Source organism: Triticum aestivum, chromosome 5A, assembly GCF_018294505.1.
Source record: "Triticum aestivum cultivar Chinese Spring chromosome 5A, IWGSC CS RefSeq v2.1, whole genome shotgun sequence".
In the NCBI taxonomy this organism is placed as follows: domain Eukaryota; kingdom Viridiplantae; phylum Streptophyta; class Magnoliopsida; order Poales; family Poaceae; genus Triticum; species Triticum aestivum.
In genome coordinates this window covers 25,913,830-25,985,918 of record NC_057806.1, presented here as the reverse complement: position 1 = coordinate 25,985,918, position 72,089 = coordinate 25,913,830, and positions in this window count along the sequence as shown.

Genomic DNA, 72,089 nt, shown 5'->3' with positions numbered 1-72,089 from the left:
GCTTTCTTGCGGCAAAAGTAGGGCATCAACTGCCTTACGGGTGGCCCACGAGGGTCAGGGGCGCGCCCAGGGGTGCATGCGCGCCCCCTGCTTCGTGGCCACCTCGGCACTGTCTCGCGTGGATTTTTCTTCCCAAAAATCATATATATTCCAAAAAAGTCTCCGTTAATGTTGATCCCATTTGGACTCCGTTTGATATGGATATTCTGCGAAACAAAAAACATGCAAGAAACAGGAACTGGCTCTGGGCACTGGGTCAATATGTTAGTCCCAAAAATAGTATAAAAAGTTGCCAAAAGTATATGAAAGTTCAATAATATTGGCATGGAACAATACAAAATTATAGATACGATGGAGACGTATTAGCATCCCCAAGCTTAATTCCTGCTCGTCCTCGAGTAGGTAAATGATTAGAAATAATAATTTTTGATGTGGAATGCTACCTAGCATAATCTTGATCATGTAATCTAATCATGGCATGAATATTAAGACACGAGTGATTCAAAGCAATAGTCTATCATTTGACATAAAAAAACAATAATACTTCAAGCCTACTAATAAAGCAATCATGTCTTTTCAAAATATCATGGCCAAAGAAAGTTATACCTACAAAATCATATAGTCTGGCTATGCTCCATCTTCACCACATAAAATATTCACATCATGCACAACCCCGATGACAAGCCAAGCAATTGTTTCATACTTTTGACGTTCTCAAACCTTTTCAACTTTCACGCAATACATGAGCGTGAGCAATGGACATAGCACTATAGGTGGAATAGAATATGATGGTGGAGAAGACAAAAAGGAGAAGATAGTCTCACATCAACTAGGCATATCAACGGGCTATGGAGATGCCCATCAATAGATATCAATGTGAGTGAGTAGGGATTGCCATGCAACAGATGCACTAGAGCTATAAGTGTATGAAAGCTCAAACTGAAACTAAGTGGGTGTGCATCCAACTTGCTTGGTCATGACGACCTCGGGCATTTGAGGAAGCCCATCATCGGAATATACAAGCCAAGTTCTATAATGAAAATTCCCACTAGTATATGGAAGTGATAACTCAAGAGACTCTCTATATGAAGAACATGGTTCTACTTTGAAGCACAAGTTCGGAAAAAGGATAGTAGCACTGCCCCTTCTCTCTTTTTCTCTCATTTTTCTTATTTTCTTATTTTTTTTGGTGGGCTTCTTTGGCCTCTTTTTTATTTGGGCTGCGTTGGCCTCTTTTTTTTGTAAAGTCTGGAGTCTCATCCCGACTTATGGGGGAATCATAGTCTCCATCATCCTTTCCTCACCGGGGCACTGCTCTAATAATGATGATCATCACACTTTTATTTACTTACAACTCAATATTACAACTCAATGTCTAGAACAAAGTATGATTGTATATGGATGCCTCCAGCGGTGTACCGGGGTGTGCAATGATCTAGCGTAGCAATGACATAAAAAATGGACAAGCCATGAAAACATCATGCTAGCTATCTTACGATCATGCAAAGCAATATGACAATGAATGCTCAAGTCATGTATATGATGATGATGGAAGTTGCATGGAAATATATCTCGGAATGGCTATGGAAATGACATGATAGGTAGGTATGGTGGCTGTTTTGAGGAAGATATATGGTGGGTTTAAGGTACTGGCGAAAGTTGTGATACTAGAGAGGCTAGCAATGGTGGAAGGGTGAGAGTGCGTATAATCCATGGACTCAACATTAGTCATAAAGAACTCACATACTTATTGCAAAAATCTATTAGTCATCGAAACAAAGTACTACGTGCATGCTCCTAGGGGGATAGATTGGTAGGAAAAGACCATCGCTCGTCCCCGACCACCACTCATAAGGAAGACAATCAATAAATAAATCATGCTCCGACTTTGTTACATAACGGTTCACCATACGTGCATGCTACGGGAATCACAAACCTCAACACAAGTATTTCTAAAAACCACAACTACCCACTAGCATGACTCTAATATCACCATATTTATATCGCAAAACTATTGCAAGGAATCGAACATATCATATTCAGTGATCTACAAGTTTTATGTAGGATTTTATGACTAACCATGTGAATGACCAATTCCTGTCATCTCTCTAAATAGATATAAGTGAAGAAAGAGATTTTAATTATTTCTACAAAAGATATGCCCGTGCTCTAACAAATATAAGTGAAGCAAAAGAGCATTCTACAAATGATGGCTTTCTATGTAAAGAGAAACAGGCAATCCAAACTTCAAATGATATAAGTGAAGCACATGAAGCATTCTATAAAGCCGTACTCAAAAGATATAAGTGAAGTGCAAAGAGCATTCTATAAATCAACAAAGGACTATATCATACCAGCATGGTGCATAAAATAAAAATGAAAACTAAATGCAAAAGATGCTCCAAGTTTGCACATATCGCATGAACGAAATGAATCCGAAAACATACCGATACTTGTTGAAGAAAGAGGGATGCCTTCCGGGGCATCCCCAAGCTTAGACGCTTGAGTCTCCTTGAATATTTTCTTGGGGTGCCTCGGGCATCCGCAAGCTTGAGCTCTTGCCTCTCTTCCTTCTTCTCACATCGAGACCTTCTTGATCATCGAACACTTGATCCACACAAAACTTCAACAGAAAACTCGGTAAGATCCGTTAGTATAATAAAGCAAATCACTACTCTAAGTACTGTTGCAAAGCAATTCATAATTACTTTTTGCATTGTGTCTACTGTAGTATAACTTTTTCATGGCTTAATACACTAATATAAATTGATAGTTTCATCAAAACAAGCAAACTATGCCTCAAAAACAGAATATGTCTAAAACAGAATAGTCTGTAATAATATGAACATTCACCATACTTATGATGCTTGAAAAATTCTACAATAATTAGGAAAAATAAACAATTTGTACAGGAAGACACTGCAAAAAGAATCGGAACCATTTGACATTCCAGCTAAAAATTTAAAATCGCACACTACAGACAAAGTTTCTGTCCTGCACCGTACAAACCATCAAGCAAATGTAAACATCCTAAAGGCAAACCTTGGCACATTATTTTTATAATACAATGGAATTGTACAAGGGGATAATTATTTTTATTGAAAAGTTTCTGTAATCAAGATTCACAAAGTTTCCATGAGCATGAACAAAGTTCAAAGCTAGCTCCCACTTAATGCTTGTCTTTCTCACTTTCGCTTTCCTTTTTGAAAAGGTTTTGGGTTCCCCTCTTTATTTTTGTTGTCTTTAAACTATATAAAAGCACTCAGCAGAAATAAATGACTCTCTAAAACTTCCGGGTTGTCTCCCTCGCAGCACTTTCTTTAAAGCCATTAAGCTAGGCATATAGTGCTCAAGTAATGGATCCACCCGGATCCCAAGGTATATCAAAGCCAATTTTAATTAACAATAATTTGTAATTTAGTAGTGAGCACAAAGCAACATATATCATATAATGACGAAGTCTAACTCTCTTCCTATGCATCGGCATGCCATAAAAGAACAATTCATGCACACAAAATAAAGGCAAATGCATAGTATAAACAGTTTCTTGCAATTTTATCGTGTGGGAAACGTAGAGAGGTGGAGATATAGTTTCTATCTCATAATAATTGCAAGTAGGAGCAGCAAGCACATGCATATTATATTCATCAAAATCATCATGTGCAACGGTAAAAGGCAACCCATCAATATAATCCTTAATAAGTGCAAACTTCTCCGATATAGTGTAGTTTGGAGAATTCAAAAAGATAATAGGACTATCATGTGTGGGCGCAATAGCAACAATTTCATGTTTAACATAAGGAACTATAGCAAGTTCATCTTCATAAGCATAATTCATATTGGCATCTTGGCCACAAGCATAGCAAGCATCATCAAAAAGGGATATTTCAAGAGAATCAACGGGATCATAACAATCATCATAGCAATCATCCTTCGGTATGCACAAAGGGGAATTAAACAATGTATGAGTTGAAGAGTTACTCTCATTAGAAGGTGGGCATGGGTAGCTAATCCACTCTTCCTCCTTTTGTTCTTCGCTCTCTTCCTCATCTTTTTCATCCAATGAGCTCACAGTTTCATCAACTTCTTCTTCCATAAATTCCTGTAAAATATTAGTCTCTTCTTGGACAGCGGATACTTTCTCAATAAGCGCATTAATTTCGTAATTGTATTCATAAATCTCATAACAATATTTCAGGATAGCTAAATTTTCAGGTCTATAAATAGCATCATCAAAACCTTCAAACTCTTTAAACATAGATTCAGTTTCATAAGCACCCTTAAAAGCAACAAATTCTTCTATTTGTTCCACATCATAGTAATCATATATACCATTAGCATAAGAAGCTAAGGTTTTATTATCATTAAATTTTCATAAAAAGGGAAGGTGTGGAGCCTTCATCCTAGAGCAACAAGTATAATCATAACTCAAGCATACTTGCTGAGCATACCACTTCAATATATGAATTTGATCCCATAATAGTTTCCCTTTTGGTGTCAATCGGTAATCCCTAAAGTATTCACGTTGATCCAACGTTACTCCCATTACATAATTGAATGGGGTTTTCTCGGGATTATTAAAGTAGTACATAATATCTTTCACATAACATAACCAGCATCGAGGGTTTCAGGAGGTTCCCCATCTCCATGAGTAGCAAGTACACCTAATTTGTTTGGTATTTCATGTTCCATATCCATAACTAAAGATAAAGAACAACTAAGAACAGAAAATAAAAATTAGTTAGTGATAAAGCAAACAAGCACACACGAGAATATTCACCCCATGCTATGACTCCCCGGCAACGGCGCCAGAAAAAGGTCTTGATAACCCACAAGTATAGGGGATCGCAACAGTTTTCGATAAGTAAGAGTGTCGAACCCAAAGAGGAGCTAAAGGTAGAACAAATATTCCCTCAAATTCTATCAACCACCGATACAACTCTACGCACGCTTGACGTTCGCTTTACCTAGAACAAGTATGAAACTAGAAGTACTTTGTAGGTGTTGTTGGATAGGTTTGCAAGATAATAAAGAGTATGTAAATAAAAAGTAGGGGATGTTTAGATAAAGAAACAATAAAGTAAATATAGCGAGTGTGGAAAAGTGGTGGTAGGAGTTGCGAAATTGCCCCTTAAGCAATTGGCTACTTTACTAGACCGATAGCAAGTATTATGTGGGAGAGGCCACTGCTAGCATGTCATCCCTGACTTGGAATTCTATGCACTTTTGATTGGAACTATGAGCAAGCATTCGCAACTACTAACATTCATTAAGGTAAAACCCAACCATAGCATTAAGATATGTTGGTCCCCATTCAATCCCGTATGCATCAATTTCTATGCTAGGTTGAAGCTTCTGTCACTCTTGCCCTCCAATACATAGTCCTATCAACATACAACTAACCCTAGGGTGTGGTCCACACACGCAATCATATGGTGGGCACCAAAGGACAGCAACATAACCACAAGCAAATTAAATCAATCATAGCAATTCATCAACCACCGATAGGACAAGGAAAATCTACTCAGACATCATAGGATGGCAACACATCATTGGATAATAATATGAAGCATAAAGCACCATGTTCAAGTAGAGGGTACAGCGGGTTGCGGGAGAGTGGACCGCTGTAGATAGAGGGGGGAAGGTGATGGAGATGTTGGTGAAGATGGCGGAGGTGTTGGTGTAGATCGCGGTGATGATGATGGCCCCCGGTGGCACTCTGGTGCCACCGGAAGCGAGGGGGTGAGAGCCCCCCTCCTTCTTCTTCTTCCTTGACCTTATCCCTAGAGGGGAGAAGGGTTTCACCTCTGGTCCATGACCTCCATGGCACGGGAGGGGCGAGAGCCCCTCCGAGATTGGATCTGTCTCTCTGTCTCTCTCTGTTTCTGCGTTCCCACATTCTTCCCTTTCACCGTTTCTTATATTCCCGAAGATCCGTAACTCCAATTGGGCTGAAATTTTAACACGATCTCTATCCGGATATTAGCTTTCTTGCGGCGAAAGAAGGGCATCAACCGCCTTACGGGTGCCCACGAGGGTCAGGGGCGCGCCCCCCTGCCTCGTGGCCACCTCGGGCACCGTCTCGCGTGGATTTTTCTTCCCAAAAATCATATATATTCCAAAAAAATCTCTGTCAATTTTTATCCCGTTTGGACTCCGTTTGATATGGATATTCTGCGAAACAAAAAACATGCAATAAACAGGAACTGGCACTGGGCACTGGATTAATATGTTAGTCCCAAAAATAGTATAAAAAGTTGCCAAAAGTATATGAAAGTTCAACAATATTGGCATGGAACAATCAAAAATTATAGATACGACGGAGACATATCAAGCACCTTTTGGACGACACTTGAAGGAAGTCACTAAGTACCTGAACATTGGAATACAAAGCTTAACCGGGACTTACAACGCCACTTTACCAGAAGAGAAGCGATGGATGATTCAAGTTCAATTTCCAGGAAGGACATTCACGCCGGTCACCAAACCCATAGAGTTTTCCTTTGATGCACCAACCTGGAGCCTAGGAAAGAGTATGGCAGGTCACATCACCATGGGACGCATTGGAGAAGTTTACCATAAGGAGCTTAAGGATACAATCTATCAGATTTGTGGGCGCCGAGATGAGCAATGGGAGATGATCAGCACCAGGAAGGATAGATCAATCGCAGTTTTCATCCAGGAGTTAAACCAGCACATTCGTCGCCAGGAGAACCAGATATGTGCGGGCATGATAGATTTGAAGAAGGCAATGACAAGGATCACGGAAGTGGAGGAATTACTCAAGGCTACTTGAGAAGATTATGAGGAGGAAATCGTCATACTAGTGGAGAAGAATGATGATCTGGAAAGGAAGCTGGGAGTATTCATGGGAGACCCCGCGCCAGGAGGAGAAGATGAAGAACCCAAGGAGATTCGTTCTGAGGACTACATCATCATCGACGACACCGGCTCGGACCCCGACGATAGCGATGATGACTATGAAGATGAAGTTGGAGCAGACATTATGGAGTCTTCGACCGATTAATATTTCTAGAAGACCACCACATTAGTAGTAGTATTCCACCATGTATATAGTATAGTCCAAGCACGTTTTGTAACGATAGTTAGATCTATTGTATGCACTGCTTGATTGATTGAGTGATATGATTGTGTTTGTCTCAGGTGCATATGGGTAGTGTTTTCTCACTAGACCTCATTCTATTCTATTCTCTTCCCTCTAAACCCTTAGACGCCTCTGAGGCGTGACCCCAGATTTACTTTCCCACCGGAGCTCACTCGGTTGATCAAGCAGCAGAATACCCTAATGCAGTTGTTAGTTCAGAATCAAGGCAACAACAACAACAACCCACCACCACCACCAGTTGACAACTTAGCCCGCTTCCTGAGGTTGCAGCCACCGGTGTTTTCCAGTAGCACCGAGCCGATAGTGGCAGATGATTGGCTCCGCAGGATTGGAAGGGAGTTAACCACTGCAGGATGTACAGATGTTGAGAAGGTGCGTTTTGCCGCATGTCAGATGGATGGACCAGCAGCCTCGTGGTGGGAGAATTACATAGTCACCTATCCTATAGCCACTGTTACATGGGATCAGTTTCAGCAAGCATTCCGCACCGCTCATGTCTCAACAGGAGCTATGAGCATGAAGAAGCATGAGTTTTACAACTTGCGCCAAGGGAACCGTACTATGGGGCAGTACGTGGATGAGTTTAGTAAGCTGTCTCGTTATGCCCCTGACGATGTGGCCACAGATGCCGCGAAGCAGGAGAAGTTTATGGAAGGGCTGAACGATGAGATGAGCATGCAGTTGATGGTGGCAACATTTAACAACTACCAGGAGTTGGTAGACAAGGCTCTTATGACTAAAGGGAAGCAACAACAAATTGAGAGCTGCAAAAGGAAGTATGGACAAGGAAGGTACAACTCAGGAGCTCAGCGGAAGCCTCGTATAACCCCGAACTCGGGAGAACTTGTTCATAACCATGGAGGCCACACCCACAATAGAGGAAGTACCCATAATGGCCCAAGGAATGGGAATGGGAATGGGAATGGAGCAAGCAGCAATCAGACCCGCTCCAATCCAGCCACACCCGCCAAGAGAGACTTAAGCCACGTTACTTTTTTCAAGTGTGGGAAGACTGCACACTATGCCACGGAGTGCCCTGAAGCGAAGAATGGAAACGGTAATGGGAGCGCTGGGAAGAAGCCCAATCCATTCAACAAGGGACAAGTGAACCACGTTAACATGGAGGAGGTTAAAGGGCAGCTAGACACAGTTATCGGTAAGTTTTTGGTTAAGTCTTTTACCGCCCTTGTTCTTTTTGATACTGGTGCATCACATTCATACATATCAAGGGGATTCGTGGATAAGTTTAAACTACCAACCCAAACCCTTAGAACCCCTCTGTTAGTAAGTTCACCTGGAGCAGAGTATATGGTCAGCCGATGTTGCGACCAGATACCCGTAACCATTGGTAGCCATGTTTTTCCGTCGGACCTAATAATCCTGGAGTCACAAGGATTGGATGTGATATTAGAAATGGACTGGATGTCAAAGTATGGAGGAAGCATTGACTGTGTTAGTAAATCAATTTGTCTCACCACCCCGGAGGGAAAAAGGATCAAGTATGTATCTAGACATGCGCCTAGGAGTAGCCAAATAGATAACCTCACGGGAATTGTTCAAGAGGAAGTGCCTGTAGTGAAGGATTACCCAGATGTTTTTCCATAGGAGTTACCAGGCATGCCGCCGGATCGAGACATCGAGTTTTTGATAGAGCTATTGCCAGGTACCGGTTCAATATCAAAGAGACCCTACCGGATGCCGGCGAATGATCTGGAGGAGATTAAGAAGCAGATCAAGGAGTTATTGGAGAAAGGTTACATCCGACGGAGTTCATCACCATGGGGAGCCCCGGTGCTTTTGGTTGAGAAGAAGGATAAATCTCTCAGGATGGTTGTTGATTATCGTGCACTGAATGAGGTGACGATCAAGAACAAATAGCCATTGTCGATGATCAATGATTTGTTTGACCAGTTGCAAGGAGCTGAGGTGTTCTTGAAGATCGATCTGCGATCAGGATATCACCAACTGAAGATCCGGGAAAAGGATATACCTAAAACCGCATTTACCACAAGGTACGGGTTATATGAGTATACGGTCATGTCATTTGGACTGACTAACGCCCCTGCCTATTTCATGAGCATGATGAACAAGGTGTTCATGGAATATTTGGATAAGTTTGTTGTGGTATTCATTGATGATATAATGGTATACTCGAAGAATGAATAGGAGCACAAGGAGCATTTGCGTTTAGTTCTCGAGAAACTCAGGAAACATCAGTTGTATGCCAAGTTCAGCAAATGTGAGTTTTGGTTGAAATAAGTTGGATTCCTTGGACATGTTATATCAGGAGAAGGTATAGCAGTAGACCCCACCAAGGTTCAGTCAGTCACTGAATTGTTGGCACCCACTTTAGTTAGCGAGATCCGCAGTTTTCTTGCACTCGCAGGATACTACCGGAGATTCATTGAGAATTTTCCCAGATTGCGAAGCCAACGACGGAACTATTGAAGAAGGATACCAAATTTAAATGGATGGAAGAATGCGAAGCGAGTTTTCAGGAGTTAAAAAAACGTCTGACTACAGCCCTAGTACTGATTCTGTCGGATATACGCAAGGATTTCCAAGTGTATTGCGAGCCTCTCGCTTAGGACTTGGAGGAGTACTAATGCAGGATGGAAGAGTTGTTTCGTATGCCACGCGACAACTGAAACCGCATGAGTTAAATTATGCCACACATGACTTGGAGTTGTCTGCCGTAGTGCATGCGTTGAAGACTTGGAGACACTATCTTATTGGAAACCATTGCGATGTATACACTGACCATAAGAGTTTGAAGTACATTTTCACACAGAAGGAGCTGAACCTTAGGCAGAGGAGATGGTTGGAGCTTATAAAGGATTATGACATGAAGCTTCACTATCATCCAGGCAAGGCCAACGTTGTAGCAGACGCTTTGATCCGGAAGAGTTATGCCAACACACTCATAAGCGCAGGATTGCCAAAGGAGTTGGCGGAGGATCTCAGGGAACTTCGATTGGAGATTGTCCCTAGAGGTTTTGTTGCAACAATGGAGGTTCAGTCTACATTGTTAGAATAGATTCGAGAAGCTCAGAAGGATGACAAAGAGATCGAGGAGATAAAAGAGAGAATGAGCAAAGGAAAGGCCAAAGGTTTTCGTGAGGATGAACACGACAACTTGTAGTTTGAGGACCGAGTTTATGTGCCCAATAGCACTGAGATCAGGGAGTTAATACTTCATGAGGCTCATGACGCACCATACTCGATACACCCCGGAAACACCAAGATGTATGTGGATTTAAAGGAACATTGCTGGTGGACTGGTATGAAGAAGGATATTGCCGAGTATGTAGCCGTGTGTCATGTATGCCAGAGAGTGAAGGCAGAACATTAAAAGCCACTCGGATTGTTACAACCCATGTCGATACCTGAGTGGAAGTGGGATAAGCTTGGCATGGATTTCATCACGGGATTGCCCAGGACTAAATCAGGATATGATTCTATATGGGTAGTAGTTGACCGCTTGACCAAAGTAGCTCACTTTATCCCAGTGAAAACCACCTATACAAGTGCCAAGTTGGCCAAGATATACATGACCAGGATCGTATGTTTGCATGGAGTTCCAAGGACCATCGTATCAGATAGAGGAACCCAGTTTACCTCAAAGTTTTGGAATCAATTGCATGAAACTTTGGGAACCAAACTGGAGTTCAGCACAGCTTTTCACCCGCAAACAGATGGACAGACCGAGAGAGTCAACCAAATTCTAGAGGATATGCTGAGAGCTTTTTCACTAGATTATGGATCTAGTTGGGATGACAACTTCCCTACGCAGAGTTCTCATACAACAACAGTTACCAGGCCAGTTTGAAGATGGCACCATTCTAAGCTTTATACGGAAGGAGGTGCAGGACACCGTTGTTGTGGGATGAAGTTGGAGACTGTCAGTTGTTTGGACCAGATTTGATTAAGAAATCAGAAGAGAAGGTTAAATTGATTAGAGATAGACTGAAGGTAGCTTAGTCCCAACAGAAGAGTTATGCAAATTCGAAATGCAAGGAGGTAGTCTATGAAATCGGAGACAGAGTGTATCTTCGGGTATCACCACTCCAAGGAGTTAAGTGCTTTGGAGTTAAAGGAAATTTAGCACCACGTTTTGTGGGACCATACAGAGTTTTGGAACGTATGGGAGAGGTTGCTTATAAGTTGGAATTACCCGAAGGATTGTCAGGAGTTCACGATGTGTTCCAAGTTTCTTAGTTAAAGAAGTGTGACGCAGAGATGGCTGACATTCCCCTGAGAGATACAGTACCACTGGAGGCAATTCAGTTGGATAATGATTTGACCTATGAGGAGAAGCCAGTAAGGATTCTTGAATTTGCCAGCCGAGTTACCCGCAACAAGGTTATTAAGTTTTGCAAAGTTTAGTGGAGCCACCATACTAAGGATGAAGCCACCTGGGAACGAGAGGATGATCTTCGCAAGGACCACCCACACCTATTTTCTAGCCAACCCGAATCTCGAGGGCGAGATTCATCTTAAGGGGGGGTAGGTTTGTAACATCCCAAATTTTCAATTTGGAATGTTATACACTAGGTCATCCTTACATATCATATTTTATTGCATTTTGGTTTGATCCTCGAAATCCTAAGCAACTCAAGGACCCTCGGAGAGAGAGTTGGGGATTTCACTGTTTTCATATTTGAGATTTTATCAAATATTGAAACGAGGATTTTTGGTTTTAATTATTTTTCTCCCCCAAAATATTTCATGTTAAGATATATGAGAGGAGATAATACGACTTCTCCAAAATAAATGAAATATTGGATGAAAATATTAAAATCAAATATTTTATTTTATTCAGATTTTATTGCTATTTTATTTTGCTTTTGAAAAATTGTATGTTTTCAAAATTGCATTTTAGGGCCAAGAAAATGTTCATCTTGTTCTAAATATCTTATTCAGACGGTGAAAATTTGTTTTGGCATTTTTAGATTTTTATTTTTTTTCTATGATTTATTTTCGGCGGAATATGTTAAAAAAAACTTCTTCCGTGCCCGACTGCGCCGAGGCCCAGCCGAGCCAGGCCACCGGCATGCAAGCCACGTCGCCGCCTCCCGCGCCGAGTCCGGCCAAGACACGGCCGCCGCAAGCCATCGTCGTCCGGGACTTCGCCCCTCCCGCAAGCCACCGCCCCCCCCCCCCTTTATAAGCCGAAGCCCGAGGCCCCTCGGGACCAAAAGCCGCCCCCGAGCCGTCGTCCTCGTCGCCGCCTTCCCAAGCCGCCGCCGCACCGCTGCCCCGCCACCACAACCGAGCCCCGCCGGAGCCTCGCCGGAGGTATACACCGCCGCCGCCGTCGTTCGCTTTTATTTTAAAACTGGTTCGGTTTTTTAAGAAAACCCTAGTGTTTTTAGAATAGATCAGCTTGTCGGTTTTCTCGGTTTAATTACTTAGCGGATGTTCGTCCGTACGTTCATTTTAACGAACGGTGTTCACTCGTTAGCCGCAGACAGCGAACGTTCATTCATTAGCCTGTTCATCAGTTTTTCTTTTTCTCGGATTTTTCCACGATTATTTCCGATCGCGATTTTCGTTTTAGTTTATCTTCTCGCTCGTTTATCGGAATCAGGCGATTCAAGCGCCTAGAGTTTCGTATCGAAACCCTCTTTCCGTTTAACCAACTTGAACAAGATTTTGATACAGAAAAATTTGACCTTAGTCCAGATTAGTAATCGGATCTTGTTTCTTTCGCAGTTTGAGTTTCGTTGCTCCATTTGATTTGATTCCTTTTGCAAACCGGAGTTCTTAAGTTGAACTTTCTAGTTAGATCTCTTATTTGAGTTTTACCCATGCTTCTTTGCTTGATTTCTTATGTATGCTATTGTTTGTTTGCGATAGAACGCCCGGAGTGCGAAGTGTGCTACTACGAGTCTCTAGGTTTTGCGGATCATCAGCAAGGCAAGTAACACTTTGATCATATCCCTTTATCACCTAGTTTTTATGCATTAGTTTCAACCCTCACACATTGCATGGTTAGGACTTGATAATATGTGGGATTGGGAAGTAGTTGATGAGGTAGAACCTATTGCCATGTTATTATCAAACCCCTGGGAGTTACTTTTGCGTATTGCTTATATTGCTATGCTATGCTCGTAGACGTGGATTGGGATTGAGTGAATCCAGGATAGATGTGAGATTGTTAATTAATGGTTCAACTTAAGGTGGCAACTTTAATACACATCTGGGTGGATTGCTTGTCGGGCACCTAGAGAATCCAGTGTTATCCTAGGATATCCCGGAGTACCCGTGTGATAATCCTACGGTCCGCCAACCAGGCTCAAAGGGAACTGAGATATTTCATGCTAGAAACTTCCGTGTGCAGCCACAAGCTATTATGGGCTCTAGCATAGTTGAGTCAGTTGTGTGAAGCTCTTGAAGAGGTAGACTAGCAGGTATTGGGTTGTAGGTGGTATAGGCTATCCGAAGTAGAGAGTTAATGTTTCTGAAAAACTGTGTCTCGGTCATCTGTTTCTCAAACATCATGTAGTGCGAGAAATCCAACGGAGGAGATCGAGTCTTGTGGGGAAAAGTGCGCAAACCTCTACAGGGTGTACAAACTAATCATGGTTAGCCGTGTCCCCGGTTATGGACATCTTGAGTATCTAGTACTTGGATTATCATAAGTATCTCATCACTCTAAATTAATATTGTTGGGTTGATAATTACTTTTAATTGGGATTGAGTTGGAGGAACCTTCTCAATGTTGTTTCACCTACCATGATAGTTAAATAAAATATATTCCTTTGTTGTAGGAAAAAAATTGGCTTTTCGCTAAACTTTAACCATAGAGCTTTCCACTAGCCAAATATGCATATAGTGATAGAATTATTCTGTTCTTGCTCTACTGTGTTACATTGCTAGCATATTCCATGTGCTGACCCGTTTCGGGCTGCAACGTATTATGTTGCAGACTTTTCAAACGAGGAGTAATGTTCGTTAGGTCGTTGTCGTGCAGCTCAGCTATGTCGTTGGAGTTGATGGACTCACTTTATCTTCCAAGCCTTCCGCTGTTATCGTATTATATGACCTTCAACCATATTTATTGTAATAAGTTCTCTTTTGGGACATTCGATGTAATAAGTGTGTGATTGCTACTCTGTTATAAATCCTTCAAGTACTGTGTGTGTCAGCATTACCGATCCAGGGATGACACTGAAGCACAGAGACTTGACCGTTTGAAGTCGGGTCGCTACAATAGAACTCGCAACACTAGGGATTATAATCTGATGAAATCAGTAGATACTCACTCATAATGCTTTATGTCATGACTTAGTAAAATGTGTGAGAGAGCACTTTATAAAGCAATCATAATGTCAAAATGACAAAATGTAGGCTTTATCAGTAGTCATCGATAATCTGCGTAGGCAGTAGATACATGTGACTACCTTGTGATCCCAAACATCAATTTGAAGAAATCATTTCAAATTTTGCATCTATATTTGCAAGAAATTGAAAATCTCAATTGCAAATAGACATTTTAATCTCGACATGTGTTTAACATGGAAATAAATACATCATACAATGTTCCGGAATACCTAGGACTCAACGGAGAAACAGTACTGCACATATACTGAATTTATCGTTGCAAGAGATTAAAAATATCTCAATTGCAAATGGATGTAATTAATCTCAACACGTGATAAACGTGGAAATATATTACATCAACTTAAGATCTGGAATACATCTCGGTACTCAACAGATATACACTACAATTGTAATGAATAGTAATGATGTTGCAAACTTGATGTTTAAGTGAAAAACTTGGATTGTATAGACCTCATATTAAATGAGATGATCTTGTATCAAGTTGCAAGATAATTCAGCAGGGTGAATTAATATTTTGCGATAGAAAATTGATCTCAATAGCAATGAGATTGTTTTGTGAGAAAATATATATTTCTCAATCGCAAATCAATATTGTTGTGCGAGAAAACTTAATCTCGATCGCAAAACAATGTCATTATGGTAATAAGACATGTTATAGAGATTGCTAAAAAGCAAACATATTGAACATGCCACATAATGACCACATATTTTCTGGAATATTAAAGCTCAACAGAAAAGGGCTGAAAAGCGGTGGCCCAATCTTATTCAAATGGGCCACATTGGGGAAGCCAGCCTAGGGCCGGCCTGGTCAGCCAATTGGATAAGGAGCAAGCAGCTAGCATCCATCCCCAATCCCCACGACCGACATGGGCGGCGACTGCCATGGCCAGTCGGCCGTTTCTCCGGCAACTTGTGGAGAGACCACGACCCGGGCGGAGCGCCGGCGAGCATCGCGTTGGAGGCCGGAGAAGGCTGCACTAGAGGACTCCAGGGAGGGCCTGCCGGCCCGATTGGGCACAGGCGAAGATGCCCACGACCGGTTGGCCGCACTACCGGCGGCAAGAGGATCTCCCGCCCCGCTCGTCCTCGGAGTAGGCGCAACACCGTTGGAGGCACCATTCAAGAGTTCGAGTGCCTCTGGGCTCCATGTGCCAGAGTGGACGGAGCGTGGAGCATGGCGCAATGCGGGCGGCAGCCGGGCCTTGGCGCTCCACATGGGAAAGTGTGATGTGGTGGCCGCATCCTGCAGTGTGGTGGCCGAATCTAACGGGGCGGGCGGACGCAGCGCGGTGGCCGCGTCCTGCGGTGCAGTGGCCATTCTGTCCCGTGGAGGAGCAGCCAAGGCGCATGGTTGGGGCACCGCTAGGGATGTTGATGAAAAACAGCAACAGTTGCCGCTGGATCCGGTGCAAGAGGAAGTGAATGCATGCCATGGTATCTTTTTTCTTCTTTGTTTGCATCTCTCAATCGATGGGCGCTCCTCTATTTTCACTTGCTCTTCCTTGATCTTCTTTTCTGTTACTTTCCCTGATTGAAAGACTCGCCAGGCATGGCTTGTCACAGAAGAGCCTCACCGGTGTGCCGTGAACAGGCCGTGGCCATGTACGGCATGAGGCTGCCGCTTGGAAGCGCTTCTGCCGGGCCGAGGGCCACTGTGGTAGCGGGCGCCACCACGGCGAACCAAGGGTTGTAGCCATCAAACTCGCGGGCGATGCAGTAGCCAGGAACCATCGCGCCGATGGAATTGCTTCGCTGGGAGTGTGTTGATAACGTGTTAGATCTTAAAGGAGAGAGACGAGAGATAGAGATGTAGGAGTGAATGCGTGTTTTCTTTATTGATGATATGATCACATATATATACAGTTTGAGGGGATGCCATTAGAGAGGTGTCTGTGTAAAATTTGCTTTGCTGAAATCTTGCTTTTTGTGGTTGTTGTTGTTGTTGCCGGTTGGCAACGTGGAGTGTGTGTTGTAAATCTCTCTAGAGGTTCTAGAGCATACTTTGTACTCATCATTCTCATAGTGAAGTTGCGTGGACCGGTCAGTCCACAGCCATGGTTTTTTACTCCTCAAGTTGAGGAGGTTTTTCCACGTTAAATCATGTGTCACATGTGCATGTTGTTTGTGTTATTCCGCTGCTTACTTGTTGGTTGAAGTTGTCCTCAAAGTTCATCACAAGTGGAGGGGGCTGTGTAGTGTGCATATTTGTCATGTCGGTGAATTTGTGCAGCGCATTGTTGCTGTCCAGCCCCAACAAAGTGGTATCAGAGCCTTGGTTTTGTTGTGCAAATTGCTGAGTTTCTTGTGGTGAAAGATGGAAGTGAATACCAGTAGGATGATATCTTTGAATGGTACAAATTATCAAGCATGGAAGGGCAAGATGGAGGACTTGTTGTATGTGAAAGAATACTGGAAGCCAGTGTTCTCCACTGAGATGCCGGAGGGCATTGAGGAAGGTCAGTGAAAGGTACTTCATCGCCAAGCTTGTGGTTTTATTCGGCAATGGGTCTATGACAATGTTTTGAACCATATCATTGATGAGACACATGCACGCACCTTATGGCAGAAATTGGAAGAGCTATTTGCCCGAAAAGAAGGTACAAACAAGATGTTCTTGATCAAACAATTGATGTGCTTGAGGTACAAAGAGGGCACTCTAATTGCAGATCATGTGAATAGATTTCAAGGCATTATGAATCAGCTTTCTTCAATAGGAATTACATTTGAAGATGAAGTGAGAGCTTTGCTGCTACTAGGCTCATTACCGGACAGCCGGGAGACCTTTAAGGTCACGGTTTGCAATTCAGCACCTAATGGAGTTGTCACTTGGAATCTTGTGAAAACCAGGGTACTAAATGAAGAGTCCAAAAAGGCGGATGAAGTTAGTTCATCCTCACATTCAGAGGTGCTGGTCACTCAGTCCAGGGGGGAGAAGTAAGAGCAGATGTCCAGGTAAAGAGGCAGAAAGAGGTAGGAGCAAATCAAAAAGTAAGTATGATGATTATGAGTGCCATCACTGGGATCAGAAGGGCCACATTAAGTGGCAATGTGATAAGTGGAAGAAAGACAAAAAGAAAAGGAAGAAGCAAGATCAGAAGCAAGTTGACAGTGATAGTGACACAGAGGGCAACCGAGTTACTGCAGTAGAAGAGGACATCATGCTTGTTATGCATGAAGAAAATGAGGCAGATTTGGTTCCACTATTGAGGAGAAGATCACTGTTGTTTCTGATGAAACCGTCAACCTTGTGGATGGTGACGAGATGATTTGGATACCATACAGCGGTGCTACCATTCATGCTACATCTCGTAGAGAGCTCTTCACTAACTATATATTAGGTGATTTTGGTGTTGTGAAAATGGGGAACAATGATAGAGCAGCCATCATTGGAAAAGGAGATGTGCATTTGGAGATCGCAAATGGTAAAAGGTTAGTCCTCCAATCTATGAGGCATGTTGAGGCACTTTGTCTCAATATTATTTTAGTTGGTTTGCTTGATGGAGATGATTACTTGAGCAGTTTTGGAAAAGGGCAGTACAAGCTCACCAAAGGCAACATGATTGTTGCAAGAGGTAAAATGGTCTCAGTGTTGTATCATGTTCATGCTAAGATCTTTAGTGCTTCTGTCAATGCACTTGAGAAGATTGATCATTGTGCTCTATGGCACAAGAGACTTGGGCACATGAGTGAGAAGGGGATGACAGTGCTACTGAAGGAAAAATTGTTGAAGGGTGTGAAAGGAGTTCACATCAAGAAATGTTCAGATTGTCTAGCAGGGAAGCAACACCGAGTTTCTTTCAAGACTCTACCTCCTCACAAGAAGCCCGAGAAGCTGGACTTGATATATTCCGATGTTTGCAAAATGTCGGTAAGATCTCTTGGTGGTGCTAAGTACTTTGTGACTTTTATTGATGACTTTTCCAGGAAAGTTTGGGCCTTCACTTTGAGGACCAAAGATCAAGTACTAGGTGTATTCAAGCAATTCCAAGCCTCGGTTGAGAGAGAAACTTAGAAGAAGATCAAGTGCATTCGCACTGATAATGGAGGAGAGTATATTGGGCCATTTGATGCATATTGCAAGCAGCAAGGTATTAGGCATCAATTTACTCCCTCGAAGACACCACAGCTGAATGGTCTTGCTGAGAGGATGAACAGGACAATTGTGGAGAAAGGTAGATGCTTGTTGTCAAGTGCAAAGCTACGTAAACACTTTTGGGTGAGGCTTTTATGACTGCAATTTATCTTATTAATCTCTCACCAAGTTATCCTTTACAGGGAGATGTTCCTAACAGGGTCTGGTGTGACAAGGACGTCTCATATGACCACCTGAAGGTTTTTGGGTGCAAGGCCTTTGTTCATATCCCTCAAGATGAAAGGTCAAAGCTTGATTCGAAGACACCACAATGTATCCTTCTTGGTTATGGTGGTGATGAGTTTGGCTACAAGCTGTTTGACCCTATAGTAAGAAAAGTTGTGAGAAGTCATGATGTTGTGTTTGTTGAAGACCAAACAATTGAGGATATTGTGAAGAAAAAGGGTAGGTTCCTCCTCAGCAGCAACAAGACAAGATTGATTCTGACCCAATTCCTGTAGCTCCAGCTCCTGTACAAGTTGAAGCAGATGCAGAAGATGTACAAGATGATGTACATGGTGGTGTAGGTGAAGAAGATGCTCCCCAACAGCAGCGGCAAGAGTATGATGCTAAAGTTGATAATCCGGATCAGCGGGAAGCACCAGCACCAGAAGTCCACCAGCTGCTCCACTCAAAAGATCCAACAGGGGTCGAATTCCTTCCAGCAGGTATCCCTCAGATCAAAACATGGTGTTATTATTTGACGGTTCAGAACCTGAATGCTTTGCAGATGCAATGGAAGATGAGCACAAGGAGTGGGAAAATGCTATGCAAGAAGACATGGATTCCTTGCATAAGAATTATACTTATGAGTTGGTGAAGTTGTCCAAGGGCAAGAAAATTTTGAAGAACAAGTGGTTCTATAGAATCAAGCAAGAAGAGCACACATCACATCCAAGGTACAAGGCCAGGCTAGGTGTAAAAGGATTCGGCCAGAGAAAAGGCATTGACTATGATGAGATGTTTTCTCCGGTTGTGAAGATGACATACATAAGAGTAATCCTTGGCATGGCAGCAAGTCTCAACTTGGAGGTTGAGCAAATGGATGTGAAGACTGCATTCCTTCATGGTGAGTTGGAGGAAGAAATATACATGGAGCAACCTGAGGGGTTTCTTGTGAAAGGCAAAGAAGACTATGTGTGCAAGCTAATGAAAAGTCTCTATGGCCTGAAACAAGCACCAAGACAATGGTACATGAAGTTTGAAACTGTCATGGGGGAGCAAGGCTACAAGAAGTGTAGCTCAGACCATTGTGTATTTATTCAGAGGTTCTCAGGTTATGATTTCATCATATTATTGCTCTATGTTGATGATATCCTGATTTTTGGCAAGAATGTCTCTAGGATTGCTAAGTTGAAGAAGGAGTTGAGCAAATGTTTTGCTATGAAAGACTTAGGTCCAGCAAAGAACATTCTCGGAATGAGAATTGAGCGAGACATAAATTGCAACAAGTTGTACTTGTCTCAAGAGAAGTATATTGAGAAGGTACTTCAGAAGTTCAGGATGGAAAATGCTAAAGTTGTGAGTTGTCCACAAGCAGCCCATTTCAAGTTGAGCAGAAAGCAATGTCCTACCACTGATGAGCAGAAAAAGGAAATGCATCATGTTCCTTATGCTTCAGCGGTTGGGAGTTTGATGTATGCTATGGTGTGTACAAGGCCTGACATTGCTCATGCGGTTAGTACTGTGAGCAGATTTATGTCCAATCCAGAAATACCTCATTGGGAAGCCGTGAAGTTGATTTTGAGATATCTTCGGGGCAGCACAAATCTGAAACTTTGCTTCGGTGATGGTGAGGCCAAGCTGATTGCTTTTTCAGATTCTAACATGGCTGGAGATGTTGACAGAAGGAAGTCTACTTCAGGTTACTTGGTTACCTATGCAGGGGGAGCGGTGTCATGGCAAAGCAGGCTGCAAAAGTGTGTGGCACTGAATACAACTGAAGTTGAATTCATTGTTGTAACAGAGGCGAGCAAAGAACTATTGTGGCTGAAACGCTTGGCTTGTGAGCTTGGTTTTAAGCAAGACAAGTATGTGTTGTTTTGTGACAACCAAAGTGCTATCCATTTGAGTAAGAATGCAAGTTTTCATTCAAGGTCTAAGCATATAGAAGTCCGTTATCATTGGATTAGAGATGTGTTGTATTACAAGCAAATGCAACTTGAGAAGGTTCACACAGATGACAATGGGGTTGATATGCTGACTAAAGTGGTGACAATGAAGAAGCTTGAAGTATGCCGCCAGCTCGCTGGCATGGCTGCCAGAAGGTAGTGAGACCCTCCATGATGTCGGGAGGGGGGTTTGTTGGGCTAAGTCCCTCCACATGGAGTTGTGTTGTCAGCCCAACATCAGCCCATAAGTCCAACACATGTAAGCCGTTGATCCTCGCTGCATCCAACTATTGAGAATGCTTCCAAGTGAAGTGAAGCAAGGAGAAAACCCTAGCCACTCCACCCCTATTGGTGGCAGCTTCCATTCGTGAGAGTGAGAGTGAGAGCAAACAAGAGAAAACACAACCTGAGAGAGATGAAGAAGAAGAAGCAAAGGTTCTGTCCAGATTTGCTGCATCTGACTAGACAGTGTTCAAGCTGGTGGTTGGAGGCTCAAATGTGCTTGGATCGACCCCAAACTTGGTGAGCCCATTCCTTACTTTGAGTACTTTGATCTGGTTAGCTGGTTTGAGGATTGGGTCAGTGGAGCATCAGATTTGAGAGTGGTTTTGTCAGCTCTGACTGCTGCAGTTTCAGAACAGAGTAGTTTTGGGAGACAAACAATTTTGGTAGACAAATGATGTCCGATTGAGCTGAAATTTGGAGGGGATTTCAAGAACTCATGTGTCTATTTTTATGCCAAATTTGGTGTTGTTTGGTTCAGTGGTTTAAGAGCAGTTTGCAAAACACTGAAGGGTATAGAAGCTGTGTAAACTCTGCTTTGCTGAAATCTTGCTTTTTGTGGTTGTTGTTGTTGTTGCCGGTTGGCAACGTGGAGAGTGTGTTGTAAATCTCTCTAGAGGTTCTAGAGCAGACTTTGTAGTCATCATTTTCATAGTGAAGTTGCATGGACCGGTCGATCCACAGCCGTGATTTTTTACTCCTCAAGTTGAGGAGGTTTTTCCACGTTAAATCCCGTGTCACATGTGCATGTTGTTTGTGTCATTCCGCTGCTTACTTGCTGGTTAAAGCTGTCCTCAAAGTCCATCACAAGTGGAGAGGGTTGTGTAGTGTGCATATTTGCCGCGTCGGTGAATTTGTGCAGCGCATTGTTGCTGTCCAGCCCCAATAGTCTGTACAGAGATACGCCTGTCCGGTGAACCAACGTGACAGTTGCAAAAGCAATTGCCTATGGTTAAAGAAAGCAAGAATTAACCCCTTAATTAATCCTAACAATCACAGTAGCATGTAATCGCATCTTCATCACATGTGCGGCCGGTCTCCCAGATCAGACGGTGTGGCGCCCATCACGTTGTAAGGCATGAGCAGATACGCCCGTGCATAAAGAATACAACTTGATTTATATATGAAATGCCAAGTAATAAAAAAGAAATAAAGTATTAAATATATTTTATTTCTTTAGAATTAGCTTATAGTGCTTAAGCATAAAATTTTAGCCAGTAAAATAGGACATAAGATTAAAGTTAAAGTATAATCCAATTCCAATCAGAGTAGACTATACTTTTCTTAAGAACAATAATATATTCGACAAGAAAATTTAATATCAATAGTTACTTCACCTCATATACCAAGAGATAATTTTTAAGTATGCTCCATAAATATCATAATTTTCCTATATGGTCCGAGACTTACTCAGTAAATGAGCTGATGAATTTCTTCTTTGTGCCTAAATTTGTTGAACCGCTTTGCTTGTAACTGCATTGGTAGATGTTTTGTTTAGGTGCACATGACATGGTTGAACTACTTCTTTATATTAGAACTGTTGACGTCAAGAACTAAGATATGATGTTGTAATACTAACATTTGACATATCGAAATTGTTTAACTCAAGAGAAAAATATTATGTATAACACACACAAAAGAAACTATGTCTAAATCACAATAAGAAGTCATCCTTTTTTTGTTGGTCATATGCTATATTTTTCTAAGAACAAAATAAATTGTTACTCTTATTTTTCTGCTTGACTCAGAAGCCCTCATCAAAGTACAAGGAGTCAGACTCAGAGTCCCTGCTATGTGCGACACAAACTCCACACTTTTCTCTGTTATATTATACAAAGATGATGTCGTGATGTCAGGTGATGTGAGCCATTGCATTAGTGAAGTGAGGTTTTTGTCTCCCGTTGTAACTCATGGGCATTTGTGCTAGTTTTACCTAATCTAACCTCCCTCAAAACAAATTCTTCGTGTACTTGTACGAAGATTGGGGGTGGCCATGGCCCCTGCAGAAGTTAACATAGCTCCGCCGCTGCTGCCTACGTCTAGATTGCGAGCCTCAAAATTGAAGTTTGTGCGCTCAAATAAAAATTTGCAAGAAGAAAAACTAGAGCTACGAGCTATTATTTCATATGTGATAGCTGCATTCGGACCACCCATCCCCTGGTTGATGTTCTTGACTACTCCCTGACAGTCGGAGGCAATCACCACATTGTGAGCAGCAAGGTCATCTGCCAATGCTAGCCCTTCTCTGCAAGCAAAAGTTTCTAAGATCATCGAATAAGTGATGCCCCCGTAAACCACCACAGAGGAACCAAGGTAAATTCAATTTTGGTCGCGGTAGAGTGCTACCACAGCTCCACCTCGCATGTTCCTTGCTAAGGCTCCATCCACGTTCACCTTGACAGCGCCAACTTCTGGAGCGAGCCATCGTTGAGGATGGACCGTGGTTGTTGTCGGACTCACCGCCATAGGTTCCCTAGTAGGGAGAGGTTGCAACTCTGCTACACAATTATCCACGAATGATATGGTCTATTGCGAAGCTTGAAAGATTGCGTCATACACAGCTTTCCTACGTGTGTACCAAATAGCTAGCCCACAACGTAACAACCATCCTTGTCAACTTTGAGTGATCCAGATGTTGTTGTAGCCTACAAGTATTTTGATGAGATATAATTTGGTCCCATTCACGTGATATGTCTTGGGCATCACCAATTGTCGTTATAGCCTGATTTTCAATTTATTTACGGCCTTAGGCCAGTCAAGTGCTCTATGGACTGGGTTGTTTGTTAAACTTTCACTACTAGGAAAAATCTTATATGTGGAGGCTTATCAGTAGCACGACTTATTAGTAGACGCTACTGCTAACTAGCAGCAGCAAGGGTTCAGAGCACACGCTACAGGTAAGACTTAGCAGTAGCACGGGCCCACAGCCCAGGCGCTGCTGCTAAGTGGGCCACAAGGCAACCCCGGGTCTAGGCTTAGTAGCCGTGTAGTTTCCCAAAGTGCGCTACAATTAATATGTTAGATGTAGCCTCGGGTCGACGGCCCGATGTCGTGGATCTAAGACTGACAATAGAATGGGGGGTAGGTTCGAGGAGGCAAGATCCTAGCTATGGCGAAGTTGTACACACGGGTTTTACGAGTTCAGGCCCTTCGCAGAGGAAGTAACAACCCTACGTCTCGGTGCCTGGAGGCGGTTGACTGGATTATGTGTGTGTGTGTGTGTGTGTTACAGGGGGTGCGAACCCTTGTCCCAGAGGAGGGGGTGGCTTATATAGAGTGCGCTAGGACCACAGGTCCCCTCTGTTACACAGGGTTCAATGTACATAAAGATGAGGCGTTACTAGTAACGCCAGCCTTAAATGCCTTAATGGCCTTAAAGATTACGGAGTGAACGCTCATCCATTGCCGTTCTAGATGACTCCTGGTCTTCAATAGGTCAAGTGGATTCTTGTATGGTCGAGCAGTCGATTGGTCAAGCGACTGCGGGAAGGAGGGGTCTCCGAGTAGCTGATTGGTCGAGTGGATTGCACTCGACACCTTTGTTGGGCCCTCCCTGTGGTCTCTTGAGCTTCTTTGCTTCTATGATAGTGACACTGGATAGGACGTATAGGTCAGGCCTATGAGCCTACCCCAGGTCTATATCATCATCTTTAGCCCCCGAATGGATTGAGGTCCGAGGGAAAAGAAGGTTGAAGTTGACCTTGCTTCGGCTCTTGTGTTTCACAACTATTCATTTTTGAACGGAGGACAGTGTTGGAACTTCGGCTTCGTTTCAGTCGCCTTGATCGATTCAGAAATTGCCGATTGGATTTATAACGTCATCCGTCGAGTGTTATTTTTGACGCGAAATCTTTGGCGCGATTGGTTACGGCGTATCCCGGATTTTATGAGATTCAAAATTTCGAGGAAGCACGCGGGGCGGAGTGCGCCGTGGTAAGTGGGGTGGATAAACAGGAACGTTTCGATTTCCGCGCCACCTTTTTCGCCACGTATCTCGCGCACGACTGTTGAGGGATTTGACAGGATCGCCCGGGCCCGTGCATCGCCACTCGGAAGTGGGCCTTTAAAAGTGACGAGGCCGAGGCACTTGCACTGTGCGCATCCATTCTCCTTCTTCTCCCTCAATCTGTCCACCGCATCCGGGTCCTCCACTCTTGACGCCTCCGCTCCGCCACCATGGGGAAGGAAAAGACGGCGGCGCTAGAACGCGCGAAGGCGACGGGGGCGATGAAAGGCAAGAAGACGAATCGGGGGTCGTCGTTACGGTCGGGGCTGCCATCGGGTTGGATCCAGGGCGATTGGATGAGGTGGCCGAGTCCGGGCTGATCGTCCATAAAGCTGTGCGGTTGCCGGAGGAGGAGACGGAGCCGCATCCGCGACCGGGTGAGTGTGTCCTGCTCACCACCCATGTCGACCGTGGTTTCTTGCTTCCTCCGCACCCTTTTTTCCGGGGTTTCTTGAACTTCATCGGGGCCCAACTCCATCATCTTTCTCCCAACACCACCACATATCTTGCCGCGTTCGTGTCCATGTGCGAGAATTTCTTGGGGTGTCGACCGCACTGGGGTCTTTTCAAGCACATTTTCATCATCCGCTCCCAAACGGTGAAGAAAGAAAATTCGACGGACGAGAAAACCCACGTTATCCAGATGTGTGGGGGTCTGGGTATCCAGAAGAGGAAGAGGAGCTCTTTCCCTTCGATGACTCTTCCTGAGTCGGTTAGAGGCTGGCAGTCGACCTGGTTCTACTGCCAGGACACCGCGACCCTAGGCCAGTCGACTGGGCTTCCCCCTTTCTCCTTCGATCGTGTTCAGACTCCCTCCCCGTTGAAAGTGACCGCCGTGGAGAAGGCGGAGACAACCATGCTGGTCGAGAGGGTGGTCCAGCTGATCAACTAAGGCGTCACCGGCATGGATTTGTTGGAGGTATTCCTCAGTCAGCGCATTCAACCGCTCCAGGCTCGTGACCACTCTATGTGGATGTATTCCGGAGCTGGCGACACCTCTCGGGTTCATCCAGAGGAGGTACCGGCCAAAACAGTGGCCCAATGGACGAGGAGTATTACAGGAAACAAGGACAACCCCAGGGGCGCCAGGAGAGTCGATCCTTTCAGCAACAGTAATCAGCCAACCGATTACTCTTGGGTGATTTTTCTGATTATTTTTGAATTCGACAGATTTCCACTCGACTTCTTGTCTTGTAGATTTATACAGAGATGTACTCGATGCCCAATGGTGAACAAGCTATGGAGCATGATCATGAGGGCGAGGACAGCACGGAGGAGAGTGGTGATTGGGAGTCGTCGGACGACGATGATGAAGACGAGAGCGACGAATCAAACGACGAGGAGGTAGTCGACTCACCGCCTCGTTCAGATGTTGATCCAAGCAGCACCATGATCCAGCGGGCAGGAGCGGCAAGGCTGTGGCCTCAAGCGCTCAAGCATAGAAGCGCGCTCGGTCTTCAACTCCGGAGCTGGCGGAGAAAGTCACCAAGCAGCCCAAGATCAACCCCTCAAAGGCTCGGAAAACCTTGCCTAAGATTAAGATGGATGTTCCTGTTGCCTCTAGGTAAATGTTATTTCCGTGTTTTCTTGCTCCGATTGATTCTTCTGCTCTGACCGAGTGGATGGTGAACTTTTCCAGCCCAGCCTCTGCCGCGACTGATATGGATATCGACAAGGTCCCAAATGATGAGGAAACCGATGACGCGGCTACCTCCAAAGCTAGTAAGTCTGCTCGACTCGAATTTATTCGGTCGATTGGATTGTTCGTTAGTGGCATCTCTAATTTTTTCTGTTTGTTGCAGCTCCACGAGACGTTGTCGTGCTTCCAGACGATGAAGAAGAAGTGCCTCTGAGGGAAAGAAGGAGGAGGGACAAGGGACCGAGCAGGAAAGCGCCTGAGGTTCAGGTTGCTCAGTCGACACTGATGCCTAGGACAGCGGTCGAGCGATCCACAGATCCGTCTCGCACCAACGTCACTTTCGCTATCCCGCTGTCGACTGATTGCCCATCAGGGTCGGCTGCTCAGACCCCTGCTGCTCCAATACAACCCCATGCATTAGACCCAGCGGCTGCTTCGACTGCCCTGCCATCATCGCTTTTCACTTCGTACCAAACTCCAGACGACCCACCGAGTGCCGCCAAGGAAGCTCTTCTTCAGTTGAATCTTGTGATGGGGCAGATGAAAGTGGTGCACGAGGCCAGTCAGGTGACCTAGAACATCGGCGCTGCTCTGCAAACCAATGTCCAGGTTAGTTGATTTCCGACTGATCTTATTTCTCATCCGATCACACACTGGGGTTTGTCTGCCTTAAAGTTGTATAGGTCTTCCACTTGAGTCGACTTGGATTGAGTCGATTGAGTTTTTGAACCAGTGGGGGCACGCTGAGTGCACCCACTGGGTGTAGTCCCCGAGACCATAGTTGACTGCGGGTAGTCGACTGTGGTATGAGAATCTAAATTTTCTCACTCGTCCTGGGCAGACCATGCCTAGTGAAACCTGGACTAGTGGGAGCAGGCTAAGTGCACCCACTGGATGTAGTCCCCGAGACCGTGGTCGACTGCGGGCAGTCGACTATGGTCTGAGCACAACTTTCTTTGCCTTTTTTTACAACTCTAGCTGGACAAACCATGCCGAGTGTTGAATCAAACCAGTGGGGGCACGCTAAGTGCACCCACTAGGTGTACTCCCCGAGACTACCGTTGAATGTTTGACTCGGAGGTAGTCTTAGAGTAACTTTCACTATGATGTTCTTTTGTTTCTGTCGACTGATATGTCTTATATGTTGACTACAGAAATCTTGTGATCTTGGGGCTCAAGTTTCTACACTGAACAAGCAGCAAATCAGCCTCAATCTTGATCTGGAACTAGCCAAGAAGAACCTCAAGACTGCTCGTGACGAAGTAGCTGCCAGGGGAGGTAACCAATCGTCAAAAAGATGTTCCCTATGCTTCAGCCATAGGCTCTATCATGTATGCAATGCTGTGTACTAGACCTGATGTGTGCCTTGCTATTAGTTTAGCAGGGAGGTACCAAAGTAATCCAGGAGTGGATCACTAGACAACGGTCAAGAACATCCTGAAATACCTGAAAAGGACTAAGGATATATTTCTTGTTTATGGAGGTGACAAAGAGCTCAGCATAAATGGTTACGTTGATGCAAGCTTTGACGCTGATCCGGACGATTTTAAATCGCAAACCGGATACGTGTTTATATTGAACGGTGGAGCTATCAGTTGGAGCAATTCTAAACAAAGCATCGTGGTGGGATCTACGTGTGAAGCAGAGTACATTGCTGCTTCAGAAGCATCGAATGAAGGGGTCTGGATGAAGGAGTTCATATCCGATCTAGGTGTCATACCTAGTGCATCGGGTCCAATGAAAATCTTTTGTGACAATACTGGTGCAATTGCCTTGGCAAAGGAATCCAGATTTCACAAGAGAACTAAGCACATCAAGAGACGCTTCAATTCCATTCGTGATCAAGTCTAGGTGGGAGACATAGAGATTTGCAAGATACATACGGATCTGAATGTTGCAGACCCGTTGACTAAGCCTCTCTCACGAGCAAAACATGATCAGCACCAAGGCTCCATGGGTGTTAGAATCATTACTATGTAATCTAGATTATTGACTCTAGTGCAAGTGGGAGACTGAAGGAAATATGCCCTAGAGGCAATAATAAAGTTATTATGTATTTCCTCATATCATGATAAATGTTTATTATTCATGCTAGAATTGTATTAACCAGAAACTTAGTACATGTGTGAATACATAGACAAACAGAGTGTCACTAGTATGCCTCTACTTGACTAGCTCATTAATCAAAGATGGTTAAGTTTCCTAACCATAGACATGAGTTTTCATTTGATTAAAGGGATCACATCATTAGGAGAAAATGTGATTGACCTGACCCATTCCATTAGCTTAGCACTTGATCGTTTAGTTTACTGCTATTGCTTTCTTCATGACTCATACATGTTCCTATGACTATGAGGTTATGCAACTCCCGATTACTAGAGGAACACTTTGTGTGCTATCAAACGTCACAACGTAACTGGGTGATTATAAAGGTGCTCTACAGGTGTCTCCGATGGTACTTGTTGAGTTGGCATAGATCAAGATTAGGATTTGTCACTCCGATTGTCGGATAGGTATCTCTGGGCCCACTCGGTAATGCACATCGCTATAAGCCTTGCAAGCATTGTAACTAATGAGTTAGTTGCGAGATGATGTATTACAGAATGAGTAAAGAGACTTGCCGGTAACGAGATTGAACTAGGTATTGAGATACCGATGATCGAATCTTGGGCAAGTAACATATCGATGACAAAGGGAACAACGTATGTTGTTATGCGGTTTGACTAACAAAGATCTTCGTAGAATATGTGGGAGCCAATATGAGCATCCAGGTTCCGCTATTGGTTATTGACCAGAGACGTGTCTCGGTCATGTCTACATAGTTCTCGAACCTGTAGGGTCCGCACGCTTAAAGTTCGGCAACGATCGGTATTATGAGTTTTTGGGTTTTGATGTACCGAAGGTAGTTCGGAGTCCCGGATATGATCACGGACATAACGAGGAGTATCGAAATGGTCGAGATGTAAAGATCGATATATTGGACGACTATATTCGGACACCGGAAGTGTTCCGAGTGGTTTCGGAGAAAACCGGAGTGCTGGAGGGTTACCGGAAACCCCCCGGGAGAAATAGTGGGCCTTATGGGCCTTAGTGGAGATGGAGAGGGCTGGCCTAGGGCAGGCCGCGCGCCCCTCCCCCTCTGGTCCGAATTGTACTAGGAGGGGGGGGGCGACGCCCCCCTTTCCTTCTCCCTCTCCCCCTTCCTTCCCCCCTCCTAGTAGGAGTAGGAGAGAGGGGAGTCCTACTCCTACTAGGAGGAGGAGGACTCCTCCTGGCGCGCCTACAGGGCCCGGCCGGCCTCACCCCTTCCTCCTTTATATACGGGGGCTGGGGGAACCTCTAGACACACAAGTTGATATGTTGATCTCTCCCAGCCGTGTGCGGTGCCCCCTCCATCATAATCCACCTCGATCATATCGTAGCGGTGCTTAGGTGAAGCCTTGCGTCAGTAACATCATCATCACCATCATCACGCCATCGTGCTGATGAAACTCTCCCATGAAGCTCTACTGGATCGGAGTTTGTGGGACGTCATCGAGCTGAACGTGTGCTGAACTCGGAGGTGCCATGCGTTCGGTACTTGGATCGATCGGATCATGAAGACGTACGACTACATCAGCCGCGTTGTGCTAACGCTTCCGCTTTCAGTCTACGTGGGTACGTGGACACACTCTCCCCTCTCGTTGCTATGCATCACCATGATCCTGTGAGCGTAGGATTTTTTTTTTAAATTACTACGTTCCCTAACAGTTTGGTTGCCCGGTTTTCCTGTTGGGCCTGCATCGCACGCTCCTCAAAGCAGCCCAAAGCCTGGCTCGCTGGAAACGCTTGGATTGGTAGTTTCTCGCGAGCCAGGCCGAGTGCAGCGCGAGTTCGCATGGGCGGGAGCGAGGCGAGGGCGAGGGGGATGGAGGGAGATGGAAATCTGGTGCGCCGTCCCGGCGCCAAATCTAGCCTCACCCCCTTTCACTCGCTCACCCATAGCCACTGCCCCCTTTCTTCCCTACTGCCTCACCACCAGCGCCGGCTGCGATTTCAGATCTGAGCTATAGGCGGCGGCGGAGGCGTTTGCGGCGGCGACAACGTTTACGGCGGATCTGGTGCTGGCCTTGCTGTTGGCCACCGTCTGCTCGACCTAGTCTGTGCCATGGCTCCCCCTACGTCGTCCTCATCTCCGATGCCGGTAATCAGCACCCCTACCCCCCCTTTGTTAGCTCAGTGGTTAGGCCGTTAAGCTGGGTGTAGAATCGATTTCCCACTGAACGAACCGTCGATGTCGAATAGGTTATGGACGCACGGATGAGGCTGATAATCCAGGAAGCAGCACTGATTAGTGTGATTCAGGCATGGGTCATGTTCATGCACCAAAGAGCTATTCGTCGTGCTGGGAGACCTTTGATTCATTATGGTCCATTGTTTTCCCAGGAACAGGAGAGGATCCAAAATCTGAACTACATCTACAACTGCAATGACGTTGAGGCTCTATGGATGCTTAGAATGAAAAGAGCACCATTTGCCAGGCTTGTCGAGACCTTCATGAGCATGGGGCTGTTACAAGATAGCATCAACACCAGTGTCGAAGAGCAAGTGGCCATGTTCCTCCATGTTGTTGGCCATAACCAGAGGTTCAGGGTCATTCACAACATCTTCAGGAGATCAATGGAGACCATCTCTAGATACTTCAAGCAGGTGCTTTTTGCTATTGGGGAGCTTAGAGGAGAGATGATCAGGAGACCATCTGGCCAGACTCCACCCAAGATTCGCGGAAGCCCAAGATGGTATCCATACTTCAAGGTGAGCATTGACAATATACACTTTTCATGGCTTGATATGCTTGTATTGTTCAAGTTGAGCACTAACACAGGTTTGTGATGCCATTTTCAGGATTGCATTGGGGCAATAGATGGTACTCATGTCACTGCCAGAGTTCCTAGGTCACAGTCAGCAGCATACAGGGGGAGGAAGCACTACACAAGCCAGAATGTGCTTGCTGCTGTTGACTTTGATCTGAAGTTCGCAAATGTGCTGGCTGGCTGGGAGGGGTCAGCGCATGATGCTAACATTCTCACTGACAGCATGAGTCGACCTGATGGGATCAACATCCCCGACGACAAGTTCTAGCTTGGAGATGCTGGCTATGCATGTCGGCCGGGTATTCTTCCACCCTTCAGGAAAACAAGGTACCATCTCAACGAGTTCTCTGGTAGGAACTATCCTAGGACTGCACAGGAGCTGTTTAATCTCAGACACTCCAGCCTTACAGTAACTGTTGAGAGGGCATTTGGAGCTCTGAAGAATAGGTTTAAGATCCTGGATCAGAAGCCATTCCACCTATACTCCACTCAGATTAAACTAGTTCTTGCTTGTTGCATTCTGCACAACTGGATCCTCCAGTGGGGCTTTGATGAACATGTGCCCGAGGAGGAAGATGTCGAGCCTGACGATGTTGTTAGCTCCGGCCATGGTGTTGAGGCATTTGACAATGATGCTTGGAAGAACAAAATGTTGGAATGGGCAGAGGCGATGTGGCTTAACAGAGGTCAGTACAGGATTTGAAGAAGATGGAAGAAGAACAAGAAGCAGCAGCAGCAGAAGCATAAGAGGAAGAGGAAGAGGTAGATCTGGTAGCAGCAACACCGATAAACTATCCCCTATTTAGCCAACGGCTCTTAATAATTTGAAATGTCATTTGTTTAAGTAGATGGCACTACATGTTCAGATTTTGTGTGGTAAGCCCACCACTAGTTAGAAGTGGTGACAACACCTTATGCAGGTTGCAACCAAACACCATGTCATTTGTGCGCCTAATGCAATGCGGGCAACCAAATGCTGGGTCGAAAATGGTTGTCTCATGCAACTAGGGGCATGCAGGCAATCAAACTATGTGCATCTGGGGTTATTTGGCCTGCATCCTCTCAAACCGGCTCAATAGAGCTAGACTCATCGGGCCAGGCTCGATCGATAATGTAACCAAACACGCCCGTAGTGTGCAAGTTGTACACAATCACGTAAGGTGGGCTAGTCATGCTGGTTGTCGTAACTCCATGTACTGTTGGAGGTTGTGGGTTCGATCCCACTCCAACCGTATTTCTTTTTCTTTTTTCAAACTACAAGCAGTGTGTGTAGAAGCGGAGAAGCCGCTTCCTTATTAGTAGGCGATTAAGACGGTGAAGTGTGCCTTATTAGTTGATTGTTGTGTTTGATCCTCGGGATGATCGACTATACACTTGTTTATACTATGGATAATGAAGCAACAAAATGATATATTTCCCCACACTTTGATGTGACAGGAATTAGAGAGGGTACCCTTGGAACCTCTCCTTAGTTCAAGCAAATGAATATGATTTAGAAGTTATCTAAACTCTAAAAATATAGTTCATTTAGTTAGACCAAATAGGGCTAATTAGAGAATACTCTAAAGGATACCATTTGCACCTGGCCTTAAAATGAACGCAAACTAACCCTTAAATTCTGTCAAATGAGGATTTTGGCGGATATCCAACTTCAGAGAGTGGAGGCTAGATTGTTAACATAAAAGATCACTTCGTATAGCGGTTAATTATTTTCTGGCAATACCCTACCTCAGTAAAAAAAAGTGTATTCAAAAGCATGCCAGCTAGCCAAAATCCTATTTAGGGGTCCAATTCATGAGGGGAAAATGATATTGTAACATACTTTCCCGTAATAATTTGAACACCCCACCTTCAAAATAATACTATAAACACCCATGTGTATGTTTAGAAACAATGGATACATATTGTCATGTACGGAATTTTGTTTTGTAGCTCAGACTCCATGTAGCCTCTTAAATGAAAATTTTCAAAAATCATTTTTCAAGTTTTAACAAATTCTAGAAAAAAAATCCACATTTCTTATGTGTAAATTTTTATTATGAATGATTTAATATGTGAGCTACAAAAATTTGTGGAGTTTTAGTGCTCTCTATTCACTATTAAAATCTAAGAATTAGTTTTTTTGTGTGTAGCTCACATCTTAAGTCATTCCAACATGAAAATTTATACGCGTGTAAAATACATTCATATTGACATGTGGATTTTTTTCTGATACTTTTTTGAAAACTGTAGCTTTTGATTTTTACCTTTTTCGGAAGTGTTAGAAGGGAGAGAGGGGTTTGGTGGAATAGTTGTTCGTTATATTATTTGAGCCTCGTGGGCATATTTATAGGAGTACAACGATCAACTTGGAGTACAAGACAAGGCAGGACCAAATCATATTCTATCCTATACTTCCTAATAATCATATACTCAACATCCCCCACAGTCGCAACAGTAGCGACGCAGACGGTGAGACAAAAGAAGAATCCGAAGGCAAGCCGACGGACACCCCCCACAGTCGTAACGGTTGATGCATCGCGGAGTCGTGGCTGGAGTGGAAACCGATGAGGTTGCTCAAGCAAGGCGGTAGCCCTTTGTGCCGATGTTGATGTAGCCGAGAGCGTAGGGTGGTGTAGCCATTGTTGAGGTAGCCGTGCGAGAGACGCCGTGGTCGATGTCGAGTCGGGGTGGCCGGTGTCGAGGTAGTCGCCGTGGACCTGGAAGAAGAGCGGCGATGGCGGCCCGAGGAGGTGGTGGCGGCTAGGTCAGAGGCACGGCAAAAGTGCTCGAAGTAGGCGAGGAAGAATCCGACAGCGTGACGAAGACCAGCGCAGACAGTGGCGTTCCCGCGCCTAGGGAGGCGGCGCGACACATACCACGTAGAAGTCAACACGCGGGGACGGCGAAGTGGGCCGCGTGTCGTGACGCTACGACCCGAAGGGGCGACGCAGTGGCAGCGTGTGGGTCGAGGCGACGGCGGGGAAGACCTCAAGGCGATCGCAGGGACCGCGTGTCACGCTCGCTAAGGCCCGACAAAGCGACACAACGGCAGCGCGAGGGTCGGTGCAGCCTCGGGGACGGCCTGGAGCGGACGGCCTCGGGGCGGTGGTTGACCACGGGCCGTGGCATTACGGCCCGAAAGGGCGATGTAACGGCATCGCGCGGGTCGGTGCAGCCGCGGGAAGAACCACGGGACGGCGGCATGGACCGTGTGCCACGCTCGCTACGGCCCGACGGGGCGACGCAGCGGCAGCGCGAGGGTCGATGCAGCCACGAGGACGGCCTGGAGTGGACAACATCGAGACGATGGTAGATCGCGGGCCGCGGCACTATGGCCCGAAGGGGCGACGCGGCGGCAGCGTGCGGATCGATGCAGCCGGGAAAAACCATGGGGCGACAACGCTACGGTCCGAAGGGACAACACAGTGGCAGCCTACTGCTCGATCAAAGAGGAAGCACGTATATTATATACCAGATGATTTTCACTGAATCTCATAGGGGACGCACCACGTGCAAACACCCTGCATGCACGGGACACAAGCCTCCACGATTGGATCAGTGGATCTGCGTGGGAAACTGAGGAGCGGAAGAGACTTGCCTCCTCTTTACGTGTACTTTCATTCGTGCTCCCGCGTATGTGACTTGATTTGAGTGGAACAAAATAAGGCCTGGTTTCACCTTCTTAACAAAATAAGAAAGTGATGATTAAATTAGAAAAGAAAAAAAAGTCATAAAGTGAAGTAGGAGCATGTATGGGAACATGAAAAAAGAACAGACAAGCCGAATCCCTGAGCAGCAGACCATGCGCCCGCATGCGAGCGAATGTCCGCGCGGGACGCGGGAGCGGCCAGAGGCCACTCGTTGCCGGAGGACGGGCTAGCCCAAGAGGCTCCGAGGCCGCCGCAGTAACCGATCTCGGTGGATGCAGGCCGGGTCGGAACAATGCGCGTATGTACGCGGATGTTTCGAGTAGCCGCGTGCCAGCGTGTAGTCATCGTCAAGGTTGAAGCAGATGCGTGCAAAGGGTGGACAGACGAACTCAAACTGATCTTAAATTGAAAAATTAAAAAAACACCGATACAGAGAAAAAAATCTGAAATCAACTGATGAGGAAAAAGACTCTCTAAAGGAGCTGATCAACATGATCGAGGGACGGACCCTAGGTACGGGCGGCGCGGCCCCCGACGGCGGTCATGAAGGCCGGCTGCCTCGGAGGCGGCGTGCGGGTGCAGAAACGACGGCGGCTAGGGTTTATGATCGATTAGGCCGATACCATGTTAGAAGGGAGTGACAGTTTGGTGGAATAGTTGTTCATTATATTGCTTGAGCCTCGTAGGCATATTTATAAAAGCATAATGACCAACTTGAAATACAAGACAAGGTAGAATCAAATCCTAATATATCCTATACTTCCTAATAATCATATACTCAACAGGAAGGACTTCATAGAGCTGAGTTCCAAAACATCTAACTCTTGTCAGATTGTATTAATATACAAAATTTGAGTCATAATGCAAATTTTTTGCATCCCGTAAGGAACAAAAGGTAGGATGCTTAAATGTACTTGATTTGTCTTCTGTGGACTAGGGAGTAGAGTCCATAGAAACAGCCATGCATGCAAACTATTAAGAGTACGATTGTGAATGTTAGAACTTGCAAGAAAATGGGGATTCGAGTTAAAAAGATGCAAATAGGAGGTGGCTCGAGGTTTAGAAGTTGTCATCATCCTGCTCCTCGTTGACGGAGGTTCAAACCATGTACTTCCTCCGTTTCGAATTATTTGTCTTGGATTTGTTTAGATACGGATGTATCTAGGCTCATTTTAATGCTAGATACCTCCGTATTTAGACAAATCTAAGACAAGTAATTCGGAACGAAGGAAGTAGGTTATAAGACAACAAAATGTCTCGACAACACCGTCCACAAGGAGCCCACCAATTGCATGCCCACCTATCTAACTAGTGGCGGCATTAACCCCAAGACATGTCGGGCAGCCGCTTGGGGTGTGGCCGAGATGTGCTTCATTGGCTGTAGCGTACAGTGGTACTGTTGCATATTATTGCCCATGGTAGGTACAAGCAAGGTTTTGGTTACCGAATGAGGCAATTTTACCGAGGGGGACTGGTAAATGTGGTTACCACGGTTACCGAGATATATCGAGAAATACCGAGAATATTTAAAGCGAATTTTGTAGTTGAATTTTGAATTCAAATAAGTGAATGAACGAATATTCGAACCAGAGACCTCTCAAAACATGAACTAGGTTGCTACCAACACGCCAGGACCAACTCTCATGGCATTAATTAGATCCTACGTACTTTACAGTAAATTGAGTGTTTAAATTCAAAAAATTCAAAAAAATGGTATTTTTTGCTCGCTATGGCAATTTACCGAGGGGCACGGAAATACACGGTAACCATGGGAAATCTTGAAATTTCGACCGGTAACCAAAACAGTGGGTACAAGTCCGGCCTGGGCCGTGGTGAGATCTTGGCTCTGGCATTCTATCCAACCATGGCTTATGGACCACAAAGGTCCAAAGTCACTCGGCGAGGTCTTCCATAAACAAGGCGATGTCTGGATCCAGAACCCCGCAACACAGACCCATCAGGTTATGCAGATGTTCCACGGTTATCGAACCAAAGGAAATGACAAAGCACTATCTCAGACTAGACTCATCTTCCACTGCCCTTGAGTGTTGTCGACGACACATTGAGTTATTGTCGATGGTACGTGCAGGTGGGGAGGGCATGCAAATAGAAACAACCAAGAAACATGGACGCGGTCCCTAGGTGTTCATTATTTGTATGCAGATCGCCGTGGCATCACCTGGATGGGGTGGCCTCGCCAGTGACAACGAGCTCCCCTCTCTTCCCATTGCCTTGCGGTAGCTAATGAGAAAATTTTGTGTGCAACAAAATGGGAAAGGGGGGAGGGGGTCTCGTGGAAACAAAATGAGGGCACATTGACTCCTTTACTAATTGCTTTTGGGAGGAGAGGATTCTGGTCGGCAGCCGGCCAACGCGGGAAGGAACTGGATTAACAGATGGCCAATTTTGTATTGGCCACATGTTGTTCTTTTGAGTTGCCATGTGTTGTTCTTTGTTCGATGTTGTGTTGTGTCATGCATGCCGCGCCGTGGAATTTGCGATTTTTATCCCATCGTGTAGGTGAAGGGACATAAATTACAGGCCGGGCCAGACCAATTCAGGCTCATCACCTCGTCGACGAGCACTTTTTCTGCACCGCACCCGGACCGGACGGCTAGAAAAAATGGCTCTAGTTTGTCCACCATTTTGTATTAGCACATAATCCCTCCGTTCTAAAATACTTGGTGTAATTTTAGTTCAAAATGTGTTACGTGTTTTTACTACAGCCTGAATTCATTTATGCGCACAATTCATTGAACTCCGGTATGTTCACACCCTGATTAACCCACTAAATATATGCATCCTCTGTCACAATAGATTTTCAACCAATTGTCGTTCTGATTATTAAGTGATAACGACATAACCCACTCAACCATATGTTTGATTGGATGCTAAAAACATATGTTTGACTCATTAAACATTGGCTAGTACGAGTAGGGCGTTTTGGTGCTCAGGCTCATCTGCACCCGGTTAGAGAATAATCATACAAAAATCAAAAGAAATTCAAAAAAATTCCAATTTGTTGTTGTGCAATAGACAATCTGATGCCTGAGGCCTGTTCCAAATTTCATGGCATTTATATATCTGAGTAGCTCTCATGAAAAAAAAACAAATCGGATCAAAACAGTATATGAGCAGTAAACATTTTTACAGACCCCCAATTTGTCTTTTTTGCTGAGTGCTCCTCAGATGTCCCATTCATTAGAAAGTTGGAACGGACCTCACGCATCAAATTGTCTCCCTAAAAAATTGGAATTTTTTGAATTTTTCTGGTATTTGTTTTGAATTTTTTTCGTCAGCACGGGTGCAGACGAGCTCGGGTGCAGAGATGGATTTTCAGGCTAGTACTTGTTTTTAAGATTGATTTAGTACACATCATTTTGGAGCATCTAGGGGTCAATTTGTTAAGGTTCGTTTAGTACACATCATTTCAGAGGAGCTAGAGATGTTCTTACTAAAGGAAATATGCCCTAGAGGCAATAATAAAATTATTATTTATTTCCTTATTTTATGATAAATGTTTATTATTCATGCTAGAATTGTATTAACCAAAAACATAATACATGTGTGAATACATAGACAAACATAGTGTCACTAGTATGCCTCTACCACTATTAGAAAAAGTGCTATAAATAATATGGAGACTAATGGCACACCAGACATGTGGTGCGCCACTACTATATAGCAGTGGTGCATCATGTGTTGGTGCGTCATTAGTGTCTGTCACACTAATGGCGCACCGCACCAATGGTGCGCCACTACTAACATATTTTTTTCCAAAAATACTAATGACGCACCCGGTCAGAGTGCGCCATTACTAGTTAATGGCACACCACTCACCCCGTGCGCCATTACTAACAATTTTTTTTTCCAAAACTAGTAATGGCGCACCTTGGTACAGTGCGTCATTACTATTCTTCCCCCTTCTATCCCTTTTCCCCTCGCGGCCCCCCACGCCAGATCCCCCTCCATCTCGATCCCCCTTGCCGCCGACGACCCCCCGCACCCTCCCCCACTCCACCGCCGCCGCCGACCCCCCGCACCCTCCCCCGCTCCAACCTAGCACTACTAGGAAAAGGCCTACTAATGGCGCACCGGTTTTGCCTACTAATGGCGCATCACCGGTGCACCATTAGTAGCACGCCACTAGTAATTTTTACTAATGGCGCACCACTGGTGCGCCATTAGTATCTGGTATACTAGTGGCGCACCATTCAGTGCGCCATTAATATATAACACCATGGGGCACACTAATGGCGCTCTGTGGATGGATGCGCCATTAGTATACTTGGCATACTAATGGCGCACTCTGTAGTGATGCGCCATTAGTATGAATATTAGGTTTTATTTTTTTTACTTTTTTGATTTTTGCACATGTTACAAAATATATTATTTGACAGAATATAGACAGTAGCACACAGCAACAGCAGATTCCTCGAATGCAATAGAAGATTAGTCTCCGAATACAATTCATCATATTAGTCTCTGAATTCAAAAGACCGAACAAAGATAAAACATTACAAGTCTCGAGACCGCGAGTATCGAGTTTGTCGGAAGTAATACTAATCCTAACAAGTCCTACTAATTATCATCATACAACTTCTACTCGTTATTCATAACAAGTCATACGATCATCATCTTGATAGTCTTCGAACCAACCCTACTTAATTATTCTTAGCACATGATCATCGGTATTAGGCAGGACTTAAATACCCTATTTAAGCTAAAATAGCATAAAATAATATAGACCCTGACTCTCCATTATGGAGAATGGAGAACATCCTATCTCCAATTCTTGCGCTTCACTTCCTTTTGCTTCCAAGAAGCTCCTTACGACTGTCCATACATTTTTTTCATCCTTTGATTTTCATGTCTCCACTTCTTTTAGAAATCTCGTATGGACAGTTGAGATTCGTAGGACGACCTGGCTGTATGTTCAAAACATTAACACTACCTTTCAGATACATCATATGAGGAACACAATTCTCTGGGATTATCTGTTGAAAAACATAGTAATAACTTCATAGTTAGCAATGATGTACTAGTTTTAGAAGTATGCAAAAGATGCACGGATGTCGTAATAGTAAAAATCTTACCAGGGTATCTCCATGGTAGTTACCGTAGTTGAACACATGCACTAGTGGCACATATTTACCATAATGTTGAGGAGTTTGATTGTAGATATTGTAATTATCAATGTCAGTACAAAATCCGACCAAATGATTTTCTCCTTGTAAGTTGTTAATTCGGAGCCATCGGTGTAGTGGGTTTTGTCTACCATCTCCCGCACATTCTTTGAACATTAAAAATAAGCTGTCAATGGAAATAAGTTGTCAACTATTTTGAAATAAACAATATAAATTAGCTAATAACTATGGTTGAGAAACTCACATAGCGGTAGAACTGGAGGCGTATCAACAAGGACCCAAATGTCCATATTGTCTTGGTTGATGTCAGGATTACCAAGATCCATGGTGATAAGCATACCCTCATCAAAACCATACATCTTGCAAAATGCTTCCCAATTTTTGCAACCAAAATGGGTTACGCTCTCAGAGTTATATAGATTTACTTCAAAGTCCATATCGTGATGAGTCCTTAGGTGAATTTTCTTTGTTTCAGAAATTTCATGGTCTTCAAAATCCATCCTCTCCAAGACATAGCGTCTTGCATGGCATGGGATAATCTATACTCGAATTGTAGAAGATTAAAATTACACGTTGAAATAGTTGAAGTCATGCTTAATTATGAAAATAACACTTGTCGTCGTTGTGTACCGTTTCAACTTCGAAGGTCTCCTCGAGCTTAATGCTGAAGCGCCGATCATCGTCCAGGTGAGGCATGTCGCACAGACCTCGATCGGCGTGGCATCAGTCGCACTCCGCCGGGAGACTTTCGTCGTCCGATGATGATGACGACATATCCTACGTTCATAATTCAAAACTACATCATTTTGGGTTTGTCGACACCGAGGCATCCTAAAAGCAAAGCTTTTATCATTTAGGGTCTGTCGACACCGAGGCACCCTAAAAGCCTAAGCTTTCATCATTTAGGTTCTTATCGACACCAAGGCACCCTAAAAGCCAAGGTTTTATCATTTAGGGTTTGTCGACGTCGAGGCACCCTAAAAGCCTAAGCTTTCATCATTTAGGTTTTGTCGACGCCGAGGCACCCTAAAAGCCTAAGCGTACATCATTTAGGTTCTCATCGACACCGAGGCACCCTATAGAAGCCAAGTTAAGTTTTCATCATTTAGGGTTTATCGATGCCGAGGCACCCTAGGTTGGGCCTAATCACTTGGCACTAATCACTTGGCTCTATTGCCACCTATGTTGGGTTTATCATCTAGGGTTTATCGATGCTAACGAGAATTCTAAGTTGGGCATAATCTCTTGGCTCTATTGCCACCTATGGTTTAATGCAGCAAGAATGGCGGGCCAGTTGATCCTACTTAATTAAGTACTAAGATACCCCGACACATGCATTAGTAGCAAGTACCCCATATGTCCGATTTTTAGCAAAGTCATGCTAAAATTCACGGAAAATTTCAGCATGACCTTTGCTAAAAATAAGACATATGGAGTACCCAAATTTTCCGAAACGGAAGTTAATCGACATTCCGGCAAACTCAAGGGCCTCTCGGGGTACCTGCAAAATCATCACGACACGATGATCGGAGACAAAACCCAGCAAACTAGCACCACAATGTGCCTCTACTTTCATATGGATGAAAATGCCACAGACCATATGGTCCTCTGCTTTCATATGGACAAAAATCAGCTCAACTTATGTGAGCTTCCATTCCAGATCTAATAGGTCACCCAACAAAAAATCATGAATAGTTTTAGCTGAAAAAAAATCATGGATTGCTGTTAACTAAAAATTAGTGAAAGAAAATGTTGCTGATCATGGATTACTATTAATTAAAAGTAGAGCATCTGACTTGTCTTATCATGTTCACTCAGTCCACAAAAATGAATAGGTTCAGTAAACTTGAAGTACTCAACACTAAACATGGTTCAGAGCTCACTACACTACACTACATCGTGCAATGGTTCAGACCTCACTACACTACACTACACTACACTACACATGCTTAAACTCTGAACATAAACAAACACCAGCAATGCAATATGTAAACTACCTCTGTTTCTAGGCAACAAGAGTTATCATCAATGCTTTTGAGTTTATTAAGTACCTTCAGTTCTGAGTTTTAAATGTCAAAAGAGCTTCACAGAATCTTGAATCCTCCAAATCACTCTTAACAGTTCTGCATTGCACAAAGGCAGCAATGAGCCAATGATATCAGTAGCAATAATAGGTGCTTACATTCTCATAACGTTAGTATTAGTTAACCAAAATTCAACCTACAGAGTTCTAGTACAGTGAGTAACTCCCAATTCTTTTAATAGAAGCACAATTAACAACACAACTAGGGAGTCTAGGACAATGCCACCAGATAGAATTTGAAGGAAAAACGTTCTTCCAGAACCTTCAAGCCACAATCATACATAGAGTGGCTGATCATATAAGCTATATTTAAATAAACATCAACTAAACTTGATGACAAGAAAAACTACAATCACATTGATACAAACTAGAGCATATAGCAATAGTAAATTGCTGCTCCATATAGCAATAGTAATGCACCTAATCAACATTGTAGAGCATCCTGTTACAAACTTGTTCTGATCCTGCAAATTAATGAGGAGGAAGAATGTGACGCCCCAAGACCGGAGCTTCAGATGCCTTCCGTGGTTTCCGGGTTTCGTTGTGTGTTTTGTTTCGTCTGTTGCATTCATTTTTGCATCATGTGCATTGTCATTTTCATGCATGTTGTTTTGTTGCACGCTCCATGTGTGGTTCTTGCACCGTCACTCCTCCTTCCCTCCCCTTTCTTCCATTTCTACAAGTGCCATTTTTGCCTTCTCTTTTGATGTTCATCTCTTCCCCAATATTCTAACACCATCTACCTAGCCTCTCTGTCAAATTTCATCTCGTTTGAAATTGTTTTGGTTAGGGTTAAAAAATGGTTCAAGTTTGAATTAAATTCAAACTTGAATTATTTTTTACTTCCTTTAAAAATCTCCAAACCAATTTTGTTAAATAGGGCATGAATTCAGCGTCATGAGGATATTTTTATATTTCTCATGCACCTCTCCTTTTCCCCTGTGCTTTTCTCTTTATTTTCTCCTTGTAGAAAATTAGAGAAAAGTTAACTGTAACTTTAGGCCAGCCGCAGCCCACTTGGGCCTCCCTCCAAACCGGCCCACCTAGGCCATCCTCTCCCACCAGCCCAGCTGCCAGGCATCTCACCACCCCCTCTCTTCTGGGCCGGCCTCTAAGGCCCAGCCGCGCCGCGCGGTAACCCTAGCCCGCACCTGGCTCTCCTCCTAGCGCCGCCACCAGAGAGCCTCGTTCGCAACCTCCCTCTCTCCCACGATCCCACTCCTCCTCGTTTCCTCGCGCCGCCAGGGAACCGATAGCCCGATCCATCGCTCCCACGAACCCATCTCCTTCCCTCCAGCGCCGCGCTGCCCGATCCCATCCTTCTCTCTCACTCCCTCCTGCCGCGATCTCCGCCTCCCTCCGCAGCGCCCCCATCTCGCTCGCGGGACCTCTCCTCTCCTGCACCATCCCCGACACCGGCAAGCCCGCTGCCAACCGAGCTCGAAGCTCCGCCGCTGCACCTCGTCGCCGGAGTCCCGTTTCTCTGCCTCCCCTACTTCGCCGAGTGCCATCCCCCGCTGCAGTCGTCGTCTCGATCCAGCGGGATCGAGCATGATGACAAGGACTAGCACCTCCCCTGCATTTACTCCGCCCTCCAGGAGCCCACGACCCGTGCGCCTCCTCCATGTTCTTCCTCCTTGCTGTTGGAAATATGCCCTAGAGGCAATAATAAAAGTGTTATTATTATATTTCTTTGTTCATGATAATAGTCTTTTATTCATGCTATAACTGTATTATCCGGAAATCGTAATACACGTGTGAATACATAGACCACAACATGTCCCTAGTGAGCCTCTAGTTGACTAGCTCGTTGTGATCAACAGATAGTCATGGTTTCCTGGCTATGGACATTGGATGTCGTTGATAATGGGATCACATCATTAGGAGAATGATGTGATGGACAAGACCCAATCCTAAGCCTAGCACAAAGATCGTGTAGTTCGTATGCTAAAGCTTTTCTAATGTCAAGTATCTTTTCCTTAGACCATGAGATTGTGCAACTCCCGGATACCGTAGGAGTGCTTTGGGTGTACCAAACGTCACAACGTAACTGGGTGGCTATAAAGGTGCACTACAGGTATCTCCGAAAGTGTCTGTTGGGTTGGCATGAATCGAGACTGGGATTTGTCACTCCGTGTAAGCGGAGAGGTATCTCTGGGCCTACTCGGTAGGACATCATCATAATGTGCACAATGTGACCAAGGGGTTGATCACGGGATGATGTGTTACAGAACGAGTAAAGAGACTTGCCGGTAACGAGATTGAACAAGGTATCGGTATACCGACGGTCGAATCTCGGGCAAGTACAATACCGCTAGACAAAGGGAATTGTATACGGGATTGATTGAGTCCTTGACATCGTGGTTCATCCGATGAGATCATCGTGGAACATGTGGGAGACAACATGGGTATCCAGATCCTGCTGTTGGTTATTGACCGGAGAACGTCTCGGTCATGTCTACATGTCTCCCGAACCCGTAGGGTCTACACACTTAAGGTTCGATGATGCTAGGGTTATAAAGGAAGTTTGTATGTGGTTACCGAATGTTGTTCGGAGTCCCGGATGAGATCCCGGACGTCATGAGGAGTTCCGAAATGGTCCGGAGGTAAAGATTTATATATGGGAAGTCCTATTTTGGCCACCGGAAAATGTTCGGGATTTTTCGGTATTGTACCGAGAAGGTTCTAGAAGGTTCCGGAGTGGGGCCCACCTGCATGGGGGGACCCACATGAACGTGGGTAGTGGGGGCAAGGCCCCACACCCCTGGTCAAGGCGCACCAAGATCCCCCCTTAGAAGGAATAAGATCATATCCCGAAGGGATAAGATCAAGATCCCTAAAAAGGGGGGATAACAATCGGTGGGGAAGGAAATGATGGGATTTCTTTCCTCCCACCTTGGCCAACGCCCCAATGGACTTGGAGGGCAAGAAACCAGCCCCTCCACCCCTATATATAGTGGGGAGGTGCATGGGAGCTTACCACGAAGTTCTGGCGCAGCCCTCCCCCTCTCCTAAGTACTTCTCCTCTCCCGCGGTGCTTGGCGAAGCCCTGCAGGACTACCACGCTCCTCCATCACCACCACGCCGTTGTGCTGCTGCTGGATGGAGTCTTCCTCAACCTCTCCCTCTCTCCTTGCTGGATCAAGGCGTGGGAGACGTCACCGGGCTGTACGTGTGTTGAACGCGGAGGTGTCGTCCGTTCGGCACTAGGATCTCCGGTGATTTGGATCACGACGAGTACGACTCCTTCAACCCCGTTCTCTTGAACGCTTCCGCTTAGCAATCTACAAGGGTATGTAGATGCACTCTCCTTCCCCTCGTTGCTGGTTTCTCCATAGATAGATCTTGGTGACACGTAGGAAAATTTTGAATTTCTGCTACGATCCCCAACAGTGGCATCATGAGCTAGGTCTATTGCGTAGATTCTTTGCACGAGTAGAACACAAAGTAGTTGTGGGCGTTGATTTTGTTCAATATGCTTACCGTTACTAGTCCAATCTTGTTTCAATGGTATTGTGGGATGAAGCGGCCCGGGCCGACCTTACACGTACTCTTACGTGAGACAGGTTCCACCGATTGACATGCACTTGGTGCATAAGGTGGCTAGCGGGTGCCAGTCTCTCCCACTTTAGTCGGAACGGATTCGATGAAAAGGGTCCTTATGAAGGGTAAATAGAAATTGGCATATCACGTTGTGGTTTTGCGTAGGTAAGAAACGTTCTTGCTAGAAACCCATAGCAGCCACGTAAAACATGCAAACAACAATTAGAGGACGTCTAACTTGTTTTTGCAGGGTATGCTTTGTGATGTGATATGGCCAAGAAGAATGTGATGAATGATATTGTGATGTATGAGATCATGTTCTTGTAATAGGATTCACGACTTGCATGTCGATGAGTATGACAACCGGCAGGAGCCATAGGAGTTGTCTTTATTTTGTATGACCTGCGTGTCATTGAAGAACGCCATGTAACTTACTTTACTTTATTGCTAAACGCGTTAGCCATAGAAGTAGAAGTAGTCGTTGGCATGACTACTTCATGAAGACACGATGATGGAGATCATGATGATGGAGATCATGGTGTCAAGCCGGTGACAAGATGATCATGGAGCCCCGAAGATGCAGATCAATGGAGCTATATGATATTGGCCATATCATGTCACAACTATATAATTGCATGTGATGTTTATTATGTTTATGCATCTTGTTTACTTAGGACGATGGTAGTAAATAAGATGATCCCTTACAAAAATTTCAAGAAGTGTTCTCCCCTAACTGTGCACCGTTGCTACAGTTCGTCGCTTCTAAGCACCACATGATGATCGAGTGTGATGGATTCTTACGTTCACATACAACGGGTGTAAGACAGTTTTACACAGCGAAAACACTTAGGGTTAACTTGACGAGCCTAGCATGTGCAGACATGGCCTCGGAACACGGAGACCGAAAGGTCGAGCATGAGTCGTATGGTAGATACGATCAACATGAAGATGTTCACCGATGATGATTAGTCCGTCTCACGTGATGATCGGACATGGCCTAGTTGACTCGGATCATGTGATCACTTAGATGACCAGAGGGATGTCTATCTAAGTGGGAGTTCATAAGATGAACTTAATTATCCTGAACATAGTCAAAAGACCCTTTGCAAATTATGTCGTAAGCTCGCGCTTTAGTTCCACTGTTTAGATATGTTCCTAGAGAAAATATAGTTGAAAGTTGACAGTAGCAATTATGCGGACAGTAGAAAGCTTATGTCCTTAATGCACCGCTCAGTGTGCTGAACCCCAAACGTCGTCCGTGGATATTGCGAACATCGGACATACACGTTTTGATAGCTACGTGATAGTTCAGTTAAACGGTTTAGAGTTGAGGCACCAAAGACATTTTCGAAACGTCGCGGAACATATGAGATGTTTCGAGGGCTGAAATTGGGATTTCAGGCTCGTGCCCACGTCAAGAGGTATAAGACCTCCGACGATTTTCTTCGCCTGCAAACTAAGGGAGAAAAGTTCAATCATTGAGCTTGTGCTCAGATTGTCTGAGTACAACAATCACTTGAATCGAGTGGGAGTTGATCTTCCAGATGAGATAGTGATGTTTCTTCAAAGTCATTGCCACCAAGCTGCTAGAGCTTCGTGATGAACTATAACATATCAAGGATAGAGATGATGATCCTTGAGGTATTCGCGTTGTTTGACACCGCGAAAGTAGAAATCAAGAAGGAGCATCAATTGTTGATGGTTGGTGAAACCACTAGTTTCAAGAAGGGCAAGGGCGATAAGGGATACTTCATGAAACGACAAATCAGCTACTGCACCAATGAAGAAACCCAAGGTTGAACCCAAACCCGAGACTAAGTGCTTATGTGATAAGGGGAACAACCACTAGAGCAGAATTACCCTAGATACTTGGTAGATAAGAAGGCTGGCAAAGTCGATAGAAGTATATTGGATATACATTATGTTAATGTGTACTTTACTAGTACTCCTAGTAGCACCAGGGTATTAAGATACCGGTTCAGTTGCTAAGTGTTAGTAACTCGAAATAAAAGCTACGGAATAAAAGGAGACTAGCTAAAGGTGAGCTGACGATATGTGTTGGAAGTGTTTCCAAGTTTGATGTGATCAAACATCGCACGCTCCCTCTACCATCAAGATTAGTATTAAACCTAAATAATTGTCATTTGGTGTTTGCGTTGAGCATAGACATGATTGGATTATGTCTATCGCAATACGGTTATTCATTTAAGGAGAATAATGGTTACTCTATTTATTTGAATAATACCTTCAATGGTCTTGCACCTAAAGGAATGGTTTATTGAATCTCGATCGTAGTGATACACATTTTCATGCCAAAAGATATAAGATAGTAATGATAGTACCACTTACTTGTGGCACTGCCATGTAAGTCATAATGGTATAAAACGCATGAAGAAGCTCCATGTTGATGGATCTTTGGACTCACTCGTTTTTGAAAAGTTTGAGACATGCGAACCATGTCTATTGGTGTATACGCATGAAGAAACTCCATGCAGATGGATCGTTTGGACTCACTTGATTTTGAATCACTTGAGATATGCAAATCATACCACATGGGCAAGATGACTGAAAAGCCTCGTTTTCAGTAAGATGGAACAAGATAGCAACTTGTTGGAAGTAACACATTTTGATGTGTGCAGTCCAATGAGTGCTGAGGAATGCAGTGAATATCGTTATGTTCTTACTTCACAGATGATTCGAGTAGATGTTGAGAATATTTACTTGATGAAACACAAGTCTGAATTATTGAATGGTTCAAGTAATTTCAGAGTGAAGTAGAAGATCATTGTGACAAGAGGATAAAATATCTATGATATGATCATAGAGATGAATATCTGAGTTACGAGTTTTGGCAAACAATTAAGACATTGTGGAAATTGTTTCTACAATTAATACCGCCTGGAACACCATAGTGTGATGGTGTGTCCGAACATCATAGTTGCACCCTATTGGATATGGTGCACACCATGATGTCTCTTATCGAATTACCACTATCGTTCATGGGTTAGGCATTAGAGACAACCACACTCACTTTAAAAAGGGCACCACGTAATTCGGTTGAGATGACACCGTGGTTTAGAGAAACCTAAGTTGTCGTTTCTTAAAGGTTTGGGGCTGCGACGCTTATATGAAAAAGTTTCAGGTTGATAAGCTCGAACCCAAAGCGGATAAAATGCATCTTCATAGGACACCCAAAACAGTTGGGTATACCTCCTAATTCAGATCCGAAAGCAATAGGGATTGTTTCTTGAATCGGGTCCTTTCTCGAGGAAAGGTTTCTCTCGAAAGAATTGAGTGGGAGGATGGTGGAGACTTGATGAGGTTATTGAACCGTCACTTCAAAAAGTGTGTAGCAGGACACAGGAAGTTGTTCCTGTGGCACCTACACCAATTGAAGTAGAAGCTTATGATAGTGATCATGAAACTTCGGATCAAGTCACTACCGTACCTCGTAGGGTGACAAGGATGCGTACTACTTCAGAGTGGTACAGTAATCCTGTCTTGAAGATCATGTTGCTAGACAACAATGAACCTACGAGCTATGGAGAAGCGATGGTGGGCCCAAATTCCGACAAATGGTTAGAAACCATGAAATCCGAGATAGGATCCATGTATCAGAACAAAGCATGGACTTTGGTGGACTTGCCCGATGATCGGCAAGACATTGAGATAAATGGATCTTTTAGAAGAAGACGGATGTGGATGGTAATGTCACCATCTATGAAGCTCGACTTGTGACGAAGAGTTTTTTCACAAGTTCAAGGAGTTGACTGCAATGAGACTTTCTCATCCGTAGCGATGCTTAAGTCCGTCGGATTCATGTTAGCATTAGCTGCATTTATGAAATCTGGCAGATGGATGTCAAAACAAGTTTCCTTACCAGTTTTGTAAGGAAAGGTTGTATGCGATACAATCAGAAAGGTTTTGTCGATCCTAAGGATGCTAAAAGGTATGCTGGCTCCAGCGATCCTTCTAAGGACTAGAGTAAGCATCTCGGAGTTGGAATGTACGCTTTGATAAGATGATCAAAGATTTTGGGTCTATACAAAGTTTATGAGAAACTTGTATTTCCAAAGAAGTGAGTGGGAGCACTATAGAATTTCTGATGAGTATATGTTGTTGACATATTGATGATCAGAAATGATGTAGAATTTCTAGAAAGCATATAGGGTTATTTGAAAGGTGTTTTTCAATAGAAAACCTGGATTAAGCTACTTGAACATTGAGCATCAAGATCTATGAGGATAGATCAAAAACGCTTTATGGTACTTTCAAATGAGCACATACCTTAACATGATCTTGAAGGTGTTCAAGATGGATCAGTCAAAGAAGGAGTTCTTGCCTGAGTAGTAAGGTACAAAGTTAAGACTTAAAGCTCGACCACGGCAGAAAAGAGAGAAAGGACGAAGGTCGTCCCCTATGTTTCAGACATAGGCTCTATAGTATGCTATGCTGTGTACCGCACCGGAAGTGTGCCTTGCCATGAGTCAGTCAAGGGGTACAAGAATGATCCAGGAATGGATCATTGGACAGCGGTCAAAATTGTCCTTGGAGTAAATAAGGACATGTTTCTCGATTATGGAGGTGATAAAGAGTTCGGCGTAAAGGGTTACGTCGATGCAAGCTTTAACACCTATCCGAGTGACTCTGAGCAGCAAACTGGATACGTATAGTGGAACAACCATTTGGAATAGCTCCAAGTGGAGCGTGGAAGCAACATTTACAATATGACATAGAGAATTGCAAAGTACATACGGATCTGAATGTTACAGATCCGTTGACTAAAACCTCTCTCACAAGCAGAACATGATCAAACCCCAGAACTCATTGAGTCTTAATCACATGATGATGTGAACTAGTTTAATGACACTAGTAAACTCTTTGGATGTTGGTCACATGGTGATGTGACCTGTCAGTGTTAATCACATGGTGATGTGAACTAGATTATTGACTCTAGTGCAAGTGGGAGACTGTTGGAAATATGCCCTAGAGGCAATAAAAGTGTTATTATTATATTTCTTTGTTCATGATAATAGTCTTTTATTCATGCTATAACTGTATTATCCGGAAATCGTAATACACGTGTGAATACATAGACCACAATATGTCCCTAGTGAGCCTCTAGTTGACTAGCTCGTTGTGATCAACAGATAGTCATGGTTTCCTGGCTATGGACATTGGATGTCGTTGATAACGAGATCACACCATTAGGAGAATGATGTGATGGACAAGACCCAATCCTAAGCCTAGCACAAAGATCGTGTAGTTCGTATGCTAAAGCTTTTCTAATGTCAAGTATCTTTTCCTTAGACCATGAGATTGTGCAACTCCCGGATACCGTAGGAGTGCTTTGGGTGTACCAAACGTCACAACGTAACTGGGTGGCTATAAAGGTGCACTACAGGTATCTCCGAAAGTGTCTGTTGGGTTGGCACGAATCGAGACTGGGATTTGTCACTCCGTGTAAGCGGAGAGGTATCTCTGGGCCCACTCGGTAGGACATCATCATAATGTGCACAATGTGACCAAGGGGTTGATCACGGGATGATGTGTTACGGAACGAGTAAAGAGACTTGCCGGTAACGAGATTGAACAAGGTATCGGTATACCGACGATCGAATCTCGGGCAAGTACAATACCGCTAGACAAAGGGAATTGTATAAGGGATTGATTGAGTCCTTGACATCGTGGTTCATCCGATGAGATCATCGTGGAACATGTGGGAGCCAACATGGGTATCCAGATCCCGCTGTTGGTTATTGACCGGAGAACGTCTCGGTCATGTCTACATGTCTCCCGAACCCGTAGGGTCTACACACTTAAGGTTCGATGACGCTAGGGTTATAAAGGAAGTTTGTATGTGGTTACCGAATGTTGTTCGGAGTCCCGGATGAGATCCCGGACGTCGTGAGGAGTTCCGGAATGGTTCGGAGGTAAAGATTTATATATGGGAAGTCCTATTTTGGCCACCGGAAAATGTTCAGGATTTTTCGGTATTGTACCGGGAAGGTTCTAGAAGGTTCCGGAGTGGGGCCCACCTGCATGGGGGGACCCACATGAACATGGGTAGTGGGGGCAAGGCCCCACACCCCTGGTCAAGGCGCACCAAGATCCCCCCTTAGAAGGAATAAGATCATATCCCGAAGGGATAAGATCAAGATCCCTAAAAAGGGGGGATAACAATCGGTGGGGAAGGAAATGATGGGATTTCTTTCCTCCCACCTTGGCCAACGCCCCAATGGACTCGGAGGGCAAGAAACCAGCCCCTCCACCACTATATATAGTGGGGAGGCGCATGGGAGCTTACCACGAATTTCTGGCGCAGCCCTCCCCCTCTCCTAAGTACTTCTCCTCTCCCGCGGTGCTTGGCGAAGCCCTGCAGGACTACCACGCTCCTCCATCACCACCACACCATTGTGCTGCTGCTGGATGGAGTCTTCCTCAACCTCTCCCTCTCTCCTTGCTGGATCAAGGCGTGGGAGACGTCACCGGGCTGTACGTGTGTTGAACGCGGAGGTGCCGTCCGTTCGGCACTACGATCTCCGGTGATTTGGATCACGACGAGTACGACTCCTTCAACCCCGTTCTCTTGAACGCTTCCGCTTAGCGATCTACAAGGGTATGTAGATGCACTCTCCTTCCCCTCGTTGCTGGTTTCTCCATAGATAGATCTTGGTGACACGTAGGAAAATTTTGAATTTCTGCTACAATCCCCAACACTTGCCGCCATGGGCACGAGGGTCGAGCTCGCCCGCCCCACCGCGTCACCACGGGCGCACCAAGAGCGCCTCCCATGGCCGCCGTTGCCCGCTGCTGCCCTCCACCTTCTCCTGTGCATTGCCGCCATCCAAGACCAGCAGGACGCCGCCGTAGCGCCGACCAGCGCCAGCCTCCTTCCTCCTGCCCATGCCTTTCCTTTCGCCCATGCCTTTGTCGTGCGAGAACGTTAGGAGGACGACCGGCGCCAAGTCCTGCTCGAGCACCTGCCTACGTTGCTGCGTCGGTGCACCGTGTCGCCGCTCGTTGCCTGCCAAGAACGCCTCCACCAGAGACCGCCAAGACAGTCCAGGATTCGCCAAGTACCACGCCGTCGGTGTCCCTCCAAGTGTGATGTTGGAACGTGCATGACTACGCGGATTCGCCAAGTACCACGACGCTCGAAGACCTCGGATTCACCAAGTTCCCACGATGACGAGTGTGACCCTTCGGATGCGCCAGGTTCGTCTACACGAAAATGGCAAGTACCACTCATGTCGGCAAGAACCATAAGTCGGACCCCGAACGATCGACGTCTCGTGGACCGTGTACAACTACCGTCGCTCCAAAGACGTTGGAGTCATCAAGTACCTCTCCGAACGAACGTGAACGACTACTTCCACTACCGCCATCGCGAGAACGCCTACTTCCCTCTACGAACTTGATCCGTCCCGTTTGCACGCTCCGAAGGTATAACCCCGAGATGACGCCCGTGGACCGAATGCTTGTGTTGTATGAGATGCATGGTTGGTTGTTGTTTTCGCTCGTGAACCTTAGTTGTTCCTCCTTGTTGCTATGCCGTCGACACCTGGGAACCCGGTAACCGGGAGCACCCCACCATTCTTCGCATGACACGCTCCCGTCACACTTGTTCTTCTCCATCGGCATCTCAATCGAGTTTCCGGAACCGGAACATTGTCGTGGTACCGTTTTCGTTATCGTCACCGTGGCATCCTTTCTTTCCGCCACGATGACAAATGCTTCTTAATATGCTCTTATCAACTTATTCATAATTATTGCATAAAACTTGCATGTCATCCGCATCATGATAACAACTTCAAGAATGTTTAAAATTGTTGTTGCATCAAATTGCTAATGCATATGGGGATTTACCGGATTTGTTGTTTGTTATATCCGGCTCCATTTAAATTGTTTAAATGGTATAGTTTTGTTATGCTTCACCTCTTGCCATGTTAACCAACATTTAATATTGTGGAGTTCATAAACGAGAGGTAACTAAATAAGTCATGTGGTGTTTTCTTCAATATGCAACTCCGATGCATATTGAGCTCCATTTAATTTGTAAGTTTGTTTGTGCATTTTGCCATGCCATGCCTCATTAAACCGGACATGCATCATACTTGTTTGTGCATCATGCCTTGTTTATGTGGTGGTTGTTTACTATGTTGTTTGCTTCTTTCCGGTGTTGCTTCTTCGGGTTGTTTCCGGTAACGTCGTGTTGTGAGGATTCGTTCGACTACGTCCGTTTGTCTTCTTCATGGACTCGTTCTTCTTCCTTGCGGGATTTCAGGCAAGATGACCATACCCTCGAAATCACTTCTATCTTTGCTTGCTAGTTGCTCGCTCTTTTGCTATGCCTATGCTGTGATGCCTACCACTTGCTTATCATGCCTCCCATATTGTTGAACCAAGCCTCTAACCCACCTTGTCCTAGAAAACCATTGATTGGCTATGTTACCGCTTTGCTCAGCCCCTCTTATAGCGTTGTTAGTTGCAGGTGAAGATTGAAGTTTGTTCCTTGTTGGAACATGGAGATGTTGTTCCTTGTTGGAACATGTTTACTTGTTGGGATATCACAATATATCTTATTTAATTAATGCATCTATATACTTGGTAAAGGGTGGAAGGCTCGGCCTTATGCCTGGTGTTTTGTTCCACTCTTGCCGCCCTAGTTTCCGTCATATCGGTGTTATGTTCCCGGATTTTGCGTTCCTTACGCGGTTGGGCTATTATGGGAACCCCTTGACAGTTCGCCTTGAGTAAAACTCCTCCAGCAATGCCCAACATTGGTTTTACCATTTGCCACCTAGGCTTTTCTTTTCCCTTGGGAGTCGCGCTCCTAAGGGTCATCATTATTTTACCCCCCCCCCTGGCCAGTGCTCCTCTGAGTGTTGGTCCAACCTGTCAGCTGCCGGTGACCACCAGGGGCAACTCTGGGCTGGCCTACCCGTACCTAGGACAATCTAAGTGTGCCCTGAGAAAGAGATATGTGCAGCTCCTACCGGGATTTGTCAGCACATTCAGGCGATGTTGCTGGTTTAGTTTTACCCTGTCGAAATGTCTTGTAGAACCGGGATACCGAGTCTGATCGGAATGTCTTGGGAGGAGGTCTATTCCTTCGTTGACCGTGAGAGCTTGTGATGGGCTAAGTTGGGACACCCCTGCAGGGATTTGAACTTTCGAAAGCCGTGCCCGCGGTTATGGGCAGATGGGAATTTGTTAACATCCGGTTGTAGAAAACCTGAAGTTGACCTTATTTAAAATGTATCAACCGCGTGTGTAACCGTGATGGTCTCTTTCCGGCGGAGTCCGGGAAGTGAACACGGTGTTGGAGTTATGCTTGACGTAGGTTGTTTTAGGATCACTTCTTGATCATACTTTTATCGACCGTGCCATGCCGTCTCTTCTCGCTCTCATTTGCGTATGTTAGCCACCATATATGCTAGTCGCTTGCTGTAGCTCCACCTCATACCTTTACTTTACCCATAAGCTTAAATAGTCTTAATCGCGAGGGTGCGAGATTGCTGAGTCCCCGTGGCTCACAGATACTTCCAAAACCAGCTTGCAGGTGCCGATGAGACCATGCAGGTGATGCAACCAAGCTCAGGAGGAGCTCGATGAAGATCTTGTCCTTTGTGTTGTTTCGTTCTAGTTGATCAGTAGTGGAGCCCAGTTGGGGTCAATCGGGGACCGTGTCGCATTTGGGGTTTCTTCTTTTATTTTGGCTCCGTAGTCGGGCCCTGCTTGTATTTGGATGATGTAATGCTTTATTCATGTAATTGTGTGAAGTGGCGATTGTAAGCCAACTATGTATCTTTTCCCTTATGTATTACATGGGTTGTGTGAAGATTACCTCACTTGCGACATTGCTTTCAATGCGGTTATGCCTCTAAGTCGTGCTTCGACACGTGGGAGATATAGCCGCATCGAGGGCGTTACAAGTTGGTAATCAGGGCCTTCCCCGACCTTAGGAGCCCCATTGCTTGATCGTTTTTAGCGGCCGAGTTGTGTCTAGAAAAATGTTTTGAGTCATTTAGGAATTATATATCGGAGAGTTTAGGAATTCTTTTTACTTCCCAGTCTCCTCATCGCTCTGGTAAGGCATCCTGACGTAGAGTTTTGACTCTTCTCTTCTCAAATTTCACTAAAAAAATTTTTAGGATCACGCGGGTATCTTGGAATCGTTCCGATGACGAGAACATTGTTCTTGGTGCCTCCTGTCTTTAGGGGTTGTGGTAGTGTCCCGGGGAGTTGAGCTCCGAGGTGTTGTCATCACAATTTTAACGCTGCAATTCTTGAATACCTGAGTTTAGTACGCCGACATCGAAAATCTCTTTTATGCAGTTCGTTGGTGAGATAACCTCGACGCCACCCAGTACTGGGGCGGGAGTTCGGGAGTATGGCCATAACTCGTATAACGGATGCTTTTCGAAGGTTGAGGTAGATGATTTCCGAAGGTTTCTTGGTTATGTGTTGAAGGATGGATACAGCTGGATGTAGGATTTGCTAGTTTTGGGTGAGATATTATGCTTCCCCTGTATCCCCAACACCGGATTGCATAACCGGAAAATTTCGGGAGTTTCATAGGTGGGAATTCAAGTAGTTCTTAGGATATCTTTCCGACAGATGTATGATTTGAAATTGGGGTTCGACGTCTAGTGGTCCGCCTATTCACGGTCGGTTTTACACTGGTCTTGTTGTGTCTTAAAGAGTCCTTGGCTATCATGACTCGGGACGCTTCGTATGTCATGTGCACTGCCTTGTACATGATGGTGTTGTACGATCGAGCCCGTGTAGGCCCCACCACGAAAACTTCGGACGAAATCTCTATCATATGTTTGTTCTGGCTTATTCCGCAAGCCAATCCTTTGTTTTGTTTTGAGTTGTGGTATTCGAGTTGCTTCAGAGACAAATGTTGATTCCATACCTTCCCTAAGCAGTGTTCTCATATCTCTACGTGAATACAAATCCTTCTTGATAATCGAGATTGTCATGTCCATCCTTTTCACCGGTGTGTCTCTCCTCAAGTGGATCCGATCATTTCAACATCTGCAAGATCAAGTATCAGCTCTCTCAACGGTGTTTGTTTCATCCTTCCGAAGTTGCCTTTGTTTTCCCGCCCTCCCTCCCTTGTTTCTTCAAGGACTCAGATTTCTTAATCAAGTATCCTTTGATTCATGTGAAGTCTCTCCATTCTTTTCCTTCATATTCTTATCCGGTGATTCTCATGAAGATTCTAACGGAGCTTCTAGTTCATCATTTTTCATTCTTTTCTTCTCTAGTGGATCCAATTCAAGCTTTGTTGGTCATATCCTTTTCCTCATTTCAATGCCTTCTCATACCTGTGCACTTCATAATAATTCACTTCTCGCTATTCATTTGTTCCGGCATGCTCAAGTTTTCTCAAAAGGCTCCTCTTGTCATTCAAGATCCTTTCAAGCTCTTTCGAGATTGTTATCTCATTCATGTCATTTAATTCAACCGGTGCAACCTCTCTTTTAAATCATTCAACGGTGTTTCTTTGAGTGGGCCCTAACCCACAGGTCTTTTCCCAGGATCTTACCTGACTCTTCCTATTTTCCCAGAGCTATCCTCAAAATTTCCTTTCGAAGTTTAACATAAGTATGATTTATCATCAGTTAAATGTCTTTCTCCAAGATATTTCAAATTCATTTCATTGTTGATTCAACTTTTATATTCTTGTTTATTCCAGTGCCTCAATAATTATTGGTGGTGTTTCTCGTCGTCATTCTCAACATTTGAAGACCGAAGAAGAGTTTTTTCCTCCATATCTTATCCGTTCTCTCAGAGACTCGTGGTTCTAGCTTGATACCATCCTCTCATAATTGTTTTGATCGTGAGAATTCTTTTCACCCATCCGGAGCAATTCAAGATTCTTTTCAGTTTGTTTCTCCGGAGCCCATCATCTCAGAATTTATTCATTCTCAGCTTTCAGCTATGGTTCTCCAAATCTTACCGGTGCTTCATTCAAGTGATCTCTAATCAGTTCGTGATCCCTTCGTTCTCATGTATCTAGATTCTCTCGAGCATCTTCATTCATTTGCTAATTCTTCCCGGTGTTTCTTTATCTTCTCTTCGTTCATTTTAATTCTTATGGTGGTTCGTTCAAGATTTCTTTTCCTTATCAATTTATTCGTTATTTCAATTCTACTGGTGGTCCGTTGAAGACCTTCCCAAGTTTGACGCTATATCTCTCTTAGTCTTTTCTACGAGAATAAGTAATATGTCGAATCCGTCGATTGTCATCAATCTAAATTGGTGAAGGATAAGCATAATGTAATTCTTATTCGTTGTTTCATCATGTAAATTCAATTCGTTATTCCGGAGGCTCATCAAATTCTCGGCTTCAATTGTTTCATCTTCTCCTTTTCCCGGAGTTCCAACCTTTTTCAATTACATCTCCACGGAGATTCATGTAAATCATTGCGAGGCTTCAATCTTATTCTTTTCATCATTCAATTATTTTGGATAATTCTTTTATTACCGGAGTTCTTCATGGAGGCTCTACTTGATGGTTCATCAAGGATTTTAGTCCTTTTTCGAATTGTTCATCGACATTCTTTCAGAGGAGCTCAAGCATTCTTCATCTTGCATTTCGAAGTGCAATTCTTTCATATCTCATCTTTTGAGGTGGTATTATGTCATTCTTGATAATTAGAGTTCATGTTTCATGAGTCACATGTTGTTAAGAATGAGGTATTTTAAATCCATCTATCTCTTCACTGGAATTATCTTGGGTTATATTTCATCAAAGCCTTCCCTAAGGATTGTTGCTATTTATGGTGCTTATAAATGATCCAAGTATTTATGGTGCTCAAAAGGCTCCTCTTGTCATTCAAGATCCTTTCAAGCTCTTTCGAGATTGTTATCTCATTCATGTCATTTAATTCAACCGGTGCAACCTCTCTTTTAAATCATTCAACGGTGTTTCTTTGAGTGGGCCCTAACCCACAGGTCTTTTCCCAGGATCTTACCTGACTCTTCCTATTTTCCCGGAGCTATCCTCAAAATTTCCTTTCGAAGTTTAACATAAGTATGATTTATCATCAGTTAAATGTCTTTCTCCAAGATATTTGAAATTCATTTCATTGTTGATTCAACTTTTATATTCTTGTTTATTCCGGTGCCTCAATAATTATTGGTGGTGTTTCTCGTCGTCATTCTCAACATTTGAAGACCGAAGAAGAGTTTTTTCCTCCATATCTTATCCGTTCTCTCAGAGACTCGTGGTTCTAGCGTGATACCATCCTCTCATAATTGTTTTGATCGTGAGAATTCTTTTCACCCATCCGGAGCAATTCAAGATTCTTTTCAGTTTGTTTCTCCGGAGCCCATCATCTCAGAATTTATTCATTCTCAGCTTTCAGCTATGGTTCTCCAAATCTTACCGGTGCTTCGTTCAAGTGATCTCTAATCAGTTCGTGATCCCTTCGTTCTCATGTATCTAGATTCTCTCGAGCATCTTCATTCATTTGCTAATTCTTCCCGGTGTTTCTTTATCTTCTCTTCGTTCATTTTAATTCTTATGGTGGTTCGTTCAAGATTTCTTTTCCTTATCAATTTATTCGTTATTTCAATTCTACCGGTGGTCCGTTGAAGACCTTCCCAAGTTTGACGCTATATCTCTCTTAGTCTTTTCTACGAGAATAAGTAATATGTCGAATCCGTCGATTGTCATCAATCTAAATTGGTGAAGGATAAGCATAATGTAATTCTTATTCGTTGTTTCATCATGTAAATTCAATTCGTTATTCCGGAGGCTCATCAAATTCTCGGCTTCAATTGTTTCATCTTCTCCTTTTCCCGGAGTTCCAACCTTTTTCAATTACATCTCCACGGAGATTCATGTAAATCATTGCGAGGCTTCAATCTTATTCTTTTCATCATTCAATTATTTTGGATAATTCTTTTATTACCGGAGTTCTTCATGGAGGCTCTACTTGATGGTTCATCAAGGATTTTAGTCCTTTTTCGAATTGTTCATCGACATTCTTTCAGAGGAGCTCAAGCATTCTTCATCTTGCATTTCGAAGTGCAATTCTTTCATATCTCATCTTTTGAGGTGGTATTATGTCATTCTTGATAATTAGAGTTCATGTTTCATGAGTCACATGTTGTTAAGAATGAGGTATTTTAAATCCATCTATCTCTTCGTTGGAATTATCTTGGGTTATATTTCATCAAAGCCTTCCCTAAGGATTGTTGCTATTTATGGTGCTTATAAATGATCCAAGTTCTTCATCTATCCTCCAGATGAAATAAGTTTCTCGTCTCCTTGTTCTTACCAATCAAATTCTTTCCCGTGAGTGGCAGGTTTTCATCTCTTAATTTGAGATGTACTCCACAAGACCATATCAAGCTTATCCTTTCATTGTTGGTTTTCCAACAACTCCGCTCGACCCGTTTCCTAAGAAAATGCCTTCTCAAGCTCTTTTGTGGCATAAGATGGCATTTTCTTCTCCATTCTTTTCCAATTATCTATATTCTATTCTTTCGTTCCGGAGGCATTGTGATGTTGCTCTTTTCAACCACCATCTCGTGTGTCAAAGATCATGTTCTTTTCGTGCTTATCCTTTAATCGGATTGTGTGCCATTCTGCTCAAGTTCTTTTCGCCTTATCAAGCCTTGCATCTCTTTCAACCAGAGTGCTGTCTGAGATATTTCTTACTCCTTGTTCCATTCATTTAATAGTTCCGGAGGCAGTGTTTTGTAATGTCATCAAGTATCTTCTCATCTTATCAAATTCTTATTCAATTTCTTTTCTTTTCAACTGAAGTGCTGTCCGAATTTGTAATTCCTTATTCCGCTTCCCTACCGGAGTGCTTTCAACTTCATTTATCTCCGTTGTATTCTCTTCTCGATATGGCTTAACCTTTTCAAGGTTCTTTGGTTTCACTCGTTTGTCAAAGGAGCAACTTAGTTTCACCTCTCCTTTTTCTCTTCCGTTGTCCCTCCGGTGCCATTCTAGATCTCGGGACGAGATCCTCTCGTACTGGTGGAGTGTTGTGACGCCCCAAGACCGAAGCTTCAGATGCCTTCCGTGGTTTCCGGGTTTCGTTGTGTGTTTTGTTTCGTCTGTTGCATTCATTTTTGCATCATGTGCATTGTCATTTTCATGCATGTTGTTTTGTTGCATGCTCCATGTGTGGTTCTTGCACCGTCACTCCTCCTTCCCTCCCCTTTCTTCCATTTCTGCAAGTGCCATTTTTCCTTTCTCTTTTGATGTTCATCTCTTCCCCAATATTCTAACACCATGTACCTAGCCTCTCTGTCAAATTTCATCTCGTTTGAAATTGTTTTGGTTAGGGTTAAAAAATGGTTCAAGTTTGAATTAAATTCAAACTTGAATTATTTTTACTTCCTTTAAAAATCTCCAAACCAATTTTGTTAAATAGGGCATGAATTCAGGGTCATGTGGATATTTTTATATTTCTCATGCACCTCTCCTTTTCCCCTGTGCTTTTCTCTTTATTTTCTCCTTGTAGAAAATTAGAGAAAAGATGACTGTAACTTTAGGCCAGCCGCAGCCCACTTGGGCCTCCCTCCAAACCGGCCCACCTAGGCCATCCTCTCCCACCAGCCCAGCTGCCCGGCATCTCACCACCCCCTCTCTTCTGGGCCGGCCTCTAAGGCCCAGCCGCGCCGCACGGTAACCCTAGCCCGCACCTGGCTCTCCTCCTAGCACCGCCACCAGAGAGCCTCTTCGCAACCTCCCTCTCTCCCACGATCGCACTCCTCCTCGTTTCCTCGCGCCGCCAGGGAACCGATAGCCCGATCCATCGCTCCCACGAACCCATCTCCTTCCCTCCAGCGCCGCGCTGCCCGATCCCATCCTTCTCTCTCACTCCCTCCTGCCGCGATCTCCGCCTCCCTCCGCAGCGCCCCCGTCTCGCTCGCGGGCCCTCTCCTCTCCTGCACCATCCCCGACGCCGGCAAGCCCGCTGCCAACCGAGCTCGAAGCTCCGCCGCTGCACCTCGTCGCCGGAGTCCCGTTTCTCTGCCTCCCCTACTTCGCCGAGTGCCATCCCCCGCTGCAGTCATCGTCTCGATCCAGCGGGATCGAGCATGATGACAAGGACCGGCGCCTCCCCTGCGTTTACTCCGCCCTCCAGGAGCCCGCGACCCGTGCGCCTCCTCCATGTTCTTCCTCCTTGCCGCCATGGGCGCGAGGGTCGAGCTCGCCCGCCCCACCGCGTCACCACGGGCGCACCATGGGCGCCTCCCATGGCCGCCGTTGCCCGCTGCTGCCCTCCACCTTCTCCTGTGTGTTGCCGCCATCCAAGACCAGCAGGACGCCGCCGTAGCGCCGACCAGCGCCAGCCTCCTTCCTCCTGCCCGTGCCTTTCCTTTCGCCCATGCCTTTGTCGTGCGAGAACGTGAGGAAGATGACCGGCGCCAAGTCCTGCTCGAGCACCTGCCTGCGTCGGTGCACCGCGTCGCCGCTCGTTGCCTGCCAAGAACGCCTCCACTGGAGACCGCCAAGACAGTCCAGGATTGGCCAAGTACCACGCCGTCGGTGTCCCTCCAAGTGTGATGTTGGAACGTGCATGACTACGCGGATTCGTCAAGTACCACGACGCTTGAAGACCTCGGATTCACCAAGTTCCCACGACGACGAGTGTGACCCTTCGGATGCGCCAAGTTCGTCTACACGAAAATGCCAAGTACCACTCATGTCGGCAAGAACCGCAAGTCGGACCCCGAACGATCAACGTCTCGTGGACCGTGTACAACTACCGTCGCTCCGAAGACGTTGGAGTCATCAAGTACCTCTCCGAACGAACGTGAAAGACTACTTCCACTACCGCCGTCGCGAGAACGCCTACTTCCCTCTACGAACTTGATCCGCCTCGTTTGCACGCTCCGAAGGTATAACCCCGAGACGACGCCCGTGGACCGAATGCTTGTGTTGTATGAGATGCATGGTTGGTTGTTGTTTTCGCTCATAAACCTTAGTTGTTCCTCCTCATTGCTATGCCGTCGACACGTGGGAACCCGGTAACCGGGAGCACCCCACCGTTCTTCGCATGACACGCTCCCGTCACACTTGTTCTTCTCCATCGGCATCTCAATCGAGTTTCCGGAACCGGAACATTGTCGTGGTACCGTTTTCGTTATCGTCACCGTGGCATCCTTTCTTTCCGCCACGATGACAAATGCTTCTTAATATGCTCTTATCAACTTATTCATAATTATTGCATAAAACTTGCATGTCATCCTGATAACAACTTCAAGAATGTTTAAAATTGTTGTTGCATCAAATTGCTAATGCATATGGGGATTTACCGGATTTGTTGTTTGTTATATCCGGCTCCATTTAAATTGTTTAAATGGTATAGTTTTGTTATGCTTCACCTCTTGCCATGTTAACCAACATTTAATATTGTGGAGTTCATAAACGAGAGATAACTAAATAAGTCATGTGGTGTTTTCTTCAATATGCAACTCCGTTGCATATTGAGCTCCATTTAATTTGTAGGTTTGTTTGTGCATTTTGCCATGCCATGCCTCATTAAACCGGACATGCATCATACTTGTTTGTGCATCATGCCTTGTTTATGTGGTGGTTGTTTACTATGTTGTTTGCTTCTTTCCGGTGTTGCTTCTTCGGGTTGTTTCCGATAACGTCGTGTTGTGAGGATTCGTTCGACTACGTCCGTTTGTCTTCTTCATGGACTCGTTCTTCTTCCTTGCGGGATTTCAGGCAAGATGACCATACCCTCGAAATCACTTCTATCTTTGCTTGCTAGTTGCTCGCTCTTTTGCTATGCCTATGTTGCGATACCTACCACTTGCTTATCATGCCTCCCATATTGTTGAACCAAGCCTCTAACCCACCTTGTCCTAGCAAACCATTGATTGGCTATGTTACCGCTTTGCTCAGCCCCTCTTATAGCGTTGTTAGTTGCAGGTGAAGATTGAAGTTTGTTCCTTGTTGGAACATGGAGATGTTGTTCCTTGTTGGAACATGTTTACTTGTTGGGATATCACAATATATCTTATTTAATTATTGCATCTATATACTTGGTAAAGGGTGGAAGGCTCGGCCTTATGCCTGGTGTTTTGTTCCACTCTTGCCGCCCTAGTTTCCGACATATCGGTGTTATGTTCCCGGATTTTGCGTTCCTTACGCGGTTGGGCTATTATGGGAACCCCTTGACAGTTCGCCTTGAGTAAAACTCCTCCAGCAATGTCCAACATTGGTTTTACCATTTGCCACCTAGCCTTTTCTTTTCCCTTGGGAGTCGCGCTCCTGAGGGTCATCATTATTTCACCCCCCCGGGCCAGTGCTCCTCTGACTGTTGGTCCAACCCGTCAGCTGCCGGTGACCACCAGGGGCAACTCTGGGCTGGCCTACCCGTACCTAGGACAATCTGAGTGTGCCTTGAGAAAGAGATATGTGCAGCTCCTATCAGGATTTGTCGGCATATTCGGGTGGTGTTGCTGGTTTAGTTTTACCCTATCGAAATGTCTTGTAGAACCGGGATACCGAGTCTGATCGGAATGTCTCGGGAGGAGGTCTATTCCTTCGTTGACCGTGAGAGCTTGTGATGGACTAAGTTGGGACACCCCTGCAGGGATTTGAACTTTCGAAAGCCGTGCCCGCGGTTATAGGCAGATGGGAATTTTTTAACGTCCGGTTGTAGAAAACCTGAAGTTGACCTTATTTAAGATGTATCAACCACGTGTGTAACCGTGATGGTCTCTTTCCGGCGGAGTCCGGGAAGTAAACACGGTGTTGGAGTTATGCTTGACGTAGGTTGTTTTAGGATCACTTCTTGATCATACTTTTATCGTCGTGCTATGCCGTCTCTTCTCGCTCTCATTTGCGTATGTTAGCCACCATATATGCTAGTCGCTTCCTGCAGCTCCACCTCATACCTTTACCTTACCCATAAGCTTAAATAGTCTTGATCGCGAGGGTGCGAGATTGCTGAGTCCCCGTGGCTCACAGATACTTCCAAAACCAGCTTGCAGGTGCCGATGAGACCGTGCAGGTGACGCAACCAGGCTCAGGAGGAGCTCGATGAAGATATTTTCCTTTGTGTTGTTTCGTTCTATTTGATCAGTAGTGGAGCCCAGTTGGGGTCGATCGGGGACCGTCTCGCATTTGGGGTTTCTTCTTTTATTTTGGCTCCGTAGTCGGGCCCTGCTTGTATTTGGATGATGTAATGCTTTATTCATGTAATTGTGTGAAGTGGTGATTGTAAGCCAACTATGTATCTTTTCCCTTATGTATTACATGGGTTGTGTGAAGATTACCTCACTTGCGACATTGCTTTCAATGCGGTTATGCCTCTAAGTTGTGCTTCGACAAGTGGGAGATATAGCCGCATCGAGGGCGTTACAAAGAACTAGGGAGGGAGGAAATGGTAATGGTTCAGAGAAGAACAATAGTAATGCTCCATATAGCAATAGTAATGCTCCATATGTTCTGATCCATATAGCAAGAAGAACTAGGGAGGGAGGGAATGGGGAGGAAGGGTGGAGAGGGAAGAAGGAGGAGAGGTACCTGGGCGGGCGTGGCCAGTCGCCGAAGGGGTCGGGGTCGGGGTCGGCGGCGTCGTCGAAGGGGTGGCTCGAGGGCGTCCGAGCTTGTCCGGTCCTCGTAGTCGAAGAGGAAGACGACGGCGGTCCTCCTGGGTGCCTCGGTTGGTCGTGGGGAGGCCGGCGGCCACGTGCTTCGCGGGCCGGGGGGCGCGGGGGCGGCGGCGCGGGGGCGCCGGAGCGGGTGTGGCGAGGGATGGAAGGGGATCTGGCGAGGGAGAGGGAAGGAGGTTTCGGGCGAAGGGCCGGGTATCCAGCTATAGAGGGGGTAATGTTAGTAATGGCGCACTGTCGAGGGGTGCGCCATAAAAACACTCATAGCAATGGCGCACCATTCTCTGGTGCACCATTAGTAACTTTTTTTTTCTGATAGCAATGGCGCACCCTCCTCTGGTGCGCCATTAGTAACTTGTTTTTTTCATTATTTCTTGTTGCATCTAATAATTTGTTTTTTTATCAAATTTGTTATTTTCATGAGGACTAGAACAAAATATATCATCAAATATCATCAAATTTGTTTTTTTAATATCATCAAATTTGTTTTCTATTTTTAATTGAAAATATCATCAAATTTGTTATTTGAAAATATCATCAAATTTGTTATTTGAAAATATTATCAAAAAGCGGGGGAGGGTGCGGGGTGTCAGCGGCCGCGGTGGAGCGGGCCGGGGGAGGGTGCAGGGGGTCGGCGGCGGCGGTGGAGCAGGGGAGGGTGCGGGGGGTTGGCGGCGGCGGTGGAGCGGTGGAGGGTGCGGTGGGTCGTCGGCGGCGGTGGAGCGGGGGAGGGTGCGGGGGGTCGTCGGCGACGGCGTGGGTCGGGGCAGCGGAGGGAATTAGCTAGGGGGCGAGGGAGAGGAACGAAGGGGATCTGGCGAGAGGGAGGGAATTAGCTAGGGGGAATCTTACTAATGGCGCACCGGCGGTCGGTGCGCCATTAGTAATATTTTTTTACATAGCAATGGCGCACCGGGCAGAGGTGCGCCATTAGTAATTTTTTTGTATATATAGCAATGGCGCACCAGCCAGAGGTGCGCCATAAGTAATTTTTTTTGTTGCATGTAATAATTTTTTAGAAAATGAATATGAATATGAAACAGTAATTTTTTTTTATAAAAACAGTAATAATTGTTGTTTAACAATAATTGTAGTCTACACTTTATTATTATTATTTTTTAAATGAAGAGGGGAGAGGAGGCGCGGGTGGGATCAAGATCGAGATGGAGGGGGAATCGAGATCGAGATGGAGGGGGATCAAGATGGAGTGTCCTCATGAATATTTAATATTTTATCATATTGAATATGAAAAAATATCATCAAATTTGAAAAAATATTCATGAATTCAAAAAGTGCCCATGAAATTTAAAAATATTCATGATATCAAAAAGTGCCCATGATATTTAAAAATATTCATGATATCAAAATATATATACTAATAGCGCACTTCTACAGGGTGCGCCATTAGTAGTTCAAACTAGTAATGGCACACTGTGAGGCGGTGCGCCATTAGTAGTTTTGCAAAAAAAGAATTAAAAAATCAGTACTGGCGCACTCCATGTCTGGTGCGCCATTACTAGTTAGAACTAGTAATGGCGCACCAGAGGTAGGATGCGCCATTATTATGTATGTAAAAATGAAAAAAAATTATCACTTGTGGCGCACCAGTTTTCTGGTGCGCCATTAGTGTCTTCCACACTAATGGCGCATCACCAACTGGTGCGCCATTAGTATATAGTAGTGGCGCACTACTTCCCTGGTGTGCCATTAGTGTCAATCCTATCTATAGCCCTTTTCCTAGTAGTGTAGGTTAGGCTAGGTCGCGTCGCGCCCCCAACCCCATTCGCCGCAGCCGCCCGGCCCACCCCACCCCACCGGCAGCTGCACCTTGTTCCGCCGCCGTGACGAGGAAGCCGAAGCCTGGAGGTGAAGACTTCGGCGGGGCTACTCGCAGTCCATCGACGGCTGACAACGAACGCCGACGCGACGAGGCCGGCCCACGACCACGACCACGACCGGCGACCTACTCCTTTCTACGGTCTGCATCTCCGATGCGATGCCAACCACCGCCTCGTCAACGAATGTAAATGCTCCCTCCCTCCCTCCCTCCTCTACGCCTCTCCTCTATATAGTGTAATAATTTTTATCAATAAAAGAATAATTAAAAAAAGTTCCTAATGGCGCACCGGGAGGGGGTGCGCCATTGTTATCAATAAAAAAAGTTACTTATGGCGCACCCCACGCTGGTGCGCCATTGCTATGAATGTACTTATGGCGCACCCCCGGGAGGTGCGCCATTGCTATCCCTTTCCTCCCTGCCTCCATCCCTTTCCCCCTCGCCCCTCGTGCCGATCAAATCCCTAGCCCCCGAGCATCCACCGCCGCCGCCCTTTCCCCCTCGCCGTCGACGACCCCTTTCCAGCGCGCCCCTCCCCCACCTACAGCGCTCCTCCACCATCACCGCCGCAGCTCTTCCACCCCTCACCACCGCAAGCCGCCGCCACCCCAAGCATCCACCGCCGCCGCCGCTGCCAAGCATCCACCACCACCGCCGCCCCCAACCAACCATCCACCGGTGCCGCCCCCCCTCCCCCAACCTCCCAACCATCCACCACCCTCCACTGGACAGCAAGCCACTGTCGTCGTCGCCCCGAAGCAGCAGATCGAGCGGAGACAACACGCTGTCTCAAAGTAAGTTGCTCTCTCTTCATGCAATTATCTTGCTGTTGCAGCTGCTATCCTACAATTATCTTGTGGTGATGGTTTTGATCAAAACAGAGGTGCTAGCAAAGTTTCAGAATTTTTGGAATTGTAGGAAATGAAGTTTCTTCACAAGCCGCAAATGTTGAAAATTTAGAACTTGTGATCAGGAGATGTTTGGGAAAAAGGAGTGTAGGTACTGTTCTTGTGTTGGGATAATTTTGTAGATTTTTAGGAGCTAGGGGAAATAGGGTTGTAGTTGTAAACTAAAAATGGATCAGAATGGAAAAGTGGGTGTTTCTCTCAAAAATTTCAAAAGAGTAGGATGGGTCTTTGTTCAAAAATGATTTATAGGAATTATAGAGTCTCCCAAAAATTTTGTGGCAATTTTAAAAAAATTATTTGAATTAGTTTTAGTGCAACAGAGGCAACTCAGAGTTTGAAAATTGCATTAAAGGAATTTGTTTTTGGGGTAAATTTTATTATGAAATAATTCCTACTGTTATTTAAAATATAAATGAAATGATTTAAGAAAACTACCAAAGTCCACAATATTATCTCCAAAATTTCTGAATAGAATGGAAGTAAGAATCTCTACTAAGTGATTTCAATATATGAAGTTTCAGAATAATATATAGGATTGTTGGTTTTTAACCTTGGTTGCCATTGTTTCTATTTGTAACGGTCTAAAGAATGACTCATGCTGTTTGTGCTATCGTCTACCTAACAATCTCTAAGTGAAAGCAACTAGCTGGAGTAGATTTGTGCACACAATACTCCTTCCAAGACAATTTGCTTCCAAGGAGTAGTTTCAGTTTGCTTGCAAGGAGTAGTTTCAGTAAAGTGTCAGCATGGTTTTAGTATAGTTTCAGTAGCCGATTTGCTATTCACTTTGTGCTATTAGTTTGCTTCCATCTTTGTGCCCACTCTGAAGATTATTCGTATATGCTTGGAACTAAACAGAATTATACAATGAACTTCATCAGGCTGATCTGAGTTGGACCATCCTCTGCATCCAACTTCTCTTCGGCAAGAGGAAGAAAGGAGAATCAGGGTACGGTTTCACCCCTAGAAGATATATTGATGTACCCTGAGTGAAGGGAATGACTTTGCTGGGTTTTGTCTCCGACCATCGTGTCGTGATGATTTTGCAGGTACCCCGAGAGGCCCTTGAGTTTGCCGGAATGTCGATTAACTTCCGTTCCGGCAAATTCGGGTACTCCATATGTCCTATTTTCAGCAAAGGTCATGCTGAAATTTTTCGTGAATTTTAGCATGACTTTGCTAAAAATAGGACATATGGGGTACTTGCGACAAATGCATGGGCCGGGGTATCTTAGTACTTAATTAAGTAGGATCAACTACCTCTTGTGCTATACATATAGAAGTGTGATATCAACTCATAGTTATTACTAATGTCAGTTGCTCATCATCGATAAACCCTAATCTGGTAGGATGACCTACTAAAAAAGCCCATACCACATATTCTATTTGGATGGCACTGCTAACCCTTAACCATAAATACTTGAGATGGATGTAGAAGGCTTAAAGAAAGAAATGTTTTTAGGCCAACTCCACTGGGCCTGGATGAAAATGCACAAGTGTGCATGACTAGCAATATTCTATTGTAAAGCTAAACAGGAAAGATGAACCACTCATCCTAACCATTTGCTCTCAAAATTACCACTTCACTTCTTACTACTGAAAATCTTAGACCATCTCCATTCACCAATTGCTCAAACCAGTTCGAAGGGAGTGTTTTCATCACACTGTGGATTATCTTATTGGACCCAACAAAGATGATGTAGTTTTGAAATATGAACATAGGAAATGTCGTCATAAGACGACGAAAGTCTCCCGAGGGAGTGCAGCTGGTGCCACGACAATCGAGGTCTGTGCGACATGCCTCACCTGGACGGTGATCGGCGCTTCAGCATTAAGCTCGAGGAGACCTTCGATGTTGAAACGGTACGCAACGACGACAAGTGTTTTTTCGTAATTAAGCATGACTACAACTATTCCAACATGTAATTTTCATCTTTTACAATTCGAGTAGCTTATCCCATGCCATGCAAGGCGCTATGTCTTAGAGAGGATGGGTTTTGAAGACCATGAAAGTTCTGAAACAAAGAAAATTCACCTAAGGACTCATCATGATGTGGATTTTGAAGTAAAGCTGTACAATTCTGAGAGCATAACCCATTTTGGTTGCAAAAAATGGGAAGCACTTTGCAAGATGTATGGTTTTGATGAGGGTATGCTTGTCACCATGGATCTCGGTGATCCTGAAATCAAGCAAGACAATATGGACATTTGGGTCCTTGTTGATACGCCTCCAATTCTACCGCTATGTGAGTTTCTCAAACATAGTTATTAGCTAATTTATATTGTTTATTTAAAAATAGTTGACATCTTATTTCCATTGACAGCTTATTTTCATTCTTCAAAGAATGTGCGGGAGATGGTAGACAAAACCCACTACACCGATGGCTCCGAATTAACTTACAAGGAGAAAAATCATCTGATCGGATTTTGTACTGACATTGAGAATTACAATATCTATAATCAAACTCCTCAACATTATGGTCAATACGTGCCACTAGTGCATGTGTTCAACTATGGTAACTACCATGGAGATACCCTGGTAAGATTTTTTACTATTACGACATCCGTGCATCTTTTGCATACTTCTAAAACTAGTACATCATTGCTAACTGTGAAGTTATTACTATGTTTTTCAACAGATAATCCCAGAGAATTGTGTGCCTCATTTGATGTATCAGAAAGGTAGCCTTAATGTTTTGAACATACAGCCAGGTCGTCCTACGAATCTCAACTGTCCATACCAGATTTCTAAAAAAAGTGGAGACATGCAAATCAAAGGATGGAAAAAATGTATGGACAGTCGTAAGGAGGTTCTTGGAAGAAAAAGGAAGTGAAGCGTAAGAATTGGAGACAGGATGATATCCATTCTCCATAATGGAGAGTCGGGGTCTATATTGTTTTATGCTATTTTACCTTAAATAGGGTTGTTGGTGTCAAAACCGGCGGATCTCGGGTAGGGGGTCCCGAACTGTGCGTCTAGGCCGGATGGTAGCAGGAGGCAGGGGACACGATTTTTTACCCAGGTTCAGGCCCTCTTGATGGAGGTAAAATCCTACGTCCTGCTTGATTCATATTGATGATATGGGTAGTACAAGAGTAGATCTACCACGAGATCAGAGAGGCTAAACCCTAGAAGCTAGCCTATGGTATGATTGTATGTTATGGTTGTTGTCCTATGGACTAAAACCCTTCGGTTTATATAGACACCTGAGAGGGTTAGGGTTACACAAGGTCGGTTACAAAGGAGGAGATATCCATATCCATATTGCCTAGCTTGCCTTCCATGCCAAGTAGAGTCCCATCCGGACACAAGATGAAGTCTTCAATCTTGTATCTTCATAGTCTAACAGTCCGGCCAATGGAGATAGTCCGGCCGTCCGGAGGCCCCCTAATGCAGGACTCCCTCAGTAGCCCCTGAACCAGGCTTCAATGACAATGAGTCCGGCATGCAGTATTGTCTTTGGCATTGCAAGGCGGGTTCCTTCTCTGAATACATCACAGAAGAACTTGAAAACGAGGATAGTGTCCGACCCTGCAAAATAAGTTCCACGTACCACCATAGAGAGAATAATATTTTCGCAAATCTAATTTGCTGGCTTGTTTTGGAAGCACGACGTTATGCCATGGCCCGGTGATTATTCGAACCGTTTCTTTTAACCAGCTCCACACATAACGCGAGGCGGTTTCTTGACATGTCTTGCCGAAGCGGAGATCGTGTTCCCTCAATTACGGGATTCTCATTAATGCGGTCGTGGGTAACCCAACTGTGTCTAGGACTCCTAGATTATAGGCAAGTCCTAAACGGCTACGGAGAGGACGCTTG